This window comes from Seriola aureovittata, chromosome 7 (assembly GCF_021018895.1).
Source record: "Seriola aureovittata isolate HTS-2021-v1 ecotype China chromosome 7, ASM2101889v1, whole genome shotgun sequence".
In the NCBI taxonomy this organism is placed as follows: Eukaryota; Metazoa; Chordata; class Actinopteri; order Carangiformes; family Carangidae; genus Seriola; species Seriola aureovittata.
The window spans coordinates 27,113,792-27,185,880 of record NC_079370.1 but is presented as its reverse complement, the minus strand read 5'-3'; the positions used below and the strand labels follow the sequence as shown (position 1 = coordinate 27,185,880).

General features: G+C 41.0%; 1 protein-coding gene and 1 long non-coding RNA gene across 2 annotated transcripts; one reads left to right on the top strand and one right to left on the bottom strand.

Annotated features, from left to right (window-relative positions):
• Nucleotides 1–23,920: 23,920 nt before the first annotated feature.
• LOC130171744 (uncharacterized) lies at nucleotides 23,921–24,852 on the bottom strand. The gene is made up of 3 exons (XR_008828200.1): nucleotides 24,812–24,852; nucleotides 24,123–24,192; nucleotides 23,921–24,027 (listed from the first exon to the last, which is right to left on the bottom strand). It is a non-coding gene; the product is annotated as an uncharacterized LOC130171744 (long non-coding RNA).
• A 2,270-nt stretch (nucleotides 24,853–27,122) lies between these two features.
• Nucleotides 27,123–69,973, top strand: LOC130172742 (scavenger receptor cysteine-rich type 1 protein M130-like). The gene is made up of 16 exons (XM_056381643.1): nucleotides 27,123–27,291; nucleotides 29,944–29,976; nucleotides 33,424–33,573; nucleotides 34,438–34,557; nucleotides 35,472–35,636; nucleotides 39,753–39,899; nucleotides 42,126–42,440; nucleotides 44,151–44,300; nucleotides 45,243–45,362; nucleotides 54,449–54,613; nucleotides 56,730–56,876; nucleotides 58,872–59,195; nucleotides 64,121–64,402; nucleotides 66,202–66,534; nucleotides 68,709–68,791; nucleotides 68,914–69,973. The coding sequence occupies exons 1-16, from the start codon at nucleotides 27,249–27,251 to the stop codon at nucleotides 69,031–69,033; spliced, it is 2,697 nt and encodes an 898-aa protein (XP_056237618.1). The 5' UTR covers nucleotides 27,123–27,248; the 3' UTR covers nucleotides 69,034–69,973.
• Nucleotides 69,974–72,089: the final 2,116 nt, after the last annotated feature.

Genomic DNA, 72,089 nt, shown 5'->3' with positions numbered 1-72,089 from the left:
GGGCAAAGCCTTAATTTACAGAGTCATTGAGCACAAAATAATAAAAATACAAGATAAAAGAAGAACAATCAATTCAAATAAATGAAATGAATAAATAATGTAACAACAAAATCGATTAAAACAGGTACAAACAGAAGTTAAAAGGTTTGACATTATGGATTTAAAATGACCAAGAAGTACCAACAAATTAATTTTCAAAGCGCTCTGTAGTGAGTTCAGGTGGATGGAGCAAAGAGGCCAAAAGCAGTAACTAACCCTAACCCAGCATCACAGGGCTTCAGAGCTGCAGCTGAAGCCTGTAGATGATGTCACCATCATCAAATACTGATTAAAAACCTTTCTTTCTGCAAAGCACAGGAAGCCTTTTCTGACCTGAATCTCCTCATCCACAGGACACTGGACAAATGACTGCAAACGTGTTTCATGTTTCAACACTGTGGTTCAGGTTTTCTTTGGTTTTGGAGAGTTGGGGTAAATGAGGCACACACACACACACACACACACATCTCCTCCTCCCCTGTTTGTCTGTGTATGTGCCTGGCTATGTGGACGTGGCTAACTCTCCTGGGTCCTAGCATTTCCTACACGACTGACATCAATCCACTCATTTCCCGCCGTTCATGTACTGCGGCTCCCCCTTCACTCCTCTCTTTACCTCATGCTCCTCGTTAACCCGATTCTCTCCTGTGTTTCATTGATCCTTCGTGCCGGACCAGAGCTCCCACGCTGCCTCCTCATCTGCCACATTACAACCTCAGACCTCAGTCTTCAGCCGGACACCATCCCACGTCCTCCCCAAGCAGCCAGCTCGCCTCCACCACTCTACAGCTGTTTTTCTAGTAAATACCTTCCCAACACTCCCACCAAGTCCTGCGACTGTATCTTAACATCACATGTTGTTTCTTTTAAATCCCTATATTTCGTCATATGGATACCAAGGTACAGTATTCCTTTTATTGTAAAAACTAAACTGTGATAATTACACCAACAACTCTTGATCGTTTCTCAATAACCCACATCTTATATAATCAGATGCTTAAGAAAAAGAATCTTTCGTATCTGAAACTGTTGATAAATGGAGATTCAGCCTAAAATGATTCATCTAACCGTCAATCAGCTGCACTCTTCTTATGACAACAGCTCCAGATAAAGTTTAAACCAGTTTTGAAGAGCTGAAAAAATCCAGACTTGAGTCAAATAGTAAACAGTGAAATAAATCTAACACAGTGATCAAAGAACGGAGCCCAGGTCCATTCATCCTGTTCCTAACCTCCGCTGTGCCTCAGTGTCCTCTCCTGCTGCTTCAGAGGTCAAACACACAGATTCAGTGGATTCAGCAGCCTCTTTTTTCTGGTTGCAGAAACACATGCTGCTGCTGCTGCTGCTGCTTCCTGACAGATGACAAAACTGAGACAGGCTAAAACCCCTTCTGTGAACATTAATATATTTGATGTCTACTTATTCTAATGTAATGCATCTTAATAAAATTGTAACACTGAGATGATACAGGAATTCCACTTTGTGTATATCTTCCGTATAATACTGTACAATCTATTTCAGGATTTTAGATTTCATCTTTCATTTCACGTTTCACAATATCGGTTTGCAATTTCAAAGTCCAATTACCTTTTTCCGTTTCCTTCTTTCTGAATATTTAATTATGGCCCAGTTATCCTGGGTTCTAAAATATAAAATAGTTTATTTGTCTTTTTCTCTTTTAATGTTCTTTTTCTCTTTTAATGTTAATCCGGGGTAAAATAGTCCTCCATAGGCTACTAAACATCTACAGAATTAACATACAAATTTTATTATTGTTGTGATGATTATTCTGAATCACCTGCTTTTTAAGTGGCTTCCACTGGGATCTGTGATGGTATGCGCGGCAGTTGTTTGGCATCGCAGTGTTTGTGTAGCCTCGCTGGGTAGAAGACAGAGTTTACATTGTTGAGCTGTGTTTCTGCAGTGACACCAGAGCAAAGTCTGCAGCTCTGCTGCTGCACCACCTCTGAGCTGACAGCTGTGCACTCAGGTTTCCTGGAGGCTTTCAATGATGTCAGCTGCTTATAAACAATCCTCCTGCACACACACTGAACACCAGTCACACAGAATTCACCATTTATAAATAGTGACAAGTAGTACAATAACTAGGAGGATAGTGCTGCTTATACTGTGATGCAATGTACAGCATGAAGACAGATTCACACAGGGTTCCACCTGAAAGCTCAACCAGCGGCCAACATTGGAGATTAAACATGAAAAGTTTTAACAGAACAAAGTTAGATGAGAAAATTAGGCACAAATCTAAATGTTACAGGTCTGACGGAAGGTGAAACAACCGATCAAACCGACAGTGTTTGGTCATCCCTGGTGTAATTGTTGTCATTATTAATCTTATTATTATTTTTTTCCACTCAAAGTTTTTGTGCAGCAAAAAAGACCTAGAAACATCAAAATTGACAGGTGGGCTGGGGCACAAAAAATGACAATAATTGTCCTCAAGGTGGCACTGTCATAATCAAGTTTATGTTTTCGCAATTGTCTTGAAAACGACTTGACTGGGAGTTTGTTTAAACCCTTTGAGTGATGTTGCCACATTCTCACCACAGTGAGCACAATGTTATTATTACTGATAGAAACTGAGGCCAAATCTATGGAGCCAATAAACTGTTTGAATGAGTCAGGAACCTCAATCAAAACAGTTCCACACTTATTCTCTCCTGTCATTATTTCCTCTCAGTGTCTCTTCTTCTCTCCGTCTGTCATAAAAACTAAATCCACCTCTGTCAGTCATCAGATTTGCTTCACCCTCACTCACTGTGTTGGCTTTGATAAAGACCTGTCACCATAACAACACAGCGCTAATTCACTCGAGGAGAAATGTTTACCAGTGACCCCAGTTCAGAGTGTGTTTAAGTGTGTGCGTGATTGTGCGCGTGTATATGCCTTGTCTTTTCTATGGGGTTTGGGAGGAGGTGCGGGGGTGGTGGGGCGGGCGGGGGGGGTTAAGAGAGACAGTTAATTACAGAATGCAAATTATGTTGTCAGAGCAGCCATTCAAAAAGTGTCTTCTTCTGCCTTCCTGCTTGCCTGTTCAGGCAGATTTAATAAGCATCCCTCTCAAACACTCCTTCAGGAAACCCATCTGCATAAAAAGCAAAGTAATCTCTCGGCGATGAGTCCCGCTGCTCCAGCCATGACAACATAATTCATGCTAAGTAGAGTGATAGCAGATGAGAGATGGAGAAACATGTTCTAACTGTGTATTGACGAGCACACTGGCCTCTGTTGCTTCATAGTGGAAGTGAGTGGATGAAAGGGTTACAGCCTCCCAGTCTGAGCCTCTTCATCACAGTCATCAGATGGCGGACAGTTTAGTAAAGCTTTGAATGCTACGCTGACTACACTTACCCATGTGAGATCTTTTGAGCAGATGCCACACCAGAACACATTCCAGCTCAGGTAACTCTGCAGTGGAGTAAATGAAGGTGTTACAGCCCTGTTTTCAAAGCAGGAACTTCCTACTTTCTGATAATGAGAAATAAAAGATATAGCTGAGGTCTGCATGGTGTGTGACATACAGTCATACAGTAGGCAGTAGATGTAGAAGTAGAAGCACAGGCTGAATAATTCTTTATATTTTACACTGCATATAGTCTGTGTACACAGACACAATTGGAACTGGCCCAAGACTTAGATAAACCAACTAGATCTAAAGGTTCTGTTGATAAAACTCATTGATAAACTACTGGAAGGGGGCACTGTTGAAATACTGGTTTTGGAAGTCAGCAAACTAGAAGGTGAAAGAACAAGAGGATTGATCTCCAAAATCAGTATTGTCATCACCAGATCCAATATTTCAAATTGCAAAACAATTGTTAGAACATCCATATGTATAATTGAACTGCCATTCATTTCTGCATTTTTTTATGATCTTTTCCATATCTTACCCTTACCAATCACAGATAGTGTAAAAAACAACAATGCTTTCAAACTGGATTTTAAAAAAATCAAATGTCAGTGATGTCTTCTAATAAACTAAAGCCGTTCACATCATGTAGAAACAGATTTGGTGTTGACAAGTTGACGTTCATGATTACAGACTGATGCAAATGAGCAACGAGCTGGCACACCTACTATTTAACAGCTGTTGTTTCCTGATGACGGTTTTCATGGTTTTAATGGAAAACTGAAAGCCTGAAACAGCAACGACGCCTCAGGCCTGTATGGACTAACTTCACTGTTAAAACTTATGTAATACAACGATAAAGATTTGAAAGTTTGGATGAAGTTTGTAGCTTAAAATACATTATGTAGAAATAAGTGCCAAAAAAGCTCAGGATAACAACAGAAAACACAGTCACATTGTGAATGGTGCAAGTGGGTGGGATTTTGTAAAGTTTATTCCGATTGGAATAAAAAGTCAGAGGGAAACAATGAAGGTTTAGCTCTCATCTATGTTTTTTCTATTAACCATAAATTAAGTAACTACATGTAATGTGATATGGGTCACTGTTAGTGATGAACCCAAAGAGAATAATAATAATAATAATAATAATACATTTTATTTAAAGGCGCCTTTCTTGGCACTCAAGGACAACGTACAGAGTTACACAAATTGAGATTAAAAACACATTAAGAAGAAGCAACAATAAAAATGAAATATAAAAATAAAAAAAATACAAAAGTGACAGAGCAATTGGGCAATCACAGATAGTGTAAAAAACAACAATGCTTTCAAACTGGATTTAAAAAAAGACCTAGATAAACCAACTAGATCTAAAGGTTCTGTTGATAAAATTCATTGATAAACTACTGGAAGGTTTCTAACTTTAGCCTGAAGTTACAGTTTAGCTAATTAATGTTAGATAGTTCCTTATATTACAGTTCAATATACAATATAGAGTTTATCATTTCATGTTAATAGCTAGTCTTTTGTGTGGTGATTATTTAGTCTTTTTTTATATTGGCACACCCTTTGTTTTTACTCAGGAATTCAGGAGTTGGGTAATTCAACAATATTAAAATCCATTTGTGCTTAATGCTAGGTACTTGTTCTAGCAGTGGTAGAAACCGATTAAGTTCATTTACTCTAAGTACTGTACTGAAGTAGAGTTTTGAGGTATTTGTACCTCACTTGAGATCGGTTTCAGGCTACAACATTGCAGAGGGAAATATTGTACCCTCTACTCCACAACATTTACTCTGCAGTTTTATTTAAACACGCCTGCACTGTCATTGGTTCCCTTTCACCCTGCTGAAAGTCATAGTCATTGTATAACTCTCAGTCTTTCCTCAGTCACTAGTGCAGTGTCACAGATTTACAAGAGTGGCCTACCTTAAATAGCCTGACCCTCATACTGAAATAGAATTTCACTTTATCTCATAATGCATGAATTACTTAATCACACACAGATGTGGGGAAATTTGGGCAAGCTCTCATTAAAGACTTAACGAGGCTGAATCCTGTCAGTTACAACAAAACAAAAGGATGGTAAAGCTATTGGACTTGGACAAATCAAATGCTAATTTTATACAATGGGCTGATGTTTGAACATCTGCTTTAATTCAAAAAGGCTCTACTTCTAAATGTGGTCTTCATCTTGCAGTGCTGCTGCTGGCCCTGAAGCTTGAGCATGCATAAGCTGCACTCCTCACCTCTTAAATCTCCACAGTGCTCTGGAGAGTTTACAGCAAAACAGATAACACTTTAAGAGTGAGGTTGCAGGCTTCCAACCCCCGCCATCTACCACCCTCCCTGCACGTTATCTTAATTGTACAAGACAGGCAGCCTCAAACTACAGAGGAATCAAAAGAGATCAACACGTTCAATTTAAACTGGGAGACCATGCAGGCAAATAGGAATCTCTAATTACTTATGCTAATACGGTGATGACAGAGAGGCGAGGAAGCAGAGGGGGAAAGGGGGATGATGGGAAGGCTACATTTGGTGTATCACTCAGGGTGTGCTCTAATTAAAAACAGAATTAATCTTTTGGACATACAGGCTTGAGAAGAGGCAGACCCCTCTCTCACAGTGCATCCCCAGTGAGGAGCAGAAGCCACTGAGAGGTAATTACTGTTATCTGCTGGCTGTTTTATTAACACGTGTCCTCAAAGAATGGAGGAGTTTAACTTAGCCCCTGCTCCGACTGATTCCATGCTCGATAGACCAACACAGAAAAATTATTACAAAATTGAAAAAAAGGCCCCGTTCCTATACTCTTTGTTTATCTGATTGTTTGCTTTTCTGTTGTTGTGTTTTGGGTTTTTTTTTTGTACTATACTCCCACTCTATAAAGGGTGTGTGGGATTTAGTGGCATCTAGTGTTGAGGTTGCAAATTGTAACCAACTGAATACCCATCCATATCCAAGCATGTAGGAGAACCTTTGGTGGCCTTCAGGTCATGTAATAATGCAAGAGCCCCTCTCTGGAGCCAGTGTTTGTTTTGTCCATTCTGGGCTACTGTAGGAATATGGTAGTGCCCCCCACTCCATCATTTGAAGCTAATTAAACACAAAGATTCTTACTTTCAGGTGATTTATAAATCTTATATTGCATTTCTGCCAATAGATCCCCCTAAATCTGACACACTGGTCCTTTAAATTCCCTTTGGAGAGTGATATTCCCTCAAATATATGAATAGAGTGAGGAGGAAGAACAGAGAGCGTTGGAGCACAGGGAACGGGGAGGTGATTGCAGGGAGAAGATAGGAGAAAGAAACTGATGGGAGAAGGGAAAGAGGTGCGGATCGAGGCGGAGAGATAGATCAACAAAAAAGATTTTGCTGCCTTAGCGGTGAGCAGAATGAGAGGAGAAGCCCAGAGAAAGCACACATGCCAACAGCTGGTAATTACACGCCAATCATCTGCCCACAGGCCAGTGCGAGGATTAACTAAGCGAAGAAATGGTGGGAAAAATTCAATTAAAAAACAAATTAATAAGCAGGCCGTTTTTTTCCTCTGGCCACAGGGGCTGAGGGGCAGAATCAGGCCTCTGTGTGCCGGTCAGTCATTTGGAGGCAGAAGGTCGGTGGGGGTAAAATTGGTGGTGTTAAAGCTGAGGACACGTAAGGGACTGCGATGATAGGATATTATGATAGCATAATGCGTGCATATTTTTAATATATGTAATTACACTCAGGTAGAGAATTTTCTTTTCACCGTCTGTTTGAAGAGCAGCACAGCACAAAGGAAGCAGACAGGGTTCAAAGGAACAGAACGTGTGAATGGTATATGCTAACCTACAATTATAGTCCGCTCCCACATTTCCACATTCTCTCAAGCCTTCACACAGACATGTATTAAACCCCCACAATAGATTACATGACATGACATACAGATCTGTGCATTTCCATTTTCTTTTTTAACTGCACTTCGTATAATTTGTCCTTTCTCTGGCATTATTTTTGAAAGCATTTTCACTTTACTATTAGTGTATAAAATGTTTGCACAGTAGTCAAAGTCAAAAGTGTGAAGCATGGTATTGAACTACGATTGCATTTTAAGCACAAACACAAAACCTAAGGACTTATACTGGCCCCTCTAGATGTATGATGGTAAAAGCTACAGCTGGATAGTGTGGAGGTGAGATCACTCGTTAAGGACCAGGTGACCAGGGTTCAAATCAGAGATGTTTCATCTCTTCATTAAAATGGGGTAGTAATTAAAATAGTCTAAAAGATCCAAGTTATGTTATTATTATTATTATGAGATGTCCAAGAGGAATGACAATACGTAACATGCAGCGCTATAGAATGTCATGATTTTGAGACATTATTATGAGATACTAAGTCATTATTTTAATAAAGAATCATTTGTTTGAGATATTAAATCAGTATTACAATATACTGATTAATTATTATGATATACTAAGTCATTATTTTGATATAGAATCATTATTTTGAGATATTAAGTCATTATTGTCAGATACTGAGCCATTATTTTAAGATACTGAGTCATTATTTTGAGATATTAAGTCATTATTATGAGATACTTAGTGATTATTTTGAGGTACTGAATCATTATTTTGAGATACTAATGAGATATATAGAGATATATTATACAAATATGTTATATGGAATAATATTCCACTACACTATTTTGTTGAAAAACTAGTATATACAGGTTTTTGTCATGGGTATATACACATCAAGTAAGCACTGGTCATCTGATCGTGCCAAGCCCACAAACAAATTGTATTAAGAGAACCGTCCTTTATAGAGCTTCTTCTGCTTGGAATCTGCTCCTCATTTACATTAAACAGACCGAGAATAGATTTTCTTTTGAGAGGTTAATAAAACAAAAGATAAATGTCATCTACATGGTTCCTGCATGTTTGTCTTCATTTTATTTTTGAAAATGTGCATTTGTGACAATCTTGATTTAGTTTTCATTGCAAGTTATTATTGTTTATTGTTTTACATTAACTATTTTTTGTATTTGGCTTGTTTTGTTTTTTCTGCTTTATTGTTATAGTGTGATTTTAATAATTGTTTGTCTTATTTGTTGTTTTTGTGTGTGTACCCCAGGCAGACTAATGACCACTGTGTGGAAGCTAATGGGCATCCAAATAAGGAATAAAGAATAAAGGATAAGGATACCGACGGAGGTCGCGTTAAGCTAGAAAGGGCTCATCACCTTCTAGCGCCCAAGCCTGACTCTGACCAGCCGCTGTCCCTGGTCATCATCTGATTCTACGCATTCCCTGATAAGCAGATGGTGATGGCAGCAGTAAGGTACAAAGTGGGAAACGCGACATCACCCTGGAGGAAAGAAAATCTCCCTCTACCACGACCTCTCTGCTGCTGTGCTTTGTAAATGGAAGAAGTTTAATGAAGCCAAGCAATGCCTCAGGGAAGCCGGAGTGGAGTATTCCATACTGTTTCCCCAGCAAAGTCGCAGGTGTCATTTAACAACATGAGGAAAACTTTTCTCTCCCCGGCTGAAGCGATGTCTTTTGTGACCAGCGTCGTGAGCCAGAACTGACAACTTTGATGACAATGAACACCTCAAACTTCATCATCAATCATCGCTAGGTAGGCCAAGTTTATTTGTCCTCTCTTACCACTAGTAGGAGAGGGGTAGTTATAGTGATACATAGGAATCTTCCATTTCAACTACAGGTGTGTCTTAAGGAATATATGGAAGATTTGTAATGATCAAAGGGTCTTACATGGTGAAAAAATTACCATTATGAACCTGTACTGCCCACCGAAATATCACCCTTTTTTTCTACTTCCTAACAAATGCCACACTCAAATTCATTATTTTTTTGTATCTAAGTTGTTGGTGCAATTAGTGCTGTCTTGTACAACAGCCAATGTCGTTGTCTGTGATTATGCAGTTGTGCTTTTGGAGTTATCTATTGTCAAAAGTAGACATTGAAGATTTGATACACATCTTTTTTGAAGGATGAGAAAGTGAATTTAAAATATTTTTTGCCATTCACTCTCAATCTACTGACAACCCCTCCCTATTGTGGGAAACACCTAAAGCCTATATCAGGGGGTTATTTATATCAGTTTCAACTTCAAAGAAACAAAAGCATAAAGATATGGAAAGTGTGGATTTATTTGAAGGTGATTCCCTTATGTCGTTTGAACAATTACGAGACAAGTACAATTTCCCAAATTTTTTAGATACCTCCAGATTCGAGACGTTATAAACAAAAAACTGTTCTCAATATCAACTCTGAGGCTTCAGCAGTGGATAAATTACTCCTCATAGGCCCAGCTAAAAAAATCCATAACCTGTTTCTATAATGTTTTGAGCCAGACTGAGGTGCTAAGTGCACAGGATGTCGTACAGAAATGGCAAGATGAACTTGGTGTAAATATTGCTGATGATGAGTGGGACCTCGACAAACGCTACAGTGGCCTCAACACTTTCAAGTATTACTCTTGACTAATTATGAACCACACCTGTTGTATTATTATTATTATTATTATTATTTTAATATTTCATGGCTTTTATTCTTACTTGAGGAAAGGGAGGGTGAATGAGGAGCAAGCTGGCAAAACCAGGTTCACATAAAGGTCAAGATATGAAGGTAAGCAGGCTAGGACGAAGCAGTGTGGACCACTGGAACTACAGGAGTGCAAAGGCAAACTACTGATACGGCGTCGCTATATACAGTGAAGTAGTGATGAGACAATGAGCAGCAGGTGTGCGTGTCAGCAGGGTGGTCAGGTGATGCAGGCGGTGTGTGGCAGGGTCTGAGACAGAGGTGGCGACACAACAGTATGAATGCTGATCATGGTTTCATCTCTCTAATTATGTTTCCTTTATTTCAAAATAAATCCTCAAAGAATCAAATTAACTGAATGAGAATTAAAAGGATCATTTTAGCCTGACAACACCATGTTAGCCTGAGTTAGTTCAGCCACATAATCATAGGTTTTGTATAGATATATTTGTAAAGTAGCATTACATGGAAATAAAAAGTACAAGACCTCAAAATCTTTATTCAAAAGATTTATTCACATATTTTGATACTACAATATCTGTCCAATAATCAGTTCATTAGTTTTAACATGAAGCTTACCATCAGTAAATTTAAAGGTCCCATATTTTCCTCTTCTTCTGTGTTTTATTTGAAGTGTTGATCCATAACAAGATATATTTGTGGTTTTAAGAACCAAAAACCATCTCAGTGTAGTTTTACATCTCCTCTCTCAGGCTTCTCTCTGGAGCTCTAGTAACAACAGGTCAGTGAGCCAATCAGGAGAGAGGGGGCTCTGAGCCTCTCCTCTGATTGGCTCACTGACCTTCTGATCACTGCTAACTGTTTTCTGAGAGATCCAATAAAAATATAGTAGATTTCAGGTAAACACTCACAGAAACCAAATCCTGCGAGGTTGGATGGTGGGTCCAGGTGGGCGGTGTTTAGTGAGCGCTTTGTTGTGACATCACAAAGTTCCAGAGGTCCTGATGGCTGGCTCTAAGGCTCAGTTTCTGAATACAGGCTGCGTGTATTTCTCTGTGGACTGAGGCTTTGATATTTTCACAGTATTAATATAGAACCTAGACCTGATCTATAATCAAACATCCACCCTTAGACTATATGGGACCTGTGATAGATACATTTGTATCATTGTAAAATTGTCTTCACAGGCTTTTACAGCTAGCCATAAGTTCCAAAAAGATGAGTTATATTGTGTAAGACAGCATCAGCCTCTGGGTGCTGGCTGTCCTCCACAATGACACTCTGCTCAGTTAACAGATCCATTAGGGTGATCGTCATCTCACTGGCAGGTCAACAGCCTGGCCCTGGAAAAGCATTATTAACCAGGTAATTGGCAGGTAATTAGACTATTGTTTGTTGGCACTTCAGTAGTGTGCATTATTGCTTGCCCACTAACATGATTTATGAGACCATAATTCATATTCTACCAGTGTAATTACATCCTCTCAGCCCCCATTACTGTTGTTCTGTTAATGGTGATGCCTCAGTGACACGTATGGGGGGAATTCTCACTGAGCAAAATTATGAAACAAAAGGCAGAAAAAAATTCACGGATATTGTTATAGTGTCTCAACTCAGTTGAGTGGAAATTAAAGTTAAACTCTCAAGAGCAAAAATAGCAAAATCAAAATCAAAGATCACTACATTCCAGTATATCTAATTAATTTTCATTAGTCTGTATTTTGGTTTTATCAGAATAAATCTCAACATGGAGCCTAAGGCCAGCAGTTAGAAACCTGCTGTTAGAAAATAACAGGTTTTAAGTTTAGAAGCTCAATTAAAGTTCGATTTGTGTTTTGCTCTCCCTCTTTGCTGTGCATTTCCCACAGCTCTTCTGCTGTTGATATTTCAGTATAGTGGTAATTATGTCTTTTTGTAGGATCACCTGGAAGTTTCTCTCTCCTTCACTTACCATGATAGATTTCAGCTTTTTTTCTTTTTATTAGCTGAGCAGCAAATAAAGATTAATAATGTTACACATTTAATTGCAATGTACTAGACAGGTGTTCCAGCAATGAGCCTTTATAATGTGTGGAAAGTGCACTCACACTTTTATATCAAATCATTGTGATTTATGGCACGATTTTCATATAAGAAACATAATTACCAAACGGAATGCTAATTTAAGGGCTTCTCAGGGGGGATGCAGCATTAACAGTTAACACAAAGCTGCTGAAACATGTTATTTGACACTAACCACATAAGTTTAATATAATTCACCGTGGGTGTATGATTGCAGTGATATGCACTACATTCTTCATCCCAGGCTCAGAGGAGGCAGGTCTCAGTGTGGGACTCCTGTAGTAAGTACAGCAGAGTGTCTTAATATAACCCAAGATTGGATTGCTATTTTCTGCTTCAGCCCTGAACGAGCGAAGTTTATGTTTGTCAGGAAAATGTCAGACTCTCAGCGATACCCAGTGTCCACCCACCAGCAATGACTCCTACCTGCTTCTCTTAGGGAGGGCAACTAAAGTTTGAAGCTGACACTTGAATCACGCTTAAGTTGCATACAAATCGGCTTCAGACCTGATGTCTGCTTTCGAAGATATGGTTTGCCAAGTCTGGCCTCTGTGTTAAGCACAAGGTTAAATTTAACTTTTCTTTTATCATAGTTTTCCTTTTTTCATTCTTATATATTGATGATGTATGCTTCTCTTGTGGATTATTTTATTGTCCTATGGAAAAAAACTGGAGACAAAGCAAATTTACATATAATTCAGTCTTATTCCTTCATTCTTTTTCCACTGTATTGTATACTGACATTCAGTATATTAGCCTATTTATTTATATTATCCACATATAATTGTTAGATGTGGTACTTTTATTGCAAATACAGTTTAATTAAAATATATTTTATTCTTTCATGTCCAATATTTTAAGATCAAATTTGAAAGATTTTCACTGAAGCCATCAACACAAACAGAATTCACCTCTACGTGATGGGCACTCACTTTTGCTGTATGCTAAAATGGATGTAGCCACTATGACATCACCCACAGGTTTCTGAAGAATGGTTTTGAAGCTTAGAGTGAGCTGCTCCACCATCGCCATCTTGGCAGTACCTTACTCTGCCCCTAACTCCCAGCTAATCCAAAAATGGTGAAAGAGGAGGGGCGTGTAGAGTCTGAAACTTTGGTGAATGCTGGCAAGCATACACTCACCCGCTGGTGAGTTATATAAACAGTTGTAGAAATGAAATTTTAACGTGGGAGTGTATGGGGATTGACTCACTGTTGGAGCCAGATGGTCATCAGGGGAACTGCAGCTTTTGGTTCTTCAGTGTTGGCCTAATTTTTCAGCTTTAGAGGTTGCCACTTGAACCTAACCTAACAGTGGTTCTCAATCTGGGTGTCATGACCCTCATGAAGGGCCACAAGTTAAAACTGAGAGGTTGCGAGACAGAAGAGAGGAAAGAAGGTGCCTATTTACCCCGAGGTGAAAATAGTCACATTGCAGCTTTTTGGCTATTTGCATCCATATAGAACGCCCAATGGCTCCCTAAGCACCATGTTTTTTGCACTGTTAAAAAGCAGCATACAGTACTATGTGAATAGTTTCAATGTGCCATTTAATAAGTGCCATACGCTGGTTGGTGTTTTAAATGTTTGCTGCCATCAGGTGCTTCATAGACACTACAGCAGAAAGTCTTTAGTAAGTCAGGTGAGATGGTAGAAAGAACATAGGGAGGGGGCTGTGGTGGATGAATCAGTCAAGTACATGATTTTCCCAATGGACACCATCGTTGGTTGAACCAATCATAAACAGTCGACATATACAACTGCTCACAAGGAGTTGCAAGGAGATATAGCTTCTTTTTCACAAGCCAGAAAAGGGAACCACAGCTCAACAACACTGGACCCCAAGATTAGGTAAAACTGCAAGAGCCATCTTAGTGCCCTTACCATTTTGTAATTAATCACCTGACCACAGACAACTTACAACACACACTCTTGAGCTTTGGGGTCCGTTAGGGTCTGGACATTTGGCTGCTTTGCCACAATTCGTAGTCCTACCTTGAATACAAGATTGCAATTCTTCTCATTTTCTGCTGTCAAATTTCTTAATCTAAGGTTAATTTATAGTTAATAGTCTAAATTAATCAGTCAGTCGGCCAGTTAGTTTGTTAGTCCATAGAATTTTAAAGTTAAATACAATTTAATTTTAAAATTAAATTAAGAAAGGAAAGCAAAACATACAATGGTATGTTGATATATGCAAGCTGAAAAATAAATGAATCGACCAGATGCTAGCACATGAGAAAGGCATTTTCCAAACACCTCTTTGACAGTGAGGGTCGATGCGGCCCAGTACATGCAAGCCAAGAATGAGACAGCTAACTGCAGCACAGGCCAAGCAGACCTCTCAAATCTGTCTGAGAGCTCCTCGGCAGTGACGACTCCTCTTTGGTCCCAGGGGACTCAACTGTCTGTGCAAATGAACAGTGCTGTGAGCTCCTGTCCTCCTGCCAAACTGCTCTCAGAGATGCTTCAGTAGCAGAGACAAAAGGGCTCCTCTGAAGATGGAGCAAACTCTTCATTAGCTTGTATTTGCATGGATAACCCTCCTCATGTGTTGTCCTCTCTCTGGTCCTGATGAGACTGGTTAACTGTGAGGTAAATCATTTTTCACTATTACTCTGAATCACACAGGAACTAATGGAGCAGATAAATGCAAGAGAGGAAAACATAGTTTAAGGGCTTAGTGGAAACAAATTACTGTACAGAAATGTTTTGTTTAGTCCCTAAATGAAAGTGGATTGTCTCCAAGTGAAGGTCTTTACCTCCAGAAAAACACTGAAAAGGAGCTGTGACTTCTCTGCACAAACCTTAAATGGAAAGTTTCACTAAGAAAAACACAAACTCAAGATTATATGGACCCAACAACAACAAGACCAGAGTCTAGCTCTCAAAAAAAAGAAAGAAACAGATATCTGATTTAGATACTTTGAGATGGTTTGGTTTATTGGAGACTGTCCTCCTGGAAAATGCAACCCCATTGTTTTCTGTGCACAAAGTTACATTTTATTGTTAGGCAACCTCTAGGTGTAGTGATTATGATGGGAGTAAAGGAGAAAGTCAGGTGACCTAGTATAAGGAGCTAGATGCTGCCCCCGTCCTATGTTTCAATTTGTGTACTTCCATACTCACTCTTGCTGTTGTTCACACTGACGACATTGGTGGCAACATGCAGTGCAAGTACCCAATGCTGCACTCAAAATGGTCAAAACATTTTGTGAAAAATGATTCACTCCCTCTCTCTTTTCACTCTCTACAGTACTCCACTAGGGGGTGCTAATGGGCCATAATAACTGAGGGAGTAACAACTTAAATATTGTCAGATCTGTCTGATGACTTTAGACTTCATAATGATGGCTCAAGGCACATGTTTACACAGACATTTTACTTTTCCTGGAGCCAACATGAAGTTAAAGGCTCCAAACATGAGATTTCAAACAATAATACAGTAGCAAAAAAAATATTTTCTATATAAAGATATAGTTGAGTAATGGCATCCTGAGCAGAGAGTGAAGTTACACTCCCTCTGTGTTAGCTTATAAACCTATAGGCTTGGCTCACACACAAGCTGATCCAGTGCAGTATGCACCCTTCAGTTGAAAGCGACAGCGTTTAGGTGAAACCCACCTCCCAAAATGTTCCTCAATGAAGAAGAAACCACATTTTCATCTAAAAAGCCTCAGACACAGAGAGACATGACACCAGAGACTGGACTTGAGGAGGCTCAAATCCCGGTTGGTTCATGGACGGTCAAAACATTCAGAAAGTTTAAGTTTTTGCCATCTCCATCAGTGTCTTCAAGAGCTCCAGTGTCATTTGTGCAACTGCAGTCCCAATTTCTTTCCCAGTTCGACATTAGAGCTAATACTGTTCTGGCTTTACCCAGATGTAGAGCTAAAGAACTCCAGCTTGACCCAAAACTGTTTTTTTTCGTCAGTAACTTGACGGTTCATTATGTTAAATGTCTGTTGACATTATTGATGGCTACAGTGCAATAACATGATAACGTTAGCTAACTTGCTGTTACCAATATAATGAATTTGTTCAGCAAATGATTGCTATTGCTAGCTGGCTAACCGTCAGCATTGTTGAGGAGCATATTACTGCAATGCTAGCTTGGGCTAATGGTTTAGGTTAGATTGTTTTTAGATTTAGGCTGGAAGTGTGTCCAATGAAGCATTAGTTTTGGTCTGAGATGCTGGTGGTCTAGTGCGACATCTAGTGGCAGTGATGATTATTTACAGAACCTTTAACTTTTGAGCTTTTGAGTGAAACGCCTTGACAATTGTTGGATGGATTGCAATGGAATTTGGGAAACACATTCATGTTTGCTTCAGGGTGAACTGTAATCACTTTGATGATCCTCTGACTATTTGACCTAAACACTTGTACTTTTTCTCAAAACAACATATTTGATAAGTTCTGTTTGCATGTTTCAGTAGGAAAAATGGTGGTCAATGATTTGGTCTAGAATTATTGAAGTGAAGTGAATTGAGAGTTTAACAGTGAAATTAATGTAACTTTCACCCTCTGCCAGACAGCTCTGAAGGATGGGCGAATCAACTCCTCAGAAAGCTGAAGTAAAGAAGCAGCAAGTGGAGAAAACTTGGAGTCTGTACTTGCTCTCTTTTTCTCTAACCTTCAACATATACATAAGTGTGTGAACTCAGACGTGCACCCACACACACACACATAGAGACACAAACACAGGTATACACACACATATATACACACACACACACACACACACACACACACACACACACACACACACACTATGAACACACACACAGCCTTACCCAACTCCACTCTGCTCATGTGTGAAATGAGCAAGGGTCTTATCTCTTGGAAACACACCACTGAGCCAGAGGAGAAGGAGAGAGAGGGAGACACAACGGGAGAGCGGCGAGGAGAAAAAGAAGGAGCAGGAGGAGGAGGAGGAGGGGGGAGAAAGATTGAGAGAGGGATGTGTCACGTGGTGTGCATGCTGATGACTGTGGACTTGGGAATCTGCAGCAGACTCTGGAGGTCTGAAGTTGAACCATGATCAACCCCATGTCTTTCTATTAGCTAACACGGCATCCGCACATGATTTCAGGCGACATTACATTGACTTACACTCATTTCCTGGAGACTTATTCAAACCTTAACCATAACTACTACCTGCCTAACCCTAAACCTAACCTTACTCTAACTTTAATGTCTTCACCTTAAAATTGAATGATTAATGTGATGGGGACTTGCTTTTTGTCCCCATAAGGAAAACAAATCCCCACAATGGGTTCCCTCAACATGAGTAATAACTAGACCACACACACTCATATATGTTGTAAATTTTGATCAAATGAGGAGCTTACAGATAGACAGAATGCAGAGAGAGAAACAGCGAGAACTATGATGACATATCCAGCTGATTTATGATCAAAGACAAACCTAAAGCTGCGTGTGCTATAGCATTGTTGTTGTAGAGAACAGAGTCCTATTGTTATTGTGGTGCTGTGGATTAATTCTACATGCATGTTAATAATAAATCTTTGCAAAAAACACACATTGAAACTTCTGAATGGAAAAGGTTTCTCTTACACTTTAAAGGGACTGTGATTGATTTTTTTCATAACAATGTAAATCAAATGACAAAGTGAAAGTGGTCACTCGTAGATGAACTTACACAGTATTTTCACCTAAATCTGCAGCTCCCCTCAGATTTTTAGAGCTCTGTAGTGAGTTTCAGCTCATTGTTACCTGTACGGACCAATATAACTGCTGTGCTGGGAAAAGCTCCAATGATCCACTTTACACTGCCTGTTCAGCAGCAAACACTAGACACATACAGTTAAAGAGCAGCTGGTGAACATAGTGAAGCATTTAACAACTAAAGAGCTGGATGTTTTCTTCAGGCGTTCATAGAGACCAAAGACCTGAGAGAGAGCTGACAGAGAGTCGATATTGGATTCATCAGGTGGCCAGAAACACAACCCCATAGGAAAGATAATCTGTAACTGTGTGTAAATAAGCAGAATTTTACTAACAAGTTCACCATATTAACTTAAAGGTATAATGTGTAAGATGGTGCTACTTGCTCCACCTCCATAGGGGGCAGCATTTCACCTCTTCGCCCCTGTCCAGTTAATCATCTTGTTGTTTTCCCCATGTTCCTTATAATTTATTATTTATATGTGCATTTATTGTTGATAGTTAAAGTTGTTGATATCACTTAAACAAATTATGAATACTTGTGATACAAAGCTAAAGTATAGACAATATGTGTTCTGTGCAGGGATAATACTCTGAGGTGTTACTGTAATGTGGTTGTTGATGGTTGATGAGGTCAGACTCAGAAGAAAAGGCAGGTGCTGGTCCGTCACTGGGGAGGACTGGACCGGAGTTCTGGTCCTGATACAGACAAACATGTGATAGGACAATTAGTTTAGATCATACAAGTTCTTTATATTCAAACATGTTAGGTCTGTTGTGTGTGTATAATAAATAGTAAGGATAGGTATGAATATCCTAAAATAAATATAGTATTAGGCAGTGGATCCTGAACCTGCTGGTTCTGGATCAAACAGTCTCTTTGTCTTACGTGTAAAAGAAAAGTTACTGATGCATCTAGCTGGACAACAGCCGCAGGAACAGGCTAAATTCTACTAAATCATTAAAACGTCAGTACGGTTTGTCATTAGTTTCCCTAATGATACTTTTAGCTACAGACCAACATTAGATGTTACTCACCAGTCTAACAGAAAAGTTGCAGCTCTGCATCAAACCACATCTGTTTACTCGCCCGGAGCTGTCTCCAGCAGTGAGAAAACCACACCAGGATTTACTTGTGTTTTCTTATTTTCTTTGCTGTTGAACGTGGTTTCTTGTCGGAGCGGTCCTTCGGGATGGAGATAAAGATCGCTTTCTGGAAGTTTCAGCCATCTCTACGTTTCTGTGATACTAGTGGGGAGCTATTATTAGTAACTTCAAGCTCTGGAGGAAGCTGTTCTTCGTGGGACTGAGGGCAGACTAAACGCTACACTGACTCACACAGCATCTAGTGTCATAAAGTGGTATTACAACACGGCGCGGGACGCAGCTAGTTGGTTAGCATGCTCATTTCAGTAGATATCTATAAAATACAATAGATAGAGGTCTTGGTCATGACATCATCACCATCATGGGTCGTATGGAACAAGCGACCTATTTGTATGTTCAGGATTAGGGTTAACCCAAACAACCTAAACTTAACCCCTGAAGAACTTGAGTTTTTCCATTAAACCTAACCAAACCTTAACCACGGCTTTAACAGATCATAAAAAAGTTTATTGACAAATGATGTCACCCTGCACACCCAAAGGGACATGTCATTCATCAGGGCAGTTCTAAGCACACTCTGTTTGATTTGACATTCTGGTTGACAGAAATGTAGAGAAAGATTTTCAATTGAGTGATCCATCTGCCAGGGATTTCACAGTAATGAAGTCCCCCTGTTCCCAAAATAGGAACCCAGTGAAGTTGCCACTTTTAAATAGACTCCTAGCAATACTACACATCTGTAGAGTTTCTTTTTGTGGTTTCGCAGGGCTACTTAAGGTCTCAGTATGCTAACAACAAAATGCTACCGGAACCTGTCTAACAGCATCTGAACAAATGTTTCACTTTCCAAAGCGGACCACGAACAATCATGAACACCTTACATGGTGACTGGCCCGATGTGTGGAGGTGTGAAAGGAAGGGCTTGAACTTTTTTCATTCTTCACATAAACTATTTCCAGCACTTTCTGTGTGAGCACCATGAGAGCCACTGAGGAGAGACTGTCCCAAAGTGTATGCCATCTCCATTTGTGCGATTTCTTAAGAGTTCAGAGGGAGGCAGTGAGATGTAGTCAGAAGGAACACTTGACAACAAAAATGTTGCACCACATTTAAGTTTTGCTCATTCGCAACTGGCCATTTGTAACCGGACACTTAGATGGGGCAGTTAGATATTAGATGTGATTTGTTGAAAGTTGCTTCAAGATGTCTGCAACTCCACCTAAACCAGATGCTTCTTTTAGAAACAAAAATGATTTCGATTATTTAGAAGTGGTTGGGATTTAACACAGTTTAAGCTGTCCATAGCCTGAGCAGGGACACACAAGACTTGAAAACTGAAGAAGTTGGTAGGGGTGCTTTCTCACAAGATCCAGTAGTTTTCCTGATATGACCAAGTCTACAAAAGTGAAACCCACACAATAGGTTCTGGATTTGAGGTATTGTAAAGGATATGTCAGCTGTGTCCTCTGAAATCACAGAAAACAAAGCTCTTTGTCTCTGCCACGTTCACAGGAAACTTGGGAACGGTTTGGCATTAGCCCCAGAGCCCTCGATCAGAGGCACAGCATAACTAAGGTTTGGTGTGGGATGTGCTGGTAAAGAAGATCTCTGAGACTCTGGTCTGGCCCTTGTGTAGAATCAGCAGTTTCCATGGTATGATGGGAGGTGTCTGGCTTTTGGATTCTGTGTGGGATTGTGGACTGGGTCATTATCTTGTCCCTGACAGACTGGTTGTTGGCAGCAGAATGGATCATGACATACATATTTGTAAACCAAACAGTTCCCTTGTCTCTCCCTCTCTCATGTCTCAGATGTTGTCATCCATGTTTTTTAATCACATATACCCAAAGATGTTTGTTTTGCACTTGAACTGGTGTCTCTGTGTTTTTCTCCAACTTTCTGTTGACTTAAAAAAAAAAAGACACCCTACTTAGAAAAGTCATGAGGAGAATTAATTAAACCAAGACACGGGAGTGAAGGAAGAAGATGTAGCACTGAAGAATCCAGCTGGGAATGGTATGAAAGTGAGCACAGTGTGACCTCTAGTGTGAACAGATGCAAAATAACAGCTTGATCACAAAATATCTTTGTATGATGCTTGAGCTCTATATTATTAAATTGAGAATGAAGACACTAAAAAGTAATTAGTGAAGAAAGAAAATGTGTCATTCAAAGATAATTTATAATTACTATATGAATTCAGCATTAGAGGTATTATGACAGTGATCCCAGCACTTCATCTTTTAAAGGTATATTTCTTCTGCAGGGTATTGATTGCAGATTTAACCGATGCAGCCTGAGAATGCACTCCACAGATAAGAGATTTCTATTCCTTTTCAACCATAACTTTAATCTGCGAAGTACTGCTAGTTAATGTAGCGGTCTAAGTCAGGAGCATTTTAGAGGAGAATGCACATACGTTTGCACATAATAGATGCTTCAATGAATCACCACTGTTTCCCTTTTTTCCCATTGAATCATCATCTGTCTATATGATTGCTGCTGAGGACCGGCTGCCTTCTGTAGGCCGCTACCACCGCCTTGTGGTCAATGTGAAGTACTGCATTCAAATGGTTGTACGTGCATATTGATACTGCAGTCTCATAAGGGGCATGTGGGCATGAACAGACAAGATGACAAATTGAAAAAGAAACCTGAGTAAGAGTTAAGAAACAAAAGGTCTTGAGGACTGAGTGGTTTGATGAGTGTTAAATGATGTGAGTCATCCATCCTCACAGCAGGAGCTTGTGAGCATGTGAGCGAGCACGGAGAGGAGGCTCACATGAGTCAGAGCTCAGGATCAGTTTTTCTGATAAATACCTGGCAACCTTTGAGACACAGATTGTGGTTTAACAAAATCAGCCTTCTTCAGTAAGAAAAAATAAATAAATAACACGGGCTCCTGCTCAGTCTGTGAACCAAAATTTAAACGTAAGTAAATGTAATTTAATTGATTTTGTTTTGCTTTGTCATAATAGATTGAATAAATCCTAATTAATTATCCTTTGTAAATGCAGATTTGAACATTTGTAATTCAGAGACAACTGGGCAAACTCCATCTGTTAGTGAAGATCATGTGATGTGATTGAAAGGCCCTGAACAACAACTGAATGTACCTGGATAAATGCAACTGTTGTTTAACAGGTCAAAAATGAACCTTGAAAAATAAAAATATGTAACTTTGATTATAATGTTTTATTATATTATTTATTCTATCATATTATAATTGTCTATATGTATATGACTTTCCATTATTTTATATTCTATTATACAGTAACACATTTATGGTTTTCTTCCACCAAAACTCTGTTTTGGATATTTTAGTGGATTTTATTAATAGTATATGCACTTCATATGAATTTCCCGTATAGCGGATAAATAAAGTATATGTAGAAACTGTAGGCTAAATCAAGGCACAGAATATTTCAGGCTCATATGGGAGCCCACTTTGCATGAACACCACAAGCAGGAGACACAGGTAAGTTTATAATAAATATTTTATTTTGCAAAATATATTTTATTTTTTTATTTTTGCAAAAGAACAAACATAAGCACAGAAACCAAAAATATGGCCACTTCAGTTAATTTTTCAATATGCTAAATTGAAGGAAAAGGGAAAAATAATACTCAGTCCAGGCGTTGGAAATCAGTTCCTTTTACCACATACAATCAAGTCCATCTTTTTACCACACACTGTCACATGTGTCTTGTCCTACCACAATGTGGAACTGAGGTTCATTTTTATTATCCAGGGTAGCTCACCATCAAAGGTGTGTGATGATGATTCCTGCCATCAAGATTCAGATCACTGATTCTATAAAAGAAAATCTGACCTATAAAAAGGCAACAACAAAAGTTAGAGTTTCTAGTTTCTTATCTAAGGGTGTTGTATGACATGTTATGAGTTTCAACATGTAACCAGGGGCATTTCTAGACCCCCTGGGGGCCCTAGGCAAGAAGGACCATGGGGCCCCCCAGAATCATGATGAATGAAGTCCAGGACTACGAATCAGTAAAGAAATCTTTTATTAAACAATTAACATATAAAATAAATAATATATAACATAACTATCTGAATGCAAACTTTACATACAATATATAAATAACAGAAAAACAAACAACTGAAATGTGCAAAATTTTCCGAATGATTAAAAACGCAACCAAGCAAAAAAAACAAACAAGGAATTGAAGTGGAAAGGACGAACTTAAAACTTGCTGTGACACCTTGGTCCTATATCCACAGTCCAATAGTAGTGCCTTTTTTTCTTAAAACTGCTGCTTGCGGGCCTTGGCTTCTGCAAATGCAGCCACTATGTCTTATATGTCTAAGGACCTCCGAACATCTCTTTCTGTTGAAATGAGTGCCAGTCCTGTGAGCCTCTCCTGGCACATGGTTGACCTTAAATAGGTTTTGATCAACTTCAAAGCAGAAAAGCTCCTCTCACCAGAGGCAACAGAGACAGGAAGAGCCAAGAGGAGACGCAGTGCAATGCTTAGATTACTGTACAGATCCAGCCCCCTACTAGCAACTAGCCAGTGACAAACGGGCCGCACCAATCAGGCCAGAGAGGGTGGAGCCTGGCAGACAGGAAAATTAAACACAACAAAAATGGCCAGAGTGGCGGCCGTAACAGATGCGTAGGCCCACGCAGGCTGGAATGACGACCCAGATTCTGTGACCAGAACCAGCTCACAAAGCTCCTATAGGCGAGATACCTGTACTGACTAAAACAACTGGACAGGGCATTTAGTCTAGCAAACATATATCTATGTTGTGTCACAATTTTTTTATATGGATCCAGTGAATCCTGCAGCTATTTCATTACCACTGATTATAAGTCCCTCATTTGATGTAAATAAATGCTTGATCGTTACTAAAGAAATGACTCCTCTGAATTCATATATTATATGCACACTATCTGCTGATAGAAGAACTTTACAAATCATAGAGCAGCTAAACTAATTTATTTGAGGGTGTGTTACTCCATTTGTGGTGTGTTATTACCATTGTAAAATTATGTGCACTGAAGTAAAACAATACTGCCTAACATCTTTTATTTAGATTGAAACTATGTTTTTACAAAGAAGCAAAAATGTACTGGTGTATTCCTCTCAACCCTAAAGTACCGCAGTCAGCGCTGTACATGTTGCAGGCAGAACACATTGAGGCAGAGCGGCTCCAACCCAGGACGGTCTACCATACATGGTAAATCTTCCACGATCTCCCATAGCCATCTGGTAACCTACAGTGAATTGCAAATGGTAAATGCTATGGTTTATTATAAATGTAATGTAATCAAAACAAATTAGTGATTAGTTTGTCCAGTGAGAATGCTACCTGTGGTATCTCCTAGCAGCAGATATTCTCAGCTTCTGTGGGCATGGTTGCACAGTTTCCACAGGAGCACCTGTCCAAGATATAGAGAAAAATGGTAACATTCACCAAAATATAAAGCTTGTGAAATTCAAAAACTGACAGACAGTGGAGCTAAGGTGGGTAAGAAGTAAGCTTGGCTACATATCAAGTGCATATAACATAGGTAATTTATAACATGTCACTTATTGCATATAATGTTGACAACAGTGTAGTGTAGAAAACTGCCCAGTTTAGTCTTTGACTAAAGATTACTGTTGCTGTCAGACATGTTTATGCTGATTTACAGCTTTCATTGTAATACACAAAATAAATTTACTTCATAAAGGAAGATGTCATGATGAGCATCTCTGCTCAAAACATTGAGAAAAATAATTTACTTCAGCATCTATTAAAATATCTGACTAGTACTGACATTGAACACCTGTAGCAGTCTAGATACAACAAACATTTTCATAGACTGTAAAAGTATATCTAAGGAGGCATCTACATTACACAATTCACAATAGTGCTTATTTACCAAAAGAGCTCCCAGTAATGACGAGACAGTAACAGTTAGCATTAGCTACCTAGCTACATGTTAGTAACTGTGTGCCAGCACACATCAACAAACTGAAAATGTAATGTCAAAATACACAACATTGGTTTCCAACCATTCAGAAACGTCCTGCTGCAGTTGTAGAGTTTGAACTTCAGCAGCCTCTCCCTCTGACATGTTTTGGGGACCTCTGTGACTTATTTAAACTTGTTGAAAAGGAACATAATATGTCCCCTTTAACGGATTCCACTCTGCAGTTCAGTTCATACACTTCAGTTGTGACAGTTGTGAAAGCTGGCTTGGTTTTCTCATGATACAGGCTTACGCAATGTGCAAATCAAAAGAAATCATCTCTATCTAAGTTATCAAATTTCACATGAGAGAGGAGAGTGATAGAGAGAAGGCCAGCACTCATAACTCATGTAATGGTTTATTTGCTGTACTGGAGGTGATGCTCAGTGAATCGGAAGCGTGGCTCAGCACCATGGAACCCAAATGATTAGCTGCTGTACTTAGCCAGACCCCAGTCCAACTAGTGTAGCTCCTACTCTCCCTCCAGTCTTTCCCAAGCAGCTGAGAAGCCAGGGTGGCTGGGCGACCTCCTGTAACAAGAGGCGTAGTCCTAATCTCACTACCTCCACCATCAACCAGTTTATGTTTCAAACAGGTTCTCCCCACTGACACACCCACTGAGAAACAAACTGTGGTCATTGGCAGGTCTAATCTGAGACACTGGCGACCATAGTCAAATGCATCCCTGGGGTCAGAGTTTATTAGAAAGCCAAAGCCTTGACAACCCAGAGCTGAGGCCAGGAGGCAGAGTCGCAGTCTTACACACTTCTCTGAGTTTCTCTTATAGTTTATTTGGTTAAAGGAGGCGACAGCTCTGTTTGCCCCCCACCCTCCTAAATTTATTGAATCAAAAATAAACACAAGAGGAGTTCTACATAAAAACCTAACAGAACCAATAAATATCAGATCACTCTCTTCTTAATGCCTATTGGTCAATGATCCGATAACTGATCCTCCTCTATCTACTCTCACGCAAACCTGGCTGCAGCAGGAAGAATATGTTAGTCTGAATAAGTCAACACCCCCTACTCACACTCATTTTCACATTCCTCGAAGCACAGGCTGAGGAAGGGTCGCTGCAATATTTCAATCCAGCTTATTAATCACCCTAAACCTGAACTTAGTCACAGATTTCACACAAGATAGAAAGGAAATGGCGTTCCACTGATCTGGAACAATTTCAAAAGACTTTTAAAGATAGTGTACTAACATACAAAAAAAGCCTCCGTAAAGTTAGGACTTCCTATTATTCATGGTTAACAGAAGAAAACAAGAACAATGTCGTTGGCATTAAAGGACCTGTTTTCTGCTCTCTCCAATCCAGGTCTCGTTTTTGAAGATGGATTCTAGCATCAGCAGGATCAATACCATTTTCTGTGTTGGGCTCATGTCAGAGTAGAACTGTCTGAGCAAACACTGTTCCATGTCGTGAGCACACAGACGTGCACGCACTCTTTGCCACTGCTGTTGTCATGTTGTGCACTCAAACGTGAACCAAGCAACCCACTTCGACACAGTAGACACATTAAAGCAACAATGTAATTCGTCACATACAATAGATAGAGCCATACCATGTGAGTTCAGTCCTGACTGCAGCGGAGGATCCACCTGCCCCCCCCCCCCCCCCCCCCCCCCCCCCCACCCACCCACCCACCCAGCTTTCCTGTCTATCTCACTGTCAAAAGTCAGAAATGTCGCAAGAAGAACTTTAGATAATGAACACAGTGAAGAAACAATTGTGTTGTAATTTAGCAGTGCTGCATGAATGAATGAAGCCACTTTTGTTCTGCTTCAGTTGGGAATCAAACCCACGTTTCCCAGGTAGCAGGTATAGCTACCATCCTTAAAATGATTGCAGACCTTTGCTAAATCATTTAGTGGTCATTAAAATGTTTTCAGATTTAGTTTATTGATGATGAAGATTCGTCATAGATCATGACACTGCTCTCCCCCGCATGAAAATACATGAGCTGCTTTTAATTTAAAAAAGCATCGATATCGACCCGTATGACTCACATGTTCACCTCTCAACAAATCAAGTTCATCCTACAGAGTCCGTCTGTGCTAATTCTGAGTTTTAATTCACCAAAGTGTGTCCACAGGGATCATGGAGCCAGTTTGATACTAACAGACTATCACATTCCTCTGAGAGACGTGGAGTAATTCCATTTCAGATCTAAAGCCTGATAAGTTCTACTACTGCACACACACACACACACACACACACACGTATATGGATTTCTTGTGTTGATCAGGAGGAACCCAGGAGAATGAAGGGTTAAATGTGAACTGTGTGCGAAGCTGAATAATTCTGTTAACTCACCCTTTAATCTGTGGTTTATTATCAGCTTCTGTTCCGAGAAGCTGCTCATCAGTTTGCTGATGAGGAGATAAACGATTGAAACAGGACATGTGGTTAACAGAGGACGAGTCCAGCAGTCAGGGGACAGAGGGAGACAGAGACAGACGTCTACCTGGACATGGCTCGCCTGCTGATGGTGCTGCTGCTGCTGTGGAGCTCAGGTAGGACTCTGCTTTAATGATGGATGTGAGAGGAACATATCAGTGAAAGAAACCGAGCAGGAAAACAGTCTGATCAGAGTCTGATCGTCCGGTACTGAACAGTCAGTCAACAAAGTCATTTCATTGATAATGAAAATTATCATTAGGTTCAACCTCTGTACTTTTCAAAATACTGCAGAGAACTATTAGAAATCTTATGAAAAATCTGTGGTTTTTGTGGAGATCATTATGAATTAATTTAATGATAAATTGTAATTTGTTGATAAATAAATGTACTTTTTTTAGTGACTTTGTATTAATACATAATTTCAATAGGTGACTGTGATTGAGAGATTGTGTAGATGTGTGTGGTAAAGACAGAAAAATAGAAAATAGAAAAGGATTAATACAGAGAGATAGATAATCAAATAAATGAGAAATATATGCATACAGAGAAAAAAAAAAAATATATATACATATATAAATGAGATATTTGAGACACTTCACAATACCAGGGTATATATCAGTATAATTATTAATGTTTACAACATCGTAAGTAATAAATACAGGATTTTTATACACACGTGTAACTAAACATATGATTATTATAATTAGTAATGTAATACTCAATTGTGTTATACTATTTCAACATATTATTATCCTTATTGAATCTCCTCCCTCCACATCTTCATCCCTTTTTTCCACTTTGCTCCTTGTATGTTTATACGTATGCATGTGTTTATATGTGTGTGCATGTATATGTGAATTCATATGGATTTCAAATGGGCTGTAGATGTATTCAGAGTATTGGTTCTCAGGCAAAAAAATATTCACATATTTAAATCACACAGTGAATTCATGTTTGTAGGACGTTGGTGAGGGGCAGCCAGGTGGAGCAGGTTCTGTTGTGGTGTTGTGGACAGATGTTGATACATTTTCTATAGAGATGTGATCTATAAGTAAGTTCATCCAGTGAGCAACATGCATGCTGTTCTATGATTTCCAGTTCATGAGGATAGTTTCCTTGGCAATAGTTAGGGCTACGAGGAGAAATCGGCTGTTTGATTTATTCAGGTTCATGGTAGGTTGATGGCTGTGATGTTATATTTGTTTTGAATGGATGATGTAGCTTGCAAATATTCTAGAAAATGTTAACTCCCAATGCTGTACTCCTGGACCAGATCTGGGAATGAAACCAGAGTGTTATTGCAAAAGATGTGTTTAAGGTGTGTGATGCCTTTTTCGGCCCATGGTCTTTTGTTACCCATAAAGTCAGGATTATTCCAGATAGCAGTGAAGTTGGACGGCGTGAGAGTGGTTTTAGTGATTGTGTGAAATTTCCACCCGGCTGTCAGAGTCGCTGCTATTGTTAATGTTTTGAAACAAGGAAGACTTCTAATTGATTGGCTGCAAAGTGGTAAATCTGAAATCCGAATGTCCTTACAAATTGCTTGTTCTACAGCTAACCATGTGTGATCTGATCGACTGGCCTTGATCCATTTGATTATGTATTGAAGTTTCTTTGCCAGGGAGTAATGGTAAAGGTGGGTGTGTCTAGTCCTCCTTGTGTTTTTTTTTTTCACAGAGTAGTAGTAGAATACTTTAATTCTTTGTGTCTTGTCCTTCCACTAGAACTTGAAATGATTGAGTCCAGAGATTTGAACCAGGTGATAGTGGGTTGAGAGGGGATCATTGTAAATAAATAAAACTTTAATTTGGGGAGTACTGTTATTTTGAAGGTGGCTATTCTGCCCATAGTGGAGAGTGGGAGGTTTATCAAACAGTGGAGGTCATCATTAATTGATTTAAGTAACGGGGTGAAATTGCCTACTTACGAGACGTGATCTGTGCATAGAGGGATACGTGGTGTGTTGGCTGCCACATCCCTCCTGTCACTGTGCTGATTGTTGTTTTTTTCTTAATTTCTTTTAATTTGATGAGCCAGGTATTTACAAGATTTATTGCTGTGGTGGAAGTTTTCTTGATGAAGTCTATGTATTAGGAATATTTATATTTTCATGTATTTGAAATTCTTGATTTATTCTGAGTGTCATCTGTCGGGTTAGTTGCATTGATATTTTGGAGTTGTTTAATTATTTGTTACAGTTCAGTTTCTTTCTCTTTTTCTTTCATTTATTTGTAAATGAAGAATGAAATTGTTATACCTCTTAAAGCCGCTTATAGTTTGTTTTATTAAATGTAGGAAAACAGTGAGAAGTGCAGCGAGAAGGACCCAGAGCTCTGAGTGACGTCTTCAAATGCCTTCTAGTTCAAACCTTCAAATGATTCACTTCACTGTCATTCAAGACAGAGACAAGCATCAAATCATTTGGGAAGCTAAAAGCAGGAAAAGCTTTGACTTTGATGTATATATTGTACACAGTGCTGCACTCAGCAACTCTCTTCAGCCACATCTCTCAGTGCTGACAGTGGCATTTGTCTACTACCTCCAAGAGAGGGCGCCCTTGAGCCAATAATCCATACAGATACGTGACTATAAAATGATGGCAAATAAAGCCAGTGGAATCAAACACTATACAAGGTCATTGTTTCTGATAGAAATGATGTTCCGATGTGAAAATATGACCAAGTGTTCATTATCTGTAGTAGAGGTCACAGCTCTGCTCCAATCAAACTGCTGCTTCATGTGGATGTTTCTGATTTTCTCCTCAGGACTCCGGGCTGAGGGAAACCATCAGTCACCAGGTAAACAGAGAAGATTAAGACACATGAAGGTGGTGGTGGGCGAGTCAACAAAGTGTCTGACTTTGACTCCACAGACGATTGTTCACATCCTGGTTCCTACTAACAGACAGTGTTGGTTTCTTTTAACTCTAACGACAAAGCTGAGGATTTGATGTTATTAGACGTGGGGTTGTGTGAGGTCATGTACAGTCAGTGTGTTACCTGCAGTAGATTCAGTTAGGAGAGGCAGAGTGATGAGCTGCTGTGGGCGGGGCCAGCAGGGAAAACCTGTTTTAGACACTTTTAAAAATGTCCAGAAATAAACTAATAGCCCTTTACCTTTGAACAACCAGTGAACTGATGTATTACTACACACACCCTTGTGCGTAGTAATATGGTAGTTCAATGGTTGAAACATGTAGTTCCAAAGTAAAGAGCTGTTTGACGTCAGAGGAAGTGGTGAAAATATTCAAAATAAAGTGGACACTTCAACTGGTATCAGTTTTTTTTTCTGTGGGCATTTTTAAAAGTGTCTACAACATGTTTTGCACAGCAGCTCATCACTCCGCTCCTCTAAACTGAATCTACTGCAGGTAACACACTGACTGTACATGACCTCACACAACCCCACGACTAATAACAACAACTATACCTTTAAAACATAACTAAACCTCCCATACACAAATGTCATATATGAACATATATTGAATGACCATATATAAAAATAAAAACATATATGTCAAAATTATGTATAAAACCTTTTAGAAATTGTAACAATTTCATATCTTGACGTGTATGTCTAGTCCATACAAATGTTTATGTTTATATTGTAGCCTGTCAGTAGGCCTATATGTGTCACGGTGCGGGTAAGGCTGGACCCAAATGCAGCCAACACAGGGGAATGAAGTGCAAAGATGTTTTAATAACAAAAAGGTGCCAACTTACAAACAAGGAACGAACTGAACAGCAGCTGAAGCACGGGGAAACACAGGGGACTACTACAGCAGGTTAAACAGAGGACAATTACAGAAGACAACAACAGGCGACATGACAAACCAGACAGGAACAGACGAACCGACACTACGGACACAAGGGAGGCGAGGGGGATTGAACACAGGAGAAACACATTAGGGCGGGGCAGACAATCACCACACAGAGAAACAGGACCAAGACAGGAAGTAAAAACATTGACACACAAGGAAACCAACTACAAAATAAAACAGGAAGTGACAAAATCCAAATAAACTCAAACAGAAAGTGTCTGCCATGGCAAACCATGACAATATGTTTATATTATATACAGTAGAGTCTAAAGGTCTGACATCACTTTCCCAGAATAGGAAGATAGACATATTTAAAATTTATGAGAAATGAATCATGAAAACATATGTAAGCATATATACATTTTATATTTTTCTTATTCAATAAACTTGTTAATACAAATCAAATATAATTCATTACCATATATGGTCTCAACATGTACAATATAAAAATTCATCATAGATATTTTTAATATATGTACATATACAAATTGTAATGTGTATATTTCATATATGTTATAAACTGATATCTTCATATCCAGAGGATGCAGACATGTGATTATTATATTTCTGTATGGGATCAACCCTACAGGTGGCAGAATATGTGTACATATGTTAAATAGATTATGGGACATGATATGCAATATCCCAGTGACTACTGGGAACCTGATTCAAAACCTCAGGAGGATGAGTCCACTTTGATTTTATAGAAGATTTTTTTGAACATAGTAAATATTAGACATTCTGATCCACACTCAGACCAGTTAGTGGCAGTAATACAAGAAGGAGAAGAGCACTGGAACAAAAAGCAGCACGATGCCTGGGCTGTGTTCAAAAAGTCTTTTTATTTCTGAAGGGTCAAACTGACTGACATGAGCTCAAGTATCTGAGCAGCCTCATGATCAGAGCTGAGGAAATGAGCTTCACTGCTTCATATCTTATTTCCTTTACCAAAGGAAAGGAGATAATGCCGTCCCACAATTCATTGCTGCAGCAACATTTAAAGTGACGCACCATTGAAGTTTGACCACAGCAGAGACACATAAATGTAGAAACAACAGAGGAACTGTTTTATGTTTGTGACACGATCCAGAACTGATGGAAATCCTTGTCTGAGCAACTGAAGCCCAGATCCATAAATAAATATAAGCTTATAATAAATAAAAGCTTTATTCCCTTTAAATCAGTTAGGAGTCATGAAGAACAAGCAAAATTAATTTAATGTTAATAATCTCATCATCATCAGAACTAAATACCATAGTCTATACAGAAATGTTGTTTCATTAAATCCACTCCCATTGTGTAAAGGACTTAAACTTGATTTCTCTATTTAACAAATGTAAAGAAATGTCAGGAAACTATAAACTTCTGTCTGAATATGATTTATTCTCAGTTCCTTATTTCTATTTAATTATTATTTTAATGGCTCAACTTTCTCTATTTGTACTTTCTTTCATGTTTTCTTATTTCCACATTTCAATCCTGTTTGTTTTTCTGGTTAAAAGGAGTGTTTATCGTCCATTTGCTTTAAATGAAGTTAGTTTTAAAAAAAATGAAAATCTTCGTGCCAGTGCGGTCGGATTCTTTTCCTAAGTCCTTATGAATTCTCCTTCACGTCATGATGTTTTCCACCGAGGTGGAGGAGAAGTGGTTAGAAAGGAGATTATTTTGACTTTTCGACTGCAGCCCTGATCTGTTAATATGTACATCCATGCTGTAGACACTGAGCACATCCCACCTCCCTTATTCCCAACTTCCTATTCCTCAACACAAACACTTGTGGTAACGTTGGAGGCAGTGCACCACCTTTCCACAGATATCTATCAATTAATACCTTTCATGCCACTGCCAAATCACACCTTTTATGAACCTGCCTCTTCACTAGTTTATCTGTGCTAGTATAACATGACTGGTTATGACATTTGAATCATAACCAGGATTATTAAATATTGAATTTGTTTAGCCTCTGAGCAGTGAAGAGCATTTAAACACTGAGCTTTGACTGATCTGAGCACAGTACAAATACAGAACACAGGTTTAATAAATGTGCAGATGTTTGAAAATATTCAGACATACTGAAACGCTGAGCAGTCAGTGGTAGGTGTGCGGACTAACTAGTATTTTGTCAGTGTGAATTTGGGCAAATACAAACTCCAGACCATGAAAAGTTGCCAGAGAAGAAATCAGGCTGACAGCTGATGCTGCTGTGATGACATCATCAGAAGCAGGAAGGACGTCTTGTGTCCTCATTTCCTCTCTCCTCACATCTTTTCCTGCCTCTCTCCTCCTGTCTCTAGTGCCATGAATGAAGATGTGAGGAAAAGACAAATGAGGAAATCTTATGAAAATTTGGGAATTGAGTACTGTATTGAGATCTGTGCTTCATCTTTTGCCTATCGTATCCCATAATCCTCTGTTTTCCTTCCAGGTGCTCAGTGTGAATCCACAGCCAAGACTGACATCGTGCTGTTGGTGGACGACTCTGGAAGCATCAGGAATGACGACTTTGCATCCATGCTTGTCTTTCTTGCTGACGTGGTCAGACGCTTTGACATCGGCCCAGACAAATTCCAGATTGGTAATATTTTTACTGTCTCAGTACTATTACTGCTACTGTTTCTTTATACTCAAATCTTTACACCACAATGTGAAAGTACAAGTACAGGTCCTGTTTTCTTACTTTATATAGTAACACTCACTGGCCTTTGTGCTGCAGCTACAGAAATGGTTTATTACTGTGCTCCAAATGTCGGTTATCTGTTTTCTTAATTACTGATAATCGGTATCGGCCGATCACTATTAGAAACCCTCTAGTGCAGATCCTTTAATTACTGCATGTTCTTTCTTTTAAATGTGTTTAATACACATCACACATTGTTGTCTTTGGTATTAGGCACTGGTATTCTAAGCACAGGAAAACACTGGTCAGCAAACTGGGACGAGGAAAACAACTACTTGCACTTGAACTTAGTGAGGAAGGAATTTGTCCGAGATCATAGTAGAGTGAACAATCTGGTGACCAGAGGAGGAGAAGCTGGAGTTCTTCAACTGGGAGCTTAATGAGATGATTGACCGCAGGTGTGGAGTGAAGCCACGCCCACAACACAGAGACACTCGGGGGAGGAGGAGTCACAGGGGAGAACAGGGAAACGCACAGAAACACAGGGAACAAATGTAATGTCGTGGGGCTGTGACTACAGGTCTGCTTCCTGTCCAAACAGCATTCAGTATTTGTGCTCCACATATCTGAACTGCTGGAAATCTGCAGCTCTGCTCCAACCCTCACTTCTTTTAAATGTTATTTTGCTCAAATTAAATATGATGCAGTATATGTGTGTTTTTATATTGTCTTTCTAAATGCCTTGATTTTCTTTGTATTGTCTTGTTGTTGAAGGGTGCCAGACAATACACATGCTCTGCCTGACCTGTGTGTTTTCTGTAGGTGTGACTCTGTACAGTGACAGTCCAAAGACCATGTGGAACCTGAACACCTATCAAAACAAAGAATCCCTGCTGAGCGCCATAGCCAACCTGAAACAAACTGGAGGAGGCACCATGATAGGTGATTTACCATCATGTTGTCCAGTCCACACCACACTGTGGAACCAGCAAAGGTTTTGACCTCAATCTGTTTGTCATCATAAAACACTGAGAGCAGCAACAGCAGGTGATAAATGACAGTGTTGATATTGTTATAGTAATTACAGTCAGTGTAACAGTATAATCACAATGTTGAATAACACTTTAGATCACAGCTTTTAAATGACAGTGTCAATATTTTGTTCATACAGGGCACCAATCAAATACTCACTGGATACATACATGTCCAGATACAAGCAGAATCTACAGCCAATAAGGAGAAACTCATTTGTATCTAAGGAGACAGAAATAAATGACACTGATCAGCACATATGAAGTCATTACAGGAACATACAGGGACCAACAGGCTGAGCCAAGATGTACTTGAATAACAACAAGGTGATGACAAGGAGTCAGTCTACGTCTGTGGTGTTTTCACCCGTCAGATGGATCCTACATCAGATCCCAGAAATATATCACTGGTCCCCACAATTTCAGCACCATTTTAGAAACATGATTTAAAGTCATCATTTATATGAAGGTGCACCCGTCCTCCTACAGTTAGTGTTACGCCCATGAAGTTGCGCGCTCCAGGGGTGACATTTAAAAAATGAGTGCCTGTGAGGACAAATAACAAAGGCACTGTGGGTGAGCTGGTCTTCAGTTGCTTTATTTAAAACACATTAACTGACAGCTACCAGCGGAGGAGGGCAAACTTCAACTCTCACTTGCTTACATTAGAAACACTCAGCTAACACCGACAGTTACACATTTAACATATGAGCAAAATCATTGAAAGCACATAACAATACACGAAACAGAACCCTCTTATTCCCACTTTACAACACAAGTGTCTTTTGATAAAGTCTTTGATGTCTCTTTATTACTGTCATACAGGAAGGGCTCTGGACCGCATCAACCAGATGAGCTTTAAACCCCATGTGGGAATGCGTGCGGACTCCCGTAAAATTGCTGTTCTGATCACCGACGGGAAATCTCAGGATGCCGTAAACCTCCCCTCACAGAACCTGAAAGACAGGGGCATTGAGATCTACACTATCGGTGAGTGACAGTTTGAATAGTAAGAAAGCAGCAGAGTCTCAGAAAAGTTCAAGTGAGGAAGAGCTGTGAAACTACAACACTTTACCACAAAAGAATTAAGTGAGTTCCTGTTTGTCAGAATGAAAATGTAAAATTGTATTTATATAAACCAATATCACAAATCACAAGTGGCTTTAACGAAACACAGTTTACAGTATGGACAATCAGAATGACAACAGTATAGACTGGAAACAATAAGGAAAAATACAATCCAGGATTAAACAAAGAATAAGGTGCTAATTGAAAGTTAAGGCATAAAGATGAGTTTTAAGTCTGGATAAAGTTAAAATACTAAAGTTATAATCTGTAAATTTTCCATATTAAAATGTCTAAAAACAATAGACCTATGTTCTATATGTTGTCGAGTTGTGTTCTTACATTATCACAAATGTTTCCATCAATTCTCAAACCAGAGAAATCTGTGATTTTCATCATGGTAACGTTTCATTGGTCGCCTGTCAATGACATCATATCCTCTATGATCATGTGTCTGTGTGTTTGTCTGACAGACAAGCTCAACATTGACTTTTATCTAGTTTTAAGCCACATACACTTTTTACACCTTGGTGGTTTTCAGCTCTATATTTGAACCAGATGAAGGATTTTAGTCGTCGGACGTCTGGATCTGAAGTTATCAGAGAAACAAGCTGAGGAAATGTTAGACAGCTCAGCTCCCAGCTGCTGGAGACGTCCTGTGCTGTGTCACTGAAGAGCGTCGCTGAATCTCTGATTGTTGAAGCGAAACTGCTTTCTGGGTGTTTCTACAGGTTTTAATCCCCTGGTGTGTTTGTTGTGGAGAGGAGGACACCTCTGTGGATAATTCAGCTGCTGGTAAAAACCTGCTGAACGTCTGCTTCATAAGTTATCAGAGAAACAATCAGAACAAAGGTTAGCATCAATCTCAGCTCCAACTCTTCCCCGAGTCTCTGTCCTCTGTACAGCGTCGCTTCAACACTGACTTTAAATGTCAAACTCCTTTATTCAGTGTTTTTACTGGTTAGAATTGCTGGGTCTGTTTGATTTCCTGAACCACTAACACTGAAGGAATCCAAACCGGGCGGAGCTTATGGTAATGGTGGTGAAGACAACAACTCCAATGATCCCATGCTATTTCATGACATCACAACCTGGGTCACAACCTCTATGCGGGCTGTTAATACTAACCCTAACCCTAACCCCATGCTATTTCATGACATCACCCAACGCCGTCTTTTGTTATTGTTTGTCGACACCTCGAGGCAGAAGTTACAGACTTTGAGTTTAAACACGTCATCAGACAGTCTGATGTCAGCAGGGAGGTTGTTCTCATATAGGAATCCCAGCGGCCTTTTCCCAGCAGACATGTTTGTGGATTGAGTTAAAATTCTAGCTGCAGCATTCTGACCCATCTGAAGACTTTTTCTAACAGGCTACAGAACAAAATGTTAAAATAATCCAGTCTGGATAACACTAAGGTGTCAAATAGAAGAGACAGAAGCTTAGCTATGTTGCGTAGAGGGAGCTGCCACAGAGGTGATAAAATACTTTGACAGCTGTTTTTCTGTCTGTCTGTCTGTCTGTCTGTCTGTCTGTCTGTCTGTCTGTCTGTCTGTCTGTCTGTCTGTCTGTCTGTCTGTCTGTCTGTCTGTCTGTCTGTCTTGTTCTCTGGTGAAAACACATGTTCAACATCCTGCAGTAATAATAAAAAACACTGAGAAATAAACTAATACACATTAAATAATAACAGATCAGGTGATGATTAGTAAAGCAGTGCATTCTCCAAAATGCATCTGTATGATCAGGTTTGTGTCGACTCGGGAGGATTTCATTTTACTTTAAAATCTTACTTTCAATTCTCTCAATGGAAAAGAAAAAAATAAAACTAACCTGTCCTAGACGACCTAACTAAAGCTAACTGGCAGCCTATTAGCCACAGTCTGTTGTAGCTGTACCTGTTGTAATGTAGCTGTGGTCCCAGCTGTGGGTTGAGGTGTGAGAACATTTCCTCTGTCCCACCAGGTGACATCCAGCTGGAATATGAGCCTTTCAAACAGCTGATCAGGTCACTCTCCATTAAGATCCATGACTCGTGTGTAGATCCTGAACACTGAACAACAATGTCTACAACTGTACAGGCAGCATCAATACAACCTGTGTGTTGATGGTGTGATTTTGTTTTCCTGTTTACAATTACCTCCTCCTCTTGTGATGGTGCAATAACTTTTAGATGCGTTCCATCTGTGTCACCGATCACAGCAGGTAGACCGACCATGAAGCTGCTTCATGTCTCTGTAGTTGTTAAACATCTAAAAGAAATCGTATGAATTCTCCTATGATGTCGGGTCAGGGCGCGTTTATTGTTTGGTTAATAGATCGGCTTTTCCCTGTTGCCTAGTAACGCAGCGTTGCTTATCACTGATCTGGTTGTTTCAGCTGCTAGAAGATATTATTGTATCCCTCACACAGCGATCATTATTCCCATGTGTTGGGTCGTATCTTTTAAGTAATTCAGCATCATTTAAGGTTTCTAGAACATTGTGACGTGGAATGACAGCAGCCCTTTAAGATTCTTTGTGATTTAGTTTGTTGAGTTAGGAATCCTCGCCACTGTATCTAACTTCTCCCAGACTTAGGTGCTACTTTTAGTGCTAAGTGACTTTGTGATTTAGTCTTAGTCCTAACTTTAGGACTCCTAATTTTCCTGTATGACACGCCCATTATTTTCTCCTAAATCAGCAAGTTAGGAGCTACTTTTAGCCTTAAGATGCTTTGTGAATACAGGCCCTGATGCGTTCAGCATTTATTTGAGAGTTTTGTTGAGGCTGGAGTTTTGCTGTTTAATTGGCCAATCTGTTACCAGTAGATGATGTATTTATTGCAACAAGACATCTTGTGTTTTTAATTGCAGCAGTGTGGAGATAGAATTGTAATTACCTTAGTGAGTTGTGATCACCTTGTGATTTCCTCAGGTGTTTTGTAGTACACTTCACTACCACTAGTGGTGGGAATGATAATTACATTTTTGTAATTGACATATTTAGAGACCTTATGAGTAATATGGTCTCAATGTTCTTAACAAAATCAAATCCCTGCTCACTACAGTGACAAGCTAGCCAGTGGTTCAGTACTAAACCTACTGTGCATATCATCATTACTCAACACCAGTAAGAGACCAGAGACAATGAATGGATGCCTACACATCTTTCTGGCAAACACCAACACCCCTGCTAGTAGAGCTGCACAATTAATCAAAATATAATCACAATTGCAATATGTCAAGTGAAATATCCAAATCACAGACGCTGCAGTTGTTTTGATGGAGGAAAAATGTCTCACAAAATTGTTGTGCATTGTTAGCATCATAAGTGTTGTGATGTTACAGAGATGCCCCAGCCAACAAATCATATTGTCCAAATGTAAAGGAACATGTTTGTTTGGTACAAGACCAACAAGAATCACACCATCATCCTTTTGAAAAAAATTCAGTGCAAATAAAATGATTGAGAAAAGTCAACATTGACAGGAGGAGACCTGCAGGCCAACAGGGCTACCAGCAGGGCTGGCAAAGGTTGAAAACTGGTTTGTAGTTGGGACCAGGCCTCACACTAGTGGTTTGATCTTTCGAGTCTTTCCACGCCAGCGTACAGGGACAAACTCCATACCACTTACCATCGAGGCTTTGTGAGTGCAGACACGTCTCTCAAGCAGAGACACCCTTTCTGCAAAAGCAGAGCAGCTGAAACAATCGTAACACAGTTAGCAAGGTAGCATTAGCTCTGTGTAACTACAGGCTGAGCTAGGATGCTAGGAGTCGAGTAGAATCAAGTGAGGCATGACTCAGGTCTTACTAAATGAATTAAAATCAGGCTACTTCCCTGAAGGAAGAAAGTCAAGCTAAGTCATGGGATATGCTTTAGCAGCAGTAATGTAAAGCACATGATTTCTAATTGCTGGGATTAAAATGTACATCATTGTAGTTTGTCACAGTTTAGTTTAGGCATCAGGAAAAAACAAATTTGTTACTTTGCCAACCAAAACATTTTTTCTTCTTGAGTTTCATGTTTGAGACACTGTGTTAACACATTATTTTTCTTTCAGGTGTGAGAGATGCTGACAGGTCACAACTGTGGTCCATTGCCTCTGACCCCAAAGAATCTCACATGTACCATATTCAGGAATTCCTTTCTTTCTCGGACATCACCAACAACCTCTACATCGACCTCTGTAACAGCACTAAAAGCTTAGGTAGGCAAGCATACAGCCATGCATGGTGGTTTAGCAACTCTGGCAGAGAAACTCACAGAGGGCAAAGTAAAATTCACATCATAAGGTGTTTAGTCAGAAAATCCAGGGTCAGGTAAGCAGTCCAAAAACTGCAAACAGTAACAGGCAGGGAGCAGCAGAAGTCTGAAAACCAAGTGACAAACCAAAGGGCAGACATGAGTAAACGGCTGGAGAGCAAAGCATACAGGAGACAACAGCCTTTTTTCACTGTGCGGTATCTGCACCACTCCACTCTGTTCGCCTCTTCTGGTTTTCCATTGGGCAACACTTTTGGATAGTACCTGGTACTTGTTCACATTTCCTCTGAGTTTCTAAGTGAGCGGAGATGATACCAAAGGTGATGTGAGATCACAGCAGACTAATGGTTGGTCAGATATATATAATATATATATATATATATAATATATATATATATATAGATATAGATATAGATATATATATATATATATATATATATATATAGATATATATATATATAGATATAGATATAGATATATATATAGATATAGATATAGATATATATATATATAGATATAGATATATATATATATATATATATATAGATATATATATATAGATGGCAACTATAGAAGAGACTGAAGCTGGAACTTGTGGATTCAAATGAGTTTATTTGCAAAAAAACTGAACAGAATGAAACAACACTAGTGTTTATACCATCACTGTCAGATACAGGTTTCCACTACACTTTCTTCAGAGCCATAGTGGGGGCTTCCAGGTTCCTTTTATTCAGTCTTACTGATAGGCACACCTTCCTGTTTGACATCTGCCATTGTTCATGTGTGTGTCGCTTGAAGATGACGTCCCAAATACTTAATGCATTGTTGCTACAGTAACGACACTGCATTGAGGGGGTACTATCTGCACTAGAAAAAGAAGATCCTGGTAATGAAAGTTTAGAGTCAAATTGAGTTGAGTTGGTACCATGTGGTGGGAAAATGCTAAAACACAATCTGGCAGAGAACAAAGAACACAGAACAGCGTATGGACATGTCCAACTGGTGGGAAACAGTAGGCACAGGTAGGTGGGCGGAGCAAAGGGGAAGAGGTTTAAGAGGCCTGGAAACACATGAGGACAGAAGCTGCAATGACACAAGTGGTAAGTACACATAAATAAAACAGGAAGCTGATAGTGAAAAAAGGGGTCACTGGCATACTGACGCACTGGTGTCAGGATCAATCTCAGGATATTATGCTTATCAAAGCTGTTAAACACCCGCTAAATTTTGGATGATACAGTTATATAAAGTATATAAAGTTGTCTTATAGCTGTGAAGAACTAAATAGTTTTCATTTAGCAAAGGAAGGACCTCATTGTTAAATTTGATGGAAAAATACAATGAGGCTTTGACTTCTGCTACGACTTCTTCCCTAACTTGTGTACAATTGTTTTCTGCCAACAATCCCTGCACAGATGGAGTCTGCTATTCCCCTCAGCTCCAGGTCATAGTGCCACCACCTTCCCAGGGCCTTCAGACAACAACACAAACTCAATATTATAATGTCATATAATATAATATATTCAACAATATACTCCAGGGATCCATTTCTCTGGCACAGTTGGTTTAAGATAAAATAAACTTAAAACACAATACATGGGCTCAGGTTCTGCACACAGCTACACTCATAGTGCATTCAAAATAAAGCAAAGTACATCATTCTTCATATAATACAAAATATCAAGAAAAATAAAATGAATGCTGTGTTTGTCTAGATGCCGAAAAAGCTTTTGATTGTGTCAGCTGGCAATATATATTTTTAGTACTAGAACATTTTGGATTTGATTACAACAAGATAAATAGTATTTAAACATTATATACAACCCCAACAGCAAAAATGAAGATGAACGGATGTCTAACTGATCACATTAAGCTGGAAAGGTCCACTCATCAAGGATGTCCTCTCTCTCCAACCCTGTTTGCACTTTACATAGAACCTCTGACATATGCAATGAGAGGAAACAGTATTCTTCAGGGAACTGGAAAAGAAGATAAAGTAGCGTGATACACCGATGATGTTTTGTTATACGTGGCTGATCAGGGTGTGTCACTCAACGCTCGGTTAGGTCTCCTTAACATATATATAAGCCGAACATGCAAGAAATACATTTTAACAATGAAATTACAACCCATCAGAGTTTGAATGAGCTCTCTCTCTCTCTCTCTGCAGACTCTGTCAGGCTGGTGAATGGAACCAGTCTGTGTTCAGGCAGACTGGAGGTGAAGTCTAACCAGTCTAACCAGTGGTGGTCCTCAGTGTGTGATGCTGACTTTGACCAGCAGGATGCAGAGGTGGTCTGTAGGGAGCTTGGCTGTGGGGCTCCTTCAGTCCTCCAGGGGGCGCTCTATGGAGAAGTGGAGGCTCCAATGTGGACCAGAGAGTTCCAGTGTGGAGGCAATGAGTCTGCTCTCCGGGACTGTAGGAGCTCAGACTCAGCTAGAACCACCTGCTCACCTGGGAAAGCTGTTGGACTCACCTGCTCAGGTAGAAGTGGAGCTGCAGCTTTGATTGGCTTCATCTCTGTTTTAATCAAACTCACTTTACTATTTTGTTATTGTTGGATATAACTTAGTAAATGAGATTGTGCAGCTGATAAATAAGGTGGGAACAGGAGAAGAAAAAAAAAGAAAAATCTTCGTGCCAATGCGGTCGGATTCTTTTCCTAAGTCCTTATGAATTCTCCTTCACGTCATGATGTTTTCCACCGAGGTGGAGGAGAAGTGGTTAGAAAGGAGATTATTTTGACTTTTCGACTGCAGCCCTGATCTGTTAATATGTACATCCATGCTGTAGACATTGAGCACATCCCACCTCCCTTATTCCCAACTTCCTATTCCTCAACACAAACACTTGTGGTAACGTTGGAGGCAGTGCACCACCTTTCCACAGATATCTATCAATTAATACCTTTCATGCCACTGCCAAATCACACCTTTTATGAACCTGCCTCTTCACTAGTTTATCTGTGCTAGTATAACATGACTGGTTATGACATTTGAATCATAACCAGGATTATTAAATATTGAATTTGTTTAGCCTCTGAGCAGTGAAGAGCATTTACACACTGAGCTTTGACTGATCTGAGCACAGTACAAATACAGAACACAGGTTTAATAAATGTGCAGATGTTTGAAAATATTCAGACATACTGAAACGCTGAGCAGTCAGTGGTAGGTGTGCGGACTAACTAGTATTTTATAAACTCCAGACAAAGTTGCCAGAGAAGAAATCAGGCTGACAGCTGATGCTGCTGTGATGACATCATCAGAAGCAGGAAGGACGTCTTGTGTCCTCATTTCCTCTCTCCTCACATCTTTTCCTGCCTCTCTCCTCCTGTCTCTAGTGGCATGAATGAAGAATTGAGGAAAAGACAAGTGAGGAAATCTTATGAAAATTTAGGAATTTAGTACTGTATTGAGATTTGTGCTTCATCTGAAACGGGTTCATGTAGGACCCAAATGCAGCACAATGGCAAGAGATAATTTGTAATGTTCTTAATTGAACACTTCACAGCAAGCAACATGGCAGATGAGCAGGAGTGAATGAGTCCTGAGTTCAGGGGGAGAGTCTGTGGCGGGGAGCACGGTTCGGGGAAGGAGAACCGGGAGACAGGGAACAGCACCGTTCAGAATGAAATGCCAGGTACTCACAGCTGTGGTAACGCTCAGGATGGCAGGCAAGCAGATACCAGCAGGGAGCGTGGAGAAATGCTGAGTAGATCTGGAGGCAGGTGAGCAGGGGCAGGTAAACAGATCACCAGGTGGAATCACCGAACAGCCAGGGAAACGGGCAGACAGACACCAGAGACTCTCCGGCAGAACTCGTGGTCAGGGACGAAAGGCTGAGGTGATTACCAGGGCTGATACAGACGAGCAGGTCAAAGGCAGGCAGAGTCGGCAAAGGGAGATTAGTCAGGAAAAAAGTTCTGGAAAGACTTGCATGACCCGAAGAACAATCTGGCAATGAGTCTCAGGAGGTGGGTGCTTATATCCAGGGTTGATTACTAATGAGGAGCAGGTGTGGAAGGTGGGAGAAAACTGTGGTGACTGATGAGGAGGCGGAGCAAACAGGTGAGTGGAGGTGAGTGGAAAATTACTGGGTGCAGGTGAATGGGAAAAGCAGGCAGGAGACCGGAATGGATTGTGACATCATCTTTTGCCTATTGTATCCCATAATCCTCTGTTTTCCTTCCAGGTGCTCAGTGTGAATCCACAGCCAAGATTGACATCGTGCTGTTGGTGGACGACTCTGGAAGCATCAGGAATGACGACTTTGCATCCATGCTTGTCTTTCTTGCTGACGTGGTCAGACGCTTTGACATCGGCCCAGACAAATTCCAGATTGGTAATATTTTTACTGTCTCAGTACTATTACTGCTACTGCTTCTTTATACTCAAATCTTTACACCACAATGTGAAAGTACAAGTACAGGTCCTGTTTTCTTACTTTATATAGTAACACTCACTGGCCTTTGTGCTGCAGCTACAGAAATGGTTTATTACTGTGCTCCAAATGTCGGTTATCTGTTTTCTTAATTACTGATAATCGGTATCGGTCGATCACTATTAGAAACCCTCTAGTGCAGATCCTTTAATTACTGCATGTTCTTTCTTTTAAATGTGTTTAATACACATCACACATTGTTGTCTTTGGTATTAGGCACTGGTATTCTAAGCACAGGAAAACACTGGTCAGCAAACTGGGACGAGGAAAACAACTACTTGCACTTGAACTTAGTGAGGAAGGAATTTGTCGAGATCATAGTAGAGTGAACAATCTGGTGACCAGAGGAGGAGAAGCTGGAGTTCTTCAACTGGGAGCTTAATGAGATGATTGACCGCAGGTGTGGAGTGAAGCCACGCCCACAACACAGAGACACTCGGGGGAGGAGGAGACACAGGGGAGAACAGGGAAACGCACAGAAACACAGGGGACAAATGTAATGTCGTGGGGCTGTGACTACAGGTCTGCTTCCTGTCCAAACAGCATTCAGTTTTTGTGCTCCACATATCTGAACTGCTGGAAATCTGCAGCTCTGCTCCAACCCTCACTTCTTTTAAATCAGTTACTCAGAACATTTCTTGTTGCTGCCTTTGATTAAATTCAGTTTGGACACAGTAGCTGAGATTTGGACTTACTTTTATCTCTAATTAAATATGCAGTAGATGCAGTATGTGTGTGTTTTTATATTGTCTTTCTAAATGCCTTGATTTTCTTTGTATTGTCTTGTTGTTGAAGGGTGCCAGACAATACACATGCTCTGCCTGACCTGTGTGTTTTCTGTAGGTGTGACTCTGTACAGTGACAGTCCAAAGACCATGTGGAACCTGAACACCTATCAAAACAAAGAATCCCTGCTGAGCGCCATAGCCAACCTGAAACACACTGGAGGAGGCACCAAGATAGGTGATTTACCATCATGTTGTCCAGTCCACACCACACTGTGGAACCAGCAAAGGTTTTGACCTCAATCTGTTTGTCATCATAAAACACTGAGAGCAGCAACAGCAGGTGATAAATGACAGTGTTGATATTGTTATAGTAATTACAGTCAGTGTAACAGTATAATCACAATGTTGAATAACACTTTAGATCACAGCTTTTAAATGACAGTGTCAATATTTTGTTCATACAGGGCACCAATCAAATACTCACTGGATACATACATGTACAGATACAAGCAGAAACTACAGCCAATAAGGAGAAACTCATTTGTATTTAAGGAGACAGAAATAAATGACACTGATCAGCACATATGAAGTCATTACAGGAACATACAGGGACCAACAGGCTGAGCCAAGATGTACTTGAATAACAACAAGGTGATGACAAGGAGTCAGTCTACGTCTGTGGTGTTTTCACTCGTCAGATGGATCCTACATCAGATCCCAGAAATATATCACTGGTCCCCACAATTTCAGCACCATTTTAGAAACATGATTTAAAGTCATCATTTATATGAAGGTGCACCCGTCCTCCTACAGTTAGTGTTACGCCCATGAAGTTGCGCGCTCCAGGGGTGACATACTTTAAAAAATGAGTGCCTGTGAGGACAAATAACAAAGGCACTGTGGGTGAGCTGGTCTTCAGTTGCTTTACTTAAAGCACATTAACTGCCAACTAAATCAATACAAACATCACAAAAATCACAATACCAAAATTAAACTATTTCAAAAATGTAATAAAACTAATCATCGGATATTTACAATCATTTTACTATTTACAGTTATAATCTTTCCCTATATAAACAATCATCCTACAATGTATCTATAAGAAAGTCTCCCTCTTCCTATTTCTGCAGCACCACAGCCTGTGTGCTTTCTGGTTGCCTAGCAACGATAAACTGCGCTGTGCTGTCTATCAGCTGCAGCTTGCGCTGTAGCTGCTATTTATCGTTATTAACTGCTGTTGGGTCTGAGCTCTATTAGTAACTGGAAATCATTAGTACTCGGCCTCACACGGGCGGCACCATTATGTTAACAGTACTCTACCTCATGAGCTGGACACCAAATGTGTTAGATTTCGGTTGTTTATCAATTTATTAGCTATCATAAATTAAGGAAATATTAATATTAAAAATATTAATATTAAATAATATCTTTAAAATGAATTAAAGTTCACGGGGCACCAGCCTAAACTAATAGGCAAAATAGCCAATATGGTTTTAGTCTCAATTTATTACCATTAATCTGGAACTCTGATTAACCATTAGCTTACTAACTATTACCAAATTACCAAATCAATAGTAAGTTACAGTTGAAGGATTGGAATTCTACCGAGTAGAGGTTGGCAATATTCACGCTTGTGCAACATTAAACACACCAGTAGTTATACTTAAAAAGGCATTTATTTACAATGGAGCAGAGTAAAGTACAATGTCTAATCTAGCATATCGTCACCTTCCTAAAATAATGGCCTAAGTCATGTTTTGACAAAAATGTTTTTTTTGCCTAAATCACCCCCTCATGATGCTGGCCACCTCTGGTAAAATCGCCTGAATCCTCAGTTGAGGGGAACATGCAATTCTACCCCCGGTTGTATAATGGCCTATGCCAAAAGTGTGACTCTTTTGTTGAGTTTTTTGTGTTTCCTGAAAAACCTGAAAAAATGACTTAGGCCATTATTTTAAGAGGGTGTCGATATACAGGTGTGTGTGTGTGTGTGTGTGTGTGTGTGTGTGTGTGTGTGTGTGTGTGTGTGTGTATGTGTGTCTGTGGGGACACAGACAAAGGCAAGATGGCCGACTCAAAGTGGTCACTGTGACCACATGACCTGAACAAAGAAGACTACAAAGATGGCGGTAAACAAAGAAACTACTAAAATGGCCGCTGAGACCACCTAGTGTGTGTGAGAGGGGAGGTGTGAGTTTCTTTGTTAGCCTAGCTCATGTAATCTAAAGGTACCAGGTTAGAGGGGGAAGGTTAGCTTCATGCAGGTTCTAGGACTGAGACGTACTGCTATGTGTGTGAACATACGAGTACTCGATTAACTGTATGACTGACCACAACCTAAGCAAACATTACAACAACAAGACATCAATCAACAAGTACATTAACAAGTTAAGGCTTCTGCTGATTAGCTATGCTGTGCTGTGCTATGCTGTGCTGGGAGAGGTTAGGCCCAGTCCGTTAACGTTACCCGATCCTTGGAACAAGCAAAAAGGTCCTTTCCAGTGGTTTGTAAAATCCAGTGAGTTTGGGGGGTTTCCTGGTGGAATAAAGTCCTGTCTGGCTGTGTTGCTTGCTGGTATCTCCTTTGTTCTCCTCACAGAGTTAGCTGTTCCATGCTAACTCTGCTACGACTCCTGTTGCTTGGAAAATCAGCTGGCCTTGTGTTGTAGCCGCTGATTCTGAAGAGGATTTGGTTCACTCACAGTTAATCCGAAGCAGGTCGCTGTTGTGGAGGAGAAGAGTGTTTGCAGGCTGCTGGTTGCAGGCCGGCGAGAGAGCTAGTTTCTCAGGTAGCAGAGCTGACCTGGGCTGGGGCCTTGTTGCCCTTTGAAGAACCGAGAGGAGAGGGCTGGAGCTGCTCTCCAGAGCAAGCCAAGAAGGGAAGAGAGAGAGAAGGGGTCTAGAAGACTGGTTTTGTTTGGTGACACCCTTGGGGGTCACATGTCACACGCTGGCCCACACTGGCTGGCCAGTGGGGTCCGTGGGGGGGAAGGGTCATCCCCAGGTGTGAACCGTGAGGAACTGTGGGGTGTGAATTCCTTTGTCCAGTGGAGCAAAGAAACATTTGGTCTATTGAATGACTGAGTCCCAACAGTCCCCCCTTTGTTGTCAGGATGCCACCTGACGTGTCATCCTGAGAGCATAATGTATAGTCCATTTGTCATTTCATTCAACGGGTAATATCGGGGCATTTGTCAGCACTATCTATCTTGGCTAAGCAAGAACAATCAGGTTACAAAGCAGAGTTCAGATAATAACCACAATGATCGAATAGTGTAAAACAACTAACATGTTTCCTAGTTACTCATGGTGTTAGTGAGGACAGGAAAGTCAGTGATGTTAGTTTGTTAAGGTGAGATATAGAGGGTGGCACCTAGAATGACAAGATTTGGAGTGTCTGGGTGAGTGTGCCATGTATATGCAGTGTCCTAAACTTGTATCTGATTTGATTCAGAATTTAGTTTGCTGCTGCTGCTGCTGACAAACCCATTGTGTCCATCTGGAAGAGTGTAGGGTACCCTGAGCCTACTTACTGTCAGTACTCAGTGCGGCGAACTCTGGAGCGCCGGTGCTTTAAGTTTTCCTTAACTTGTGGCACAAAGCTGTAACACTTTGAGTAGCTGAAGAAAGAACATTCAGAGGCATTGTCACTGTCTGAGTTAACATGGTCAGAGATGACGTGGTCATTGTCTGATCCATGTGTTGACTGGTCCTGTGTCTGAGCCAGAATTTCTGCGTAAGGCCGTCTCCTGCTCCTGTTGTGGGAGTGCCTATCTCTACGCACTTGGTGGGCGTGGCGGTTACGCTCAGCACCCATATGTGGCCTTTTGTCACCCCCCTTCGATCTGTTCTGAGGGTGATCTTTTGAGGTTACATGTCTGTGTGACGCTAAGGTGTTTGAGTTGCTAGGCTCAGTTGTTTTCCCCCTTGCCTTGGAATTGACCATGGTTTCCCAAGCCATTTTTGTCATTTTCTTTATTTCCTGCATGGTGGGCTTACCTTGATGCGTCATCAGTGTAACATGAGTGCGTACACAGGGATGGAGGTTTCGTAGGAACAAAGACTTGAAGGTGGAGTTCTGCTCTAAGCCTGGTGTGTTCCTACCCTGAAAATATGCATGCCTCAAACGTTGATAAAAGTCATTGGGATGTTCATGGCGGGAGTGTTTGATTTGTGAGGCTGCAACCAAAGATTCTATCTCATCTGCAGCAGGAGAGAATTCTTCTGTCAGTGCTTGACAGAGCTCTTTGTAGTCATCTCTGACACTGGGAGGCAGTGATTGCATAAACTTGTGGACTGCTTTTGAGCTGGTCTTCCACACAAGTTTAGTTTTCTCCCTTTGGGTTGCATGGGGCAAATCCATTAAGTTGTGATCTAACTCCCTAAAGTAGTTTTCAATATGTTGATCAGAGCTGTCTGGATCAAAATGTTCAATGTCCTTTGCTAATAACTCAAGCGCTTCGAGGCGGGGGCACTGTGAGGTCCCTACTGATGAAGGCGAGACTATGCTAGCTGGACTAGAGGAAGGAGCTGAACAGCGGTCATCACTCTCATGGAGGTGCAGAGAGGAGGCTGAACAGTCCGGAAAAGTTTTGGTCCTTCTGTTGGAGGGGTGAGCACAGGTGAAACTGTTATGCATCAGTGGCTGATGGGAACATGAATATCCTCTACCGGATAAACTACCTGCCTCTTCATTGTCAGTTTCAGGAAGATGGGAAGTCAGGTGGGTGTAACCTCTGTCTCTCAGTGGAGGTTGAGGAGCTGACTTCATTTCCCAGGACTTAGGGTCAGTTGGGAATTTGTCCCATCCTCTGAGTGGAGGCGGAGTTAACCTGTCATTAAGGGAAGAGTGTGAAGCAGAGAAACCAGAATCACAAGCACTGAACGATTGTGGTGGAGCAAGGCATTCTGATTTAACCTTTAACAATTCTTCCTTGTGTGAACAGAGATCTAACTCTGCTGCATGCAGGTCTCCTAAGTAGCGCATGGCTTTCTTGTTAGCTTCCTTAACTTCTTGGAGGAGAAAAGCATTTTGAGCTCTAAGCGATTTTACCTCCTCCTCTAGGGCTGCTTGGCTCTGAAGTGAAATGCTGGTTTGCCTGTGGAAGTTCAACAGTACACATCTTAACAATGGGCCTTTGGATGCAGTCTGAGCATCACCTTTGTCACTGAGTAGCAAGTCTATTTCTTTACTGCACTCACTGGAATTTAACTTGCTGATAAATTCTAGGTAGCCAGGCTTCAGGCTCTGTGCTAGGGAAGAAATAAACTGCTCTACACAGGAGTTCTCCATTGTTGTGTCTGGGAAAGAGGGAGGTTAAACAAGTTTTTCACAAAACAAGAAGGCAATATAGTTGGCTGCGGTGTTGCGCTGGCAGACACCTTGTAGTGTAGTTTGGTAGTACACTAGCCTAACTAAACAATGCAGTGGCCTACACTATGGGGGGTAGCTTCCTGTGGAGGAGGGGCAGCTACACTAGTGGGCATAAAGATTAAGGACAGTAAAGGCAAGTGCAGGTTTACTGTCTGCTTAAGAAATGTTTCAAAAAGCAATGACTGAGATGCAAGGCAGTAACAGTCCAAAGATTATCTCTTCAAGTCGACTCAGGCTGTAATGCAAGGCAGTAACAGCTAGGTGCAGAACTTGGGTTTCACAGGGCTGGTAGCACGCTGTGGCTCTATCTCAGGCTCTATTTCTTACTCAGGCTGAAATGCTTGGCAGTAACAGCCAGGTATAAGCTCTCTGTGTTACACAGGGCTGTCGGCACACAGTGTTTAATGTTAAAGGGAGCAGCAATTCTGACAGCTTTACTAGATAGCATTGAACACGTGGTATTCAAATGCTGAACTGAGGTTCTTACATTTCCTACAGAATAAACTCAACTGGAATTGTTAGCAACAATAGCAGGCTCTTGATACTAAGGCTTAAGTGTTAGCTATTAATAACTGGAGGACGTCTAATATTACTTAAGGTAAAATTAGTAAACCAATTCTCACCACAGTGCACTTGTTTGTAAGTACACCTGGACGTTTACTCCTGTGGTGGACTAAAAAAATTTTTTCAACCTTTGCGGTTTTGGCCAAATTATGAATTTAATATTGCACAATTATGAATATTTGCCAACAGTACTCGGCCTCACACGGGGCACCATTATGTTGGGTCTGAGCTCTATTAGTAACTGGAAATCATTAGTACTCGGCCTCACACGGGCGGCACCATTATGTTAACAGTACTCTACCTCATGAGCTGGACACCAAATGTGTTAGATTTCGATTGTTTATCAATTTATTAGCTATCATAAATTAAGGAAATATTAATATTAAAAATATTAATATTAAATAATATCTTTAAAATGAATTAAAGTTCACGGGGCACCAGCCTAAACTAATAGGCAAAATAGCCAATATGGTTTTAGTCTCAATTTATTACCATTAATCTGGAACTCTGATTAACCATTAGCTTACTAACTATTACCAAATTACCAAATCAATAGTAAGTTACAGTTGAAGGATTGGAATTCTACCGAGTAGAGGTTGGCAATATTCACGCTTGTGCAACATTAAACACACCAGTAGTTATACTTAAAAAGGCATTTATTTACAATGGAGCAGAGTAAAGTACAATGTCTAATCTAGCATATACAGGTGTGTGTGTGTGTGTGTGTGTGTGTTGTGTGTGTGTGTGTGTGTATGTGTGTCTGTGGGGACACAGACAAAGGCAAGATGGCCGACTCAAAGTGGTCACTGTGACCACATGACCTGAACAAAGAAGACTACAAAGATGGCGGTAAACAAAGAAACTACTAAAATGGCCGCTGAGACCACCTAGTGTGTGTGAGAGGGGAGGTGTGAGTTTCTTTGTTAGCCTAGCTCATGTAATCTAAAGGTACCAGGTTAGAGGGGGAAGGTTAGCTTCATGCAGGTTCTAGGACTGAGACGTACTGCTATGTGTGTGAACATACGAGTACTCGATTAACTGTATGACTGACCACAACCTAAGCAAACATTACAACAACAAGACATCAATCAACAAGTACATTAACAAGTTAAGGCTTCTGCTGATTAGCTATGCTGTGCTGTGCTATGCTGTGCTGGGAGAGGTTAGGCCCAGTCCGTTAACGTTACCCGATCCTTGGAACAAGCAAAAAGGTCCTTTCCAGTGGTTTGTAAAATCCAGTGAGTTTGGGGGGTTTCCTGGTGGAATAAAGTCCTGTCTGGCTGTGTTGCTTGCTGGTATCTCCTTTGTTCTCCTCACAGAGTTAGCTGTTCCATGCTAACTCTGCTACGACTCCTGTTGCTTGGAAAATCAGCTGGCCTTGTGTTGTAGCCGCTGATTCTGAAGAGGATTTGGTTCACTCACAGTTAATCCGAAGCAGGTCGCTGTTGTGGAGGAGAAGAGTGTTTGCAGGCTGCTGGTTGCAGGCCGGCGAGAGAGCTAGTTTCTCAGGTAGCAGAGCTGACCTGGGCTGGGGCCTTGTTGCCCTTTGAAGAACCGAGAGGAGAGGGCTGGAGCTGCTCTCCAGAGCAAGCCAAGAAGGGAAGAGAGAGAGAAGGGGTCTAGAAGACTGGTTTTGTTTGGTGACACCCTTGGGGGTCACATGTCACACGCTGGCCCACACTGGCTGGCCAGTGGGGTCCGTGGGGGGGAAGGGTCATCCCCAGGTGTGAACCGTGAGGAACTGTGGGGTGTGAATTCCTTTGTCCAGTGGAGCAAAGAAACATTTGGTCTATTGAATGACTGAGTCCCAACACTGCCCAGTCAGATAATAACAAATTAACAAAACTGTTGGGACCTAATGACAAAATATACAAAATAAACAATTTATTTAAGATAAACACAAAGCTTGTGCTACAGAAAATGGACCCAGTGAATAGCTCCCTAAGCTTAACATGTCCTATGATAACTATTAATTTAGCTGTACAGACTAATGAGCAGTGATAACTAACATGTCTTTGGGGTCATCAGGTGGGAACCTCCTTTCACCAGTGTTTCGTCTAGTTGGTCCCACGACACCTCCAGGAGGCTAGACAGTGATCACTGGCGTCCCAGAGTCACTCCCCTAATGCCAGCCATCACTGCTCCTCATACCACCATTTTCTTTATCTTGCCTATGCTACCACAAACAACACCATCATCAACTCTGACAAAACACACTAGCAGATTCAGCAAACAAACTCCCCTGAACAGTTGGAGAAAGTGGCGGCCATTTTGAAGGAGGCAGAGTCAAGGAGAGAAGCCTTTTTGAGCTAAACTCTCCCCTGCCGGATTAGGCTGTACTCTTGCCCCCCCCACCCCCCCACTCTCCAAGACAATGAGGGATGTAGAGTCAGGGAGAGGGGCCTTTTTAGGCTGGCTCTCCCCCGCCGGATTAGGCTGTGCTCTACACCCCCCATACTCTCCAACACCACACCATGCAACTCACCTAAAACAAACAAACTCACCTAGACAGCCACAGACACACTACAAACTAATTCGATACAAGCAAACAATACAGGCCACCTCACCTGGACTAACTGCATGGTCTCAAAGAGGCTCACACAGGCCACACCCACACTTAAAAACACTTCCTCTTCCTGGATTTCTTCCTTGCTTCTCCTAAGAGTCTATCTATCGTAAGTGCTCTCCCTGCTGGGCCCCCAGCTACCATTACTCCTTCTCATCCAAATCCACTGACTGGATCTAGCTGCCTCATCTGACATGTCCTTGCTACAAATCCTCTACATCCTACTTCCACTGGACAAATCCTAACTTTCCATCCTCGCTGCTCTGCTTCTGCCCCTAACTCTGCATACCTGAGCTTTTTCCTTTCATATGCTTCTTCAACTAAGGCCTCCCACGGAACAGTCAGCTCTATGAAATATACGTTCATTCTACTCCTAGACCACAAGACTATATCAGGCCTTAGCTTTGTAATGGCTATTTCCTGGGGAACAAGAAGCTTTCCTCCTAAATCTACCTGCATTTCCCAATCACAAGCACCTTCTAAGCTGCCTTGCCTTCTTGTTGTCTTACCAACTTTCTCTCCCTCTTGAACAAACTTGATTGCACCTTTCTTTGTTTTAGGTCCTCCTAAATTTGCCTGCCTCCGTAATTCAAAATATAAACCATAAATCACTGTTACATTTACTTACACACACACACACACACACACACACACACACACATCTACCAGCGGAGGAGGGCAAACTTCAACTCTCTACATATCAGCAAAATCATTGAAAGCACATAACAATACACGAAACAGAACCCTCTTATTCCCACTTTACAACACAAGTGTCTTTTGATAAAGTCTTTGATGTCTCTTTATTACTGTCATACAGGAAGGGCTCTGGACCACATCAACCAGATGAGCTTTAAACCCCATGTGGGAATGCGTGCGGACTCCCGTAAAATTGCTGTTCTGATCACCGACGGGTTGTCTCAGGATGATGTAAACCTCCCCTCACAGAACCTGAAAGACAATGGCATTGAGATCTACACTATCGGTGAGTGACAGTTTGAATAGTAAGAAAGCAGCAGAGTGTCAGAAAAGTTCAAGTGAGGAAGAGCTGTGAAACTACAACACTTTACCACAAAAGAATTAAGTGACTTCCTGTTTGTCACAATGAAAATGTAAAATTGTATTTATATAAACCAATATCACAAATCACAAGTGGCTTTAACGAAACACAGTTTACAGTATGGACAATCAGAATGTCAACAGTATAGACTGGAAACAATAATCAGCTGATCAGGTCACTCTCCATTAAGATCCATGACTCGTGTGTAGATCCTGAACACTGAACAACAATGTCTACAACTGTACAGGCAGCGTCAATACAACCTGTGTGTTGATGGTGTGATTTTGTTTTCCTGTTTACAATTACCTCCTCCTGTTGCATTTATTTGAGAGTTTTGTTGAGGCTGGAGTTTTGCCGTTTAATTGGCCAACCTGTTACCAGTAGATGATGTATTTATTGCAACAAGACATCTTGTGTTTTTAGTTGCAGCAGTGTGGAGATAGAATTGTAATTACCTTAGTGAGTTGTGATCAATTGTGATCACCTTGTGATTTCCTCAGGTGTTTTGTAGTACACTTCACTACCACTAGTGGTGGGAATGATAATTACATTTTTGTAATTGACATATTTAGGGACCTTTTGAGTAATATGGTCTCAATGTTCTTAACAAAATCAAATCCCTGCTCACTACAGTGACAAGCTAGCCAGTGGTTCAGTACATTAAACCTACTGTGCATATCATCATTACTCAACACCGGTAAGAGACCAGAGACAATGAATGGATGCCTACACATCTTTCTGGCAAACACCAACACCCCTGCTAGTAGAGCTGCACATTCATTCATTCATTTTCTACTGCTTATCCTCTAGTAGGGTCGCGGGGGGCTGGAGCCTATCCCAGCATCTTTTCGGGCGAGAGGCGGGGTACACCCTGGACAGGTCGCCAGTCCATCGCAGAGCAAACACATAGAGACAGACAACCATTCACACTCACAGCCACACCTATGGTCAATGTAGAGTATCCAATCAGCCTAGTCCCCATTTGCATGTCTTTGGACTGTGGGAGGAAGCCGGAGAACCCGGAGAGAACCCACACAGGCACAGGGAGAACATGCAAACTCCACACAGAAAGATCCCACGGCCGAGCCGGGACTCGAACCCGGAACCTTCTTGCTGTGAGGCGACAGCGCTAACCACTGCACAACCAATTGTGCAGCCTCGAGCTGCACAATTAATCAAAATATAATCAGAATTGCAATATGTCAAGTGAAATATCCAAATCACAGACGCTGCAGTTGTTTTGATGGAGGAAAAATGTCTCACAACATTGTTGTGCATTGTTAGCATCATAAGTGTTGTGATGTTACAGAGATGCCCCAGCCTACAAATCATATTGTCCAAATGTAAAGGAACATGTTTGTTTGGTACAAGACCAACAAGAATCACACCATCATCCTTTTGAAAAAAATTCAGTGCAAATAAAATGATTGAGAAAAGTCAACATTGACAGGAGGAGACCTGCAGGCCAACAGGGCTACCAGCAGGGCTGGCAAAGGTTGAAAACTGGTTTGTAGTTGGGACCAGGCCTCACACTAGTGGTTTGATCTTTCGAGTCTTTCCACGCCAGCGTACAGGGACAAACTCCATACCACTTACCATCGAGGCTTTGTGAGTGCAGACACGTCTCTCAAGCAGAGACACCCTTTCTGCAAAAGCAGAGCAGCTGAAACAATCGTAACACAGTTAGCAAGGTAGCATTAGCTCTGTGTAACTACAGGCTGAGCTAGGATGCTAGGATAGGAGTTAAGCTTCATGTTACGAAAATCAAGTGAGGCATGACTCAGGTCTTACTAAATGAATTAAAATCAGGCTACTTCCCTGAAGGAAGAAAGTCAAGCTAAGTCATGGGATATGCTTTAGCAGCAGTAATGTAAAGCACATGATTTCTAATTGCTGGGATTAAAATGTACATCATTGTAGTTTGTCACAGTTTAGTTTAGGCATCAGGAAAAAACAAATTTGTTACTTTGCCAACCAAAACATTTTTTCGTCTTGAGTTTCATGTTTGAGACACTGTGTTAACACATTATTTTTCTTTCAGGTGTGGAAAACGCTGACATGTCACAACTGTGGTCCATTGCCTCTGACCCCAAAAAATCTCACATGTACTATATTGAGCAATTCCTTTCTTTCTCGGACATCACCAACAACCTCTACATCGACCTCTGTAACAGCGCTAAAAGCTTAGGTAGGCAAGCATACAGCCATGCATGGTGGTTTAGCAACTCTGGCAGAGAAACTCACAGAGGGCAAAGTAAAATTCACATCATAAGGTGTTTAGTCAGAAAATCCAGGGTCAGGTAAGCAGTCCAAAAACTGCAAACAGTAACAGGCAGGGAGCAGCAGAAGTCTGAAAACCAAGTGACAAACCAAAGGGCAGACATGAGTAAATGGCTGGAGAGCAAAGCATACAGGAGACAACAGCCTTTTTTCACTGTGTGGTATCTGCACCACTCCACTCTGTTCGCCTCTTCTGGTTTTCCATTGGGCAACACTTTTGGATAGTACCTGGTACTTGTTCACACCTCCTCTGAGTTTAAGTGAGCGGAGATGATACCAAAGGTGATGTGAGATCACAGCAGACTAATGGTTGGTCAGATATATATATATATATATATATATATATATATATATATATATATATAATTACTGTTAGTTATTGTTCTATACTTTTAGTATGGCACCTATAGAAGAGACTGAAGCTGGAACTTGTGGATTCAAATGAGTGTATTTGAAAAAAACTGAACAGAATGAAACAACACTAGTGTTTATGCCATCACTGTCAGATACAGGTTTCCACTGCACTTTCTTCAGAGCCATAGTGGGGGCTTCCAGGTTTTCCTGTTATTCAGTCTTACTGATAGGCACACCTTCCTGTTTGACATCTGCCATTGTTCCATTGTGTGTGTCGCTTGAAGATGACGTACTGAATACTTAATGCATTGTTGCTACAGTAACGACACTGCATTGAGGGGGTACTATCTGCAGTAGAAAAAGAAGATCCTGGTAATGAAAGTTTAGAGTCAAGTTGAGTTGAGTTAGTACCATGTGGTGGGAAAATGCTAAAACACAATCTGGCAGAGAACAAAGAACACAGAACAGCGTATGGACATGTCCAACTGGTGGGAAACAGTAGGCACAGGTAGGTGGGCGGAGCAAAGGGGAGGAAGTTTAAGAGGCCGGGAAACACATGAGGACAGAAGCTGCAATGACACAAGTGGTAAGTACACATAAATAAAACAGGAAGCTGATAGTGAAAAAAGGGGTCACTGGCATACTGACGCACTGGTGTCAGGATCAATCTGAGGATATTATGCTTATCAAAGGTGTTAAACACCAGCTAAATATTGGATGATAATAGTTATATAAAGTATATAAAGTTGTCTTATAGCTGTGAAGAACTAAATAGTTTTCATTTAGCAAAGGAAGGACCTCATTGTTAAATTTGATGGAAAAATACAATGAGGCTTTGACTTCTGCTACGACTTCTTCCCTAACTTGTGTACAATTGTTTTCTGCCAACAATCCCTGCACAGATGGAGTCTGCTATTCCCCTCAGCTCCAGGTCATAGTGCCACCACCTTCCCAGGGCCTTCAGACAACAACACAAACTCAATATTATAATGTCATATAATATAATATATTCAACAATATACTCCAGGGATCCATTTCTCTGGCACAGTTGGTTTAAGATAAAATAAACTTAAAACACAATACATGGGCTCAGGTTCTGCACACAGCTACACTCATAGTGCATTCAAAATAAAACAGTCAGTCTTCATATAATAAAAAATATCAAGAAAAATAAAATGAATGCTATGCTACTTTAGGTGCTGAAAAAGCTTTTAAAAAAATGAAGATGAACGGATGTCTAACTGATCACATTAAGCTAGAAAGGTCCACTCATCAAGGATGTCCTCTCTCTCCAACCCTGTTTGCACTTTACATAGAACCTCTGACATATGCAATGAGAGGAAACAGTATTCTTCAGGGAACTGGAAAAGATAAAGTAGCGTGATACACCGATGATGTTTTGTTATACGTGGCTGATCAGGGTGTGTCACTCAACGCTCTGTTAGATCTCCTTAACATATATATAAGCCGAACATGCAAGAAATACATTTTAACAATGAAATTACAACCCATCAGAGTTTGAATGAGCTCTCTCTCTCTCTCTCTGCAGACTCTGTCAGGCTGGTGAATGGAACCAGTCTGTGTTCAGGCAGACTGGAGGTGAAGTCTAACCAGTTTAACCAGTCTAACGAGTGGTGGTCCTCAGTGTGTGACGCTGACTTTGACCAGCAGGATGCAGAGGTGGTCTGTAGGGAGCTTGGCTGTGGGGCTCCTTCAGTCCTCCAGGGGGCGCTCTATGGAGAAGTGGAGGCTCCAATGTGGACCAGAGAGTTCCAGTGTGGAGGCAATGAGTCATCTCTCCTGGACTGTAGGAGCTCAGACTCAGCTAGAACCACCTGCTCACCTGGGAAAGCTGTTGGACTCACCTGCTCAGGTAGAAGTGGAGCTGCAGCTTTGATTGGCTTCATCTCTGTTCTAATCAAACTCACTAACCCTAACCCTAACCCTATTTTGTTATTGTTGGATAAAACTTAGTAAATGAGATTGTGCAGCCGATAAATAAGGTGGGAACAGGAGAAGAAATTATTTATAACAGGTGTGTGTAGGACCCAAATGCAGCACACAGTTCAACAAAAGCAGTTTTTAGTGACCTTTATTTTTACATAGGCCAAAACTTGAGCATGCAGATAAATAAAGAAAAAAAAACAAATCTTGCTGGAGGCTCAGGCTGAATAAGCCAGCACAGGATCACGCAGAGAAAGGCTCAAGTTACAAAACAATTCTCAAGGTCAGGAACAGAAGCCTGAGTGTTTACCAGGGTTCAGGTGAGAAAGGCAAATCAGGGACACACAGGTTCAGCAACAAGGAATCAGTCCAAGAAATGCTGGAGAGTCTCACATGGAGAAAAGCGAAGAACAATCTGTGTAAAATGAGTGGAAGGCTGGGGTTTGTTTACTGGGTGGGTGTCATCAGGAGTAGCTGTGTGATCAGGTGAATGGAGTTGGCTTGATGAGGTGACGGTGGCTAATGCAGGGAGCTGAAGGAGAACAGGGTAAAATGGAAAATTAATGACTGGGAGCTGGATGACAGGGAATGCTGAAGTGAGTCAGGTGACCTTACATGCAGAACTGTGACATCATCACAAACTGTGTTAATGAAAAGTAAACACCTGATACTGTTCAAAATCTAATTTAATCAAAATTTAAGAATAAAAAATCCAAAGACTGGACTGACATTTTTATGCCATAAGGTAAAATATTACCTATATAATAACCATTTAAAACATTTAAACACTAAAATTGCCTTTCTACAGGAAACCCACCTCTAGCCATCAGACCACCTAAAACTCTGCAGAGGATGGGTAGGCCAGCTCTACCACTTTTAGTAAGGCCCAGGGGGTTGCAATTCTTTTTCACAAATCAGTACCATTCTCTGTGTCATATCAGACCCCAATGGGCGCTTTATTATCATTACAGGCAAAATGTGTGGCAACAACCTGACATTGGTGAATGTGTATGGTCCAACTTGGGACAATGAATACTTTATTTTCTCTCTTCCTGATTTAAATTCTAGCCAGCTCATTATTGGAGGTGATTTTAACTGTTGTCTTGATCCTTCAGTTGACCGTTCATCTAACAAGCCCTGTGCCCTGTCTAAATCACTTAAAATCATTCAATTATTGGTGAGGAATATGCAGTTATGGTTATGTGGCATTTTTTCAACCCCAATGCCAAAGAGTTCTCTTTTATTTTCCCCTGTCCATGGCACTTTCTCCTGTATTGACTTCTTTCTGATTGATAATAAATTACTCTCCTCTGTCAGCTCATGCTCCTACCAGTCCTATAGTAATATCAGATCAGGCAACTGTCTTAGTTGATTTCTCTCTTCCTGGTAGGTCGCTGTCATGATCCCCCTGGTGCTTTAACTCGCTACTACTCAGAAACCCTGATTTTATTAAAAATATTAACAGTTACATTGATCTTTTCATCTCCACTAATGTTAACCCACATGTTGCATCAACATGTGTAAAGATGTGAGGAGAAATCATTTCTTATTCTGCTTACCAGAAAAAGATCACTTCTGAAAAGAGAACTTTTCTCTCCAGGCTTTATCAGAACTGCAGACGTTTGCGGACTCACCTGACGCAGATCTTATCAAAGAACTACTCACAAAAAAGGCTGAGTTTGACCTTCGGGCCTCCAATGAGGCAACAGAATTGTTAATAAGGAAGCACCATAATTATTATGAGTTTGGAGAAAAAAAAAGTAAGATACTTGCTGACCAAATTCAACAGTCCTCTTCATCACATAATATCCCTCAGATTAAGACTGCAGATAGTATAACTATAAATCCCCAAACTATCAACTGAATCTATCAACTATGAATTCCTATTATTCCTTATATACTTCTGAGAGCTCATCTGATGAGGCACAATATGAAACGTTTTTAGGTCTGTAAACATCCCTTCTATTGATCCTGAAACATCTTCTCGGTTGGAGGAACCCTTCATAGTTGCTGAAATTAAATGTGCTCTAATGTTAATGCAGAATGGAAAATGTCCAGGCCCTGGTGGCTTCCTTGCCGAATTTTAAAAGACATTCGCTGACACATTGGCCCCACTGTTGCTAAATATGTTTAAATCTCTCTTATATTAAAAAAAGACAAAGATTCCCTTCTTTGCAGTAACTTTCACCCTATCTTTGCTTTGTGCGGATGTCAAACTATTAGCTAAAATGCTTACAAAGCGTTTGGAGTCTATTTTGACAACAATTATTTCCACGGACCAGACGTGGTTTGTTAAGGACAGACTCTCCTTTCACAATGTCAGACTGCTAATGGATACATTATACTCACCTTCCTCTTCTGATTCCCCAGAAAAGGTCATTTCTATGGACGCTTCAAAGGCGTTTGACCATGTGGAATGGCCCTTTTTGTTTCATGCACTAAAAGGATTTCATGGATTAAGCTTTTATATGCATCCCCTCTAGTCTGCGTCTGCACAAACAATGATTATTCAGATTATTTCCCTCTCAAATGTGGCACTTGGCATGGTTGCCCACTTTCTCCACTTCTGTTCGATATTACCTTTCGAACCCCTGGCAGTGGCCCTCAGATCTAGCCAGATGCTGGGTATTTCAAGGGGGGGGTTTTAACGTATTTCAACCTATGCAGTGCAGCATACTTGGCGTGACATGGCACAGTGTTGCGGTCAAAAAACTATGTGCCCACTCCGTCTGGCAACACCTGTCCTTCAATGAAAGGTTCCTACCTATATTGTGTGATGCAGAATAGTGACACCCACTGGCCCAACAGGAATCCCACATACATTTATAACAGAAAACGCTCCTATGTGTACCTTTCTCACATTGCTAGCGCGGCGTGTTATTCTGATGCACTAGAAATTTCCTCGTCCCCCCTCTCATACTCATTGTGTTTCTTAATAGGACTAGTTGTTAAATATCCCTAAATATCAGCACGACAATTGAATGGGTTGGAGTACTCTTGGATGGGGGCCTGAGTTTGGCGGTGATGGCTTGGTCCTCTGTTTCTCCCCTTCCCGGATGAAGGTTGACTTCCGTGGGAAGGTAGTCTGGGCATTTAGAGGTATGGCGTTGGTGGTTACCCTCTTGTTCTCAAGTTCAGCAGCCAAGCATTTCAGCACCTGGTTGTGGCGCCAGGTGTATCTTCCCTGCGTTAGACTGGTCTTGCAGCCAACCAAGATGTGTTTGAGGGTTGCTGGGGCTGCACACTGGAGACAGGCTGGGTCCTCTCCATACCAGAGATGTAGGTTGGTTGGAGAGGGCAGGACATCATGTGTGGTTCTAATGATGAAGCTTAGCCTATTAGACTCCATGCTCCAAATCTCGTTCCACATGATTTTCCTCCTCTCCACGCCCTCCCACTTCATCCAGCGGCCTTGCTGGGCTTGGGAGACTGCCTTGGCACACCTGGCTGCCTCCTCCTGGTGGCGCACCTCCTCCACCACCATGTGCCGCCATTCGGTTGGAATAGCCTTTTGCCATGTGGGTGTTGATGCTTCCAAGCCGAGGCCCCCTCTCCCATATTGGACATGCCCCACTATGTCCCAGTGTCTGAGGGCGGTCTTTGCCACCGCTACAGCTGCAGATGGCTTCCATTTCCTCCCTAGGATTGCTAGGATTGGAGCAGCACCTCTGACGAATGGATCTCGGGGTTCTGTGAGAGTCATTTCCAGCCTTGTTTTGGCACTTTTGTACTCCTCCACCAGGCTTGAGATTGGTAGGGAGAGAGTTCCATTGCCATACAGGCCTATGCTGGTAAAGCATCTCGGCAGTCCAAGCCACTTCCTCACTTGGGCATTCACCAGTCTCTCCAGCCGATTGGCATGGGATAGGGTGACCTCATAAATGGAAATTGGCCACATGAGACGGGTTAGCAGCCCAAATTGAAAGCACCACAGCTTCAGCTTCCCAGGGAGAGCAGTGTTGTTGATCTGCTTGAGGCCACTATCTTCGAGTTTTTGAGTTCTGCGCTATACCATCGGCCGAGGCTTTTGATAAGCTTCTCCAGAACTGTTGGTATTGGCTCGTTGTTGACGTGGAACCTCTCATTGACGAGCTGGCCTTTGACAATGGAAATACTGCGGGATTTGCTGGGTTTAATCTCCATTCGTGCCCATTTGATGTTTCCCTGGAGCTTATCCAGCAGGCGTTTGGTGCATGCATTTGTTGTTGTAATTGTCGTCATGTCGTCCATGTACGCCCTGATTGGGGGAAGACGCAGTCTGCTCTTCAACCGTTCCCCTCCAACCACCCACCTGGATGCTCGAATAATGAATTGGATGAAAGATGCCCTATATTTTTTGAAACTAAAAAAATGAAACACTGTCTCTGTGGCTCTGATGTTAAATGCTCTATAATCTCCCTTCTTAGATCATGTCAGGTCCCTCCAAGTGGACGCTGTCCCCATTGACTGATGGGCCCCCCACTGTACTAATACTGGTAGCACAGAGTTTGTCTGTTTTCTTTTCTTTTTGGGATGTACTTTTGTACTTTGTTTCTGTTTTATTTGTTTAATTATTATATTTTTTTTCTTACTTGTGGTTGTATTGTTGCAGTGAAAGTCGTTTTTTCTTCTCTTCTTTATTTTGGTCTATGTATGTACGACACACTGGAACTCCTAATCCTTCTTCTGCTTCACTTTTTAGTTTTTAGCAGTTGTGTCTAATCTTGTGTCTGTTATTATATACTGGCTTGTAGTGAGAGAGTTGATGAATCATGTAACGTTGTGTGGAGAGGGGAGGTGTAATAAGCTGCAGCTGCAGCTGAACTGACAACTAATAACTTGACTTGTGTCACTGATGACTCTCTTTGTGTTCAGAGCCTGTCAGGTTGGTGGGAGAAGCCAGTCGCTGTGCAGGTACACTGCAGGTGAACCGAGGAGAGTGGAGACCAGTGGATGACGATGGCTGGACCCTGAAGGAAGCAGCTGTAGCCTGTAGAGAGCTGGACTGTGGCTCTGCTGTTTCAACAAGGAGAGGAATGGAGTCCTCATACAGCTCTGTATGGAAGATCAACACTGACTGTGTTCATTCTGGATTTACCCTGAGGGATTGTTCATCATCAGCTTCCCCTTCCGCCATCCTGGAAATCACCTGTTCAGGTAAGTCCATCAGTGACTAATATTTCCAGTATTCCTCAGTGACAGTCAGTAGTCTCCACTGCTTCAAATGTGACAATCTGCACCGTAAAGCAACCTGCTGTGGGTCACTCACAAACCCAGCAGCTCCCACAGCCCTCACTCACACCCCCTTTACCAATAATAACTATAGTCGAAGATAAAAGCAGTTTGGTGCCACTCACGACTCCCACAGGGAGAGTTTATCCCCAGCAGAAGCTCATCTCGTCCTGGAAATGTGGCAGACAGGTTTGTGGTCATTGTTCACCAGCTCTGTGTCCCCTCCCCTCATGGTGAACCTCTCAGACAGTTTTCCACAACAGCAGCTAACTGCAACACACCAGGAGGAAAACAGGGTTTGTGGCAAGAGGCCGACTCTTGTGTTTTGGTGGACCAATGTTTGACTGAGCTCAGTTCCTTACACTTCATTTTGGTTTGTGATGAAGAATCAGCACCACTTTGTGATGAGGCTCCGTTTATAAAGGCTCTATACGCTGTAATTAATGGCTTCATGTCTTTCTGTCTCTCTGACGGACTGTTTGACCAGTGATCTTCTGGAAAACAGCTGCAGAACATCCTGACAAAACTCCAATTAGAAACCTATTATTAAACATTCAGCCAATCATGTCTCGTTTACAGACTTGCTGATTTGAGGTTATCAAGGTTTAACTCTGGGTTTTCAGTCCTATGACAGTGGTTCACTCATTACCGGGGTAAATCACCATGGTAACTTGCGCTGATCTCCTAATCTGCTCCATGGAAGGTTAACTTCAGAGGATCAGATCAAAACCTGTCAACAGCCAAACTACTGACCAATCAAATCACTGGAAAAACCAAGTCATCATTCCTACAGGATCCTGACAGGGACAAAAGAGTTAACACTAAAGTGATCAATAATAACGATCAGTAGATATAAGATATAAAAAGTCTGAGGAATAGTTTTCCTGTTTGGGTCTTTCCATGTGTCCACTCTGGTTTTAAAACAAAGCTTCTAAAAAAAGAGTTTATCACGCTAAATAAATAGCCTTTATAATAACTATTATAACTTCATTTTAATTGAACAGATATTGGATTCCTGACACTGATGAAGCTTTTACTCTCTTCTTCATCACTGCAGCTCAGAACAACATGAGGAGACTCTGTGACCACAACTGGAAATAAAAACTAAACCTCTGATGTCTTTGATTAGAACAATTAACACACTTAATTATTTCCATGATTATAAAACATTTCAGTCGTTCTGACTCATCAGACATCAACTACTTCTCTTTCTCTCCTCTCTGCAGCAGAAACAGTCTGACATGAACTTTAGCTGTTTTATCTGCATCACGTGTTCATAACAGTTTGTTCATCATCAGACTGAAGAGAGAAAATACTCAGACATAATGATAATTCATGCACTTATTTACAATACATCTTTAATCTGACATTGACAGAAATTATATTTAGACATGGAAATAATAGTTTTTTATTCCAGTCATGTGATCATGTTGTTCACATTTCTCCTTGTTGAACATCACTTTTGGACGTTGCTATAACTGAACTTACCGGCAAGTATCAGCGTTTCTTCTCATATCATATTAAGTACCGACTTCATTCACGGTTCAGACGAACTCTTTGACATGAACACGCTCGTAGCTGGACAGGTAAACCCAGAGTTAACTGAGCCTGTTGATAAGCAGCTTCGTAGTACAGGTTAACAGGACAATGTTAGGTTCAGTTAACACTGACTGCTTCGTAGCACAGACCTCTGCTGGTTCAGCCAATCATCTCTTTGTTTACAGACCTGCTGGTTCAGCCAATCATCTCTGTGTCCTCCTCCATGGACGGGGTCTCCGAGGCCCAGCAGCAGGGAAATTTAAGTGTATTCATGGGCTCCGACTTCAGCATCAGCTGCTCCATCCAGCCACAGTACCCAGGAGGCTTCTTCCAGCTCACCTTCACCTCCCCCGGCACAACGCACAACTACAACCAGCCGGCTGTCAATCACTCCGCCCATTTCCTGTTTCCTGCTGCACAGCCCGCCCACCAAGGAAACTACAGCTGTGTTTATCACATCTACGTTTTTTCTCATAACTTCTCCTCTGAGAGCCGTCAGCTGTCCTTCACTGTCTCAGGTGAGTTGAAGCACAGAGTCCAGCTCAGGTGCAAAACATTGAAAAGTCGTCAGACACCAGGTCCAGCACCAGGACTTATGGGAGCTGAGACAGAATTACAAGTGTAAACTATTTTTGTTGTTATTGAACAGTAAAATTTTCTTCTCATGTTGGATTACCTAATGGACAGACTGGGGACGGACCCAGGGGCCCGAAAGGTTCAGGGGCCCGTGGACCTGTGTGTCTGTGTGAAGTGACTAGTAATTAGTCATAGAGCCACAAAATGACCACAAAGAGATGCTAACAACCACGACTGGTGTGAGAGACAGGGAGAGAGACAGAGAGAGAGACAGACAGAGAGAGAGAGAGAGAGAGAGAGAGAGAGAGAGAGACAGAGAGAGAGAGAGAGAGACAGACAGACAGACAGACAGAGAGAGAGGGACAAACAGATGGAGAGAAAGAGACAGAGGGACAGAGAGAGAGAGATTTTTTTTTTTAAACACCTTTATTTTCCAATAAATAGATCAATATTAACAGAACATAATCCTCAGATTAAACAAAACAACGAACATGGTTTATAAAAGAGTTAAAAATCAGCTTCCCCTCAACAACAGAACAGAGAGCTGCAGTGAAACACCACTGAGACAGAAAACCATCAACATTATTCATGAGTGAATAAAATCTGAACTCTACTGTGATTCTGGCTTTCACCACCGACTTAAACACTGACAGCAGCTCCCCACCTGAAACACCTTCCACTCCACTCTTCCTGCTTTTATAATGGACAGTTTGGCCTGTCCCACTACAAAGTTCAACAGCTGCCACTTCTTTGCATTTTCTTTTTTGTAACCAGCACCAAAAATAAAAGCAGTTTCACACCAACTCTAACCGCAGTTTAAAAAGACAGTTTTCAGAGTTTCAAACAGAACTTCAAGTCTTTTACATTCCAGGAAACAGTGAAAAACAGTTTCGGGTTCCTGACGAAAGGACATTTAACGGACACTGTGGGATTGATCTTAGAAACCAAGCTGTTGACAGCCAGCGCTCCCTGCAGGATTCTGCACTGCAGATCACCTGACCTCTTGTTTAAAGGCGGTTTATAAAACAGCCTCCACACTGGTTTACAGCGATCCTGCACCTTTACTCTGCCTCTCCACACATTGCCTGTTCTCCCACACAACTTTCTCTTGTTCAAAGTTTGAACACAATATTTATACAGAGCTTTCCTGTTCAACATGTAGAGGTCAGCATTTTTATATACCAACAATGGTCCCGTCAGTCCAGTGTGGTCTATTTTAAGACCCAGTTCAGGGAAAGGATCCCTTTCATCAGGAGTGTCTATTCCAGAACAATAGTCCTGTAGCATTTCCATTTCTTCACTATTCAGTCTTTTAGTCCATGTGTTCAAAATGTCTCTGGTGTGACCATGTGACTTCAGGCCCAATAGAGAAGCTACTGCCTCCGTGTTGTTGAGTCCTGGACCTGCAGCGTCCACTATGCGTCTCAACTTCACTGTCCCAGCTGAACACAAACGCTGGGTGAGACCAAGTCTACTGTTGTCCTGAACATCCAATCGGGCCCTGTGGATTAGAGGCTCCTCCAGGAGCCAGTACAGTGAAGCTGCAGGTTTCACTCTGTTCCATTTAAAGAGAGTCCATGCTCTAAAAAATCCCTGATAAAATGGATTCAGATCACACAGACGTATAAAACTACAATTTATTAAAAACAAAGATGCATCTAAATCCAGACCTGCCACTCCCCTTAAAATGATGCTCATGACTGGTTTCCATACCACGTCATCATTGCATGTGAGGTAACGTTGGATAAACTGTAGTCTAAAAGCTGCGACTCTGCTCCCCAGGTGTACCAATTTTCATTTTCAGTACACTCTCAACGTCCTCGTACAAAACCTTAATCTTGGCAATGAAACCAGGGCTGAGGCCGAACCTTGGAGACATGTCTGTCTGTCTGTCTGTCTGTCTGTCTGTCTGTCTGTCTGTCTTTCTGTCTATCTATCTGTCTGTCTGTCTGTCTGTCTGTCTGTCTGTCTGTCTGTCTGTCTGTCTGTCTGTCTGTCTGTATCATGAGTGAACAGAGCGAATCAGACGACCTTATTCTCTAAGAACTGACTCAAACAGCCACATGTTAAAATGATGTCATGTGATCTAATGTGATGACTGAATGTGTGTCATCAGATCCAACAGGTACTATCATCAGACTGGTCGTCCTGCCACTGAGTCTGTTGTTGGTGATCGCTGTCATCTGTTTCAGCCTTAAGGTACCGTACACATCTTTGTTGACCAGAGGACTGTCTGACATGAAGCACTCAGCTTGTGAATATTGAACTGAATAGAGGAGTGATGCACTAACTCACATCTGTGTGCTGCTATGTCTCTCCAGGCCACCAGGGGGCAGAAGCCAGTTCCACAGGAGACCAAAGAGCTGGATTGTTATAACCTGGGTGTTTCCAGAGCTGAAGGAGGGCTGGCTGAAGAGGAAGGAGTCCAGGCAGCAGAGTAGAGTAGCAGATTTCTCAGCTGACACACAACTGTCCGTCAGCTCAGTCAAGTATCTGACATTTTCACAGACATTCGCTTTAGAGTATCACTGGAATCCCTGCAGGAAAACTACTGAGGGAGAAAATCATCTGTGGTGTCATCTCTCAGTCTCATGTGATGAGTTATAATACTGATTTACAGGTTTAGAGACTGAAAGTAAAGTGAGGATGCTTTCACCTCTGTAGTGTAGATGTGAAGACATAGCTGCCTAAATCCCATTGGCAGCTGCCATAGCAACCAATGTCCTAGTAGGGACCCACCCTCAGAAACAGAATAGCAGAGAGAGAGAGAGAGAGAGAGAGAGAGAGAGACACAGACAAAAAAATTCAAAACTTTCAAATATGAACCCCAGAGGAGAAAGTGTCAGTTCTTCTGAAGGAGCAGCAGCTCCTCTGCAGCTAAATATGTCTCTGCCTGCCACAGCCTGAAGGCCTCACAATAACATCCCCATTGACACACATCAGTATGATTTTAAATCTAAATCTGTATCAATATTCAACACGTTTAATCATTACTGTATTGTATGTGTATATATCATTTGTAAACTGCTTTGGCAATAACATGTTTTTGTTCATGCTAATAAAGCTATTTTGAATTTGAATTTGAGATCAGTGGAGGAGGTAAACAGCCACAACAAACAGCCAGTGTGTCAGTGTCAGTCAGTTACTGTCTTGTCTAAGGGGGACGGAGGGTGTGAGAGTGTACAGTGTGACCAATAGAAGCTGCACACATGCATAGATGTGATGTGGTTCCATGAATAACTTTATATGCACATGTAGTAAATATGACTTAGTATAGTGTTAAATATGGTCTAATGTTTGCTAACTGCTCATATCATCATTGATAAGGATCAAGCTTCAATAAATAGTTTTTTTGCTCATAAATAAATTCTGGTTAAGACATGTGGGTCTCCTGAAACTTCTTCCATCAGCTCACAAGACTTCACCACAGTCAGGACCCCTCCCTCCACACCTTTCCTCCGTTAGAAGAAAAAGATCTGTGTCACATCATTTCTGAAACTGACGGTCTGACATTCACCCACAGCGTGTGTCCCATAGCCAATTGGGTTGAATGTTGTTTAGTAAAAGTTTTCAGTCCTGTTCGGGTTTGAAACCAGTTTAAGCCTGGTTTAAAATCTATTTCCAATTTGGAGTGGAGTCGAGCTTTTACTGTCTTCTTATATTATTATTAATAATCTTGGATTAGGAGGTTCAGTTTTAAAGAGAGTTAAGGTCCTGAAATTGTTTTTCCAATTTGCAGTGTAGTCAAGATTTTGTTTTTGTCACTGTACAATTCCCTTGAGCAGGGTTTTAGATTTCTGACTTACCTCCTCTCTAATGTTTGCCAGTACACGACTTTTATTGTTGTTTTATTGTACGTTTTAAATTTTGATTTGGAGGTTCTGATTTAAAGAGTGTTAGGATTCAGATCAGGTTTTGCTGGGTAATAAATTTTATCTCCAATTTGGAGTGGATTTTGATTTTGTGTCATATCTTGTAATTCTCCGTAACAGGATTTTTAATTTCTGATTGACCCTCTATTCAGCTTAGTTAGTCACAGATCGTTTTCAATCACGGCTGAGAGTAAATTCATGTATTTATTGTACACTGTAGTTTCTTCCACTGGCCACCAGGGGTCAGCAGTGTTGTTCTTTTACCTGGTGGCTCTGTCAGGTAATTCATCTTTCCTGTTCCTGATTGTTACACTGTGCTACACTGGGAACAGACACAGAGGTAAATACATTTTGAAACTGTGACTTGGCTTCTGTTGAGATGAACCAAAGCAGAGACACAGTCGTGAGATTCATGATGCCTGAATGATGGTAGCAGGACGGACCATCCATCATGTAACCTGAAGTTCTCCTCACAGTGAGGGTGTAATCTGTGGCTGATCAGGTGAGGCACTGGAAAAAGACTTCACTTTGAAGCAGTACAGCTCATTTGGTCAAAGAGAGGACGGGATCACTTTGGGTGCATTATAAAGTCGTACATGTTCAGAATTTGGGAGCAGTTTTTCAATAAAATAAAATTCCAATTCAATTGAGTAAAACATGTTAATAATAGCAATGATGTTGCAATATTTATTTTACAGGCATACAGTTCATGAATCACAATTCAGCAACTTAAGTAACACATAACATCATATAACCACAAAAATAGTATGGAGGAGGAGATTATTTGTTCTAGAGCCGGGGCTAAGCTAAAGGCTAGGAGATGGAGATATAAGCCTTTTTTTACCATCGATCCTCATGGGAAATGTCAACTCCCTGGCTAACAAGTGTGATGAACTGGAGGCACTTGTGAAGAACCAGCGAGCATATCTTGAGTGTAGTCTCATTGGTCTTAGGCCTGAGTCAGCCTGGGGGTAAGGTTTCTTAAAAGGACTCTGTCTTTGTTTTTGTGAAACAGTCTTACTTGAATTAGACTGATCTATGTGCAAAATTAAGACTGGACCAACACTACAGACCAGTCTGAAATATCTTTGTGAAAGTAGCCCCAGCTGTGACGCCGGCCCATAGTTAATTATTACATTAGTAGTCATACGCCAGACCACACACATCTCGGAAGTAAGCCATTTGGATCTCAGTTACACACCTATAATGAGCAGTTATCCAGGGACCATATCCAGGACTTTGTTTTGCCATGATGACAAATACACAGACTCACTAGGTGAAAACAATTCTAGGGGTGGTAATGATGGAGTTTTATTACATCTGATTAAATAATTAGATCAGTCTAATTACATATTCATTAAGTTTGATGTAAATAACATTATTAGAATCCTCGATTTCAGTACACTGTTTGGACTGCACTTATATAGTTCTTTACACAACAAGCCACATTCACCCATTCACACACATACAGTGTTTTTCTAGTGTACGCACACACTCAAACGCCAATGTTACATATAAACTTCAAGTCAAGTCACTGTATTTCTAGAGCACATTTAAATACAGCTTGAGCTGACCAAAGTGCTGTTCAAAGGGCAGTTCAAATAAACAAGGTAGCCGGTAAAACA

Excerpts from the sequence above, each read along its gene's own strand:
- LOC130172742 (XM_056381643.1), top strand. The coding sequence starts at position 27,249 with ATGGCTCGCCTGCTGATGGTGCTGCTGCTGCTGTGGAGCTCAG. Across the intron at positions 42,441-44,150 it reads TGTTGGACTCACCTGCTCAG|GTGCTCAGTGTGAATCCACA; the intron begins GTAGAAGTGGAG and ends TTTTCCTTCCAG. Across the intron at positions 45,363-54,448 it reads TGGAGGAGGCACCAAGATAG|GAAGGGCTCTGGACCACATC; the intron begins GTGATTTACCAT and ends ACTGTCATACAG.